The sequence below is a fragment of the Aplidium turbinatum genome, chromosome 1, assembly GCF_918807975.1.
Source record: "Aplidium turbinatum chromosome 1, kaAplTurb1.1, whole genome shotgun sequence".
In the NCBI taxonomy this organism is placed as follows: domain Eukaryota; kingdom Metazoa; phylum Chordata; class Ascidiacea; order Aplousobranchia; family Polyclinidae; genus Aplidium; species Aplidium turbinatum.
In genome coordinates this window covers 19,573,207-19,634,154 of record NC_137472.1, presented here as the reverse complement: position 1 = coordinate 19,634,154, position 60,948 = coordinate 19,573,207, and the positions used below count along the sequence as shown (strand labels likewise).

Genomic DNA, 60,948 nt, shown 5'->3' with positions numbered 1-60,948 from the left:
CGGCCGTGTGACACACGATGAAGAAGACCGCACTATTTCTATAATTGGGTCTTCAGATATTTTGATCTATAAGGAAGGCAATCATCATTTGCTAAAAACTCCTTCATTTTAGATCTGATATCTTTAACTGTTCTTCATCATTCTGTTCAACATGGGAACACATCTTTAGAGATGCCTGGTCCTGTTCCTCATCCTTCGGTCGCCCAAATTTTCGACGTTTTGCCTCAGGTACTCCGCCGCATTGCAAGGGTACGTAAAATCCATATATAAAGGTAACACTACAAAAATGATGGTATAAACAGTCTGCAGCATGCAAATCGCTACCGTAGTATTCAATACGACCTTTCACGGCACATGACCAACCGTCAGAACGTCTCTCACAACACTCTAATATAGTCCTTGCAAAAACATCTGTTTTAACCAAACTAAAGCCAGGTCTATCCGTGAGAACTCGAGTCCCACAAAACAAACAATGAGTCTTACTGTAAAAATTGCCATCAAGAATTCGAACACTTCGTTTCCTCGTGACGCAGGACCCACTTTCCTCTCTGTTCTTCTTAAGCTGTACATCGATTGGCTTAGCAGGCCTATAACGTTTACGACAGTCTATGCGTACTTTTCGACCAGCCGTCGCAACAGTGTTGTCCCCTCTATTAGGATTGGCAGCATTAATCCTATCAGCACCCTTTTGACGCAGTATACTGAAGGCTTCAGAAGCTTGAATTTCCTTGTCACAGATCGTAATTTCTTTGCAGGCATTTTCCCTGAACTCTTTTTCCGTGTATCCGTAAACTTCCTCCGGCAATCACGGCGGACCACAACTTTGCCAATGTGAAATACTTGCAGTATGAAATTTACTTTTAAATGAGCACCAACACTAACAATAATTTCACAAAAATTAAATAATTCAGTATTTGGACATCCGCCATTTTGAAAAAAATGGCGGAATTTCGAAAAAAGCGGATAACTTTTTTTCACCAAAAAATTTTCACGGGGATTTTTTTTTGGTCATTGTACACAATGAAAAGAACCAATGTACAAAATTTCAGCTTTACACCAATTAAGTCAAGGTAAAACCCTTCAACGACTGGACTATATTGTAACTTGATAAGGCTATGGACCAAGTATTTGTAAGACTTCATTTATGCAGCACAATGCTACATTGGTCTACAGTCAACACGGATAAATCGGCCAACAAACATAAGGTATTAAGAACACAGCCCTTCCATTGTAAATGATCATGAGCCGCCGCTGCTTGAGTAGAGAGTCCAATGTTAGCTCAGAACACAAAGTAGCGGGAGCACCCGTCAGTGGAGCAGTAACGCGTGACGTTTCATTGGCTGATAGCGAATACCGACAGCGTCGCTGTTTTAGGGTAGCCTATAGTTGCGGTAGCGCGGTACTATCAACAGCGGATGTTCACATTTTCTAGCTGTTCAGTTGGTAACTGCCCAATCAGTTGGTAACTGCCCAATCCATCAACCATCACATGGAACGCTTGGACCGAAGGCCCTGGATGATGACCTCATGCCCAAACATATAGTCTGAAAGAAGACAGCTCATACGACGAAGAAGAAGCGGTAAAATAGACTTATGTTTTATTTAGCTACAACCGTATTGGGTTTGACACAAGGCCGACATTTACTACACTTGGCATCAGACATTACAGCTACCTGGTGCTCTGACCTGGTGAACTGCCCTGTATAGTATCAGTATCATACCATACAACGGTTGATGACGTAAATAATAGAACCGTTATAAAATCACATAAGTCTATAATGTGTATTATTAAAAATAATCGAAAGTTACACAAGCAAGTATTGCAGAGCCATTCAAATACATGACGCAGTCGAGGGTTGTCCACAGATCGAGGAAAAAACGCCACGTTCGACGTCTTTTGCGACGGTAAAATAAGGAAAATGCCTTCATGTTTTAACTGAACTGTCCCTGGTGTGAAAATGAGACACATCTGCAGACGGAGGATAAAACATTGAAGTAAACTTGTGTTGAAGTTTAAGTAGGAAGATAGTAACAAGCGCTAAATTATTACACTTGAATTCAACAATACTTTCAAGCTAGGCTTAACACGAAGCAGAACAAAAAATAGCAGCTTTACATTGTCATCAATTTGCGCTAGTGTAAACTCTGAATATCTCATACAAGTTCACAATAAGGAACACTCAGAAAAATGGAAATGGGGAATGCATGGAATACACGGCGTGATACCAAATGAAAGCACGCCAATGTGGGCTGCATAACCGAGTGGTGAGAGCCCTGGTACGGTACTCGAAAGGACGCCGGTTCGACACCGCTCAAGAGCGTGCGGCTGTGTCTTTGGCAGGACATTTTAAGACATGGCTGAAGGTAGACATGAAGATTGGCTTCCTTGTAATCTGCTAAATCTAAATCTTCAACCAGCGAGCTTAAGCCTGGATACGACACGCACACAACATACTGAGAAAATCAAGTGGATTTTGTAAGCTACAAGGCACTAAGTGAGGTGTCGTTTGCATTGCAAAGCGATGGAAAAAAAAAAAGTTTTCTAGAAGTCATCTGGTGTGGAAATTTCTTTTCTCTTCTTTATTGTGTTCTTGAAATTTTCCATTCCTGTTTCATAAATCCGAAGAATCTTCTCGGCTAGGTCGGTTCGGTCAGCGTCTCTCAAGGCTTCGGCGAAACTAAAAAATTAAAAGCATTATAAAATTAGTCTAGTGCAATCTGTACTGCGCAGCCTTGTGCTGATCGCTGGGAAGAACGCTCTCTTCTTCACAATGTCCTTCCTTAGCACTTGCAGATTTTGTTGGGTCTTTCCTTTCCACTTTCCAAGACAAGAGTTAAACTGACTGGTGGTCAATGTGTGGTCAATAGTCTGTGGCAGAATTAGTGGTGTGGTCAATAGTCTGTGGCAGTCTGTGGCAATAGTCTGTGGCAATAGTCTGTGGCAGCAAATGTGGTGGTCAATAGTCTGTGGCAGAATTAGTGGTGCGATGCTGATGAGCCCAGCCTCATGGGCGAAACACGGTGTCTATCGCTGTCAATTTTTGCCACAAACGGCTGACGAGAAACATATAGTTGATTGGACGGTCTAAATGGCTAGCGTGGAAGCTACATTGTTATGGTTAGCGAATCGCAATTGCTCGCTGCACTAGTCAGTGTCCACTATCCAGCCTTGTGCTGATAGCCAAAAACGCTCCCTTCCTCATAATATAATTTATATGTATGTGGAGTTTATTTCACGCATGAAATCGTTGTAAAGAGGTAAAATATTATTTTTGTGATTTTTATGTTAGCACTTTATAGATCTAAAATTAGATGAAATCTTTCTTACTCGTGTACACAGTTGTCTTCGTGCATATGCAGTGCAGCCCATTTCTTAAGCATAAGAAAAATCTGTTCTTTGGTTTGTCCTGGGTAGTCAAGCTTCATGCGGTCCATGTCATCGGAACGGATACCAAGGTAATGCCCTATCTCCTGCCATTCCACGCCGATCTGGGACGCGATGTAGCGCAGGTTGGATTCCTTGAACATGCCGGTACCTAGGAGTACAACACATGCATAAAATTTATGTACATCCATATTTTACAGGTATACTTCATCATTATAAAACGGGTAAGTAAAGCCCATCCTTGAAGATAGCTACTCGCGATTAACTGATTTGTTGATATGCTGCTTACCTAACTCTCCAAAGCACAGCTGATGATCTTTTTCTTGAGGAAGATCTAAAACGGTGTCCGTACTCTGCGGGACAAAAAATGCATCCAATTATCATGAAATGTACTGTATAATATATTTTAGTGGCAACACCGCAACACCTATCCCGTTAACGATGTGTTAGGTATCTAGATGCCTGTGCTTCGCTCTAATGAACGTCTTGTCGGTCCTCGCTGGAGTTTCTTTCAATACAGCTGTCCACGTTTCCTCCTCTATTGCACTGCACGACTTCCCAGCTAGGAAAATCTGTCTTTTCGCATTGATTTAACATTTGTGGAGATAAAATTAATGTAAAAAGAACGGATTTTGCTTGCCAGGGAAAGCGCCAAACGGGGTACCTGGCTAGTGGCTTAGCATTACGTAAAATTTTAGAACTGATATCAGCTCATCCTTTTCTGACTTGACACCACTTCGACTGAAGTTTGTATCAACAAGACCAATCTCTGGCGAAAGAGAAGTCAGCAGATGCCAAACACACCTCAAAGCTATTTCCATAATTTCGGGATATTCCATTTCCTTTCTCAAAGCAAACACTTTTGTTGATTCAAATATTCATAACAACTGCGAAATACCACACGTACCTTCAACGTAAGAAGAACGTCATCTAAGTAAGTTTCGTCTTCTTCTCGAATTATATTAACAACCGGCAAATTGTTGTCGCCAGAAGGATTTGTCGCATGACTTAGAGCAGGGCTGCTTATTTTTCGTTTAACTGGAGCACATTGTAATCTTTCGATGTCTTTCGTCACTGACTCTAAAAATATAATGATGCAACATCACGATTCTTACACATGATTTTGAAACAAATGATAGGTCTTCGGTAAAAAGAGCAATGTCTTCACAAAGTACAAACAAAAAGCTTCTTGAAACCAAACACCGTCACGATTAATTTGACCAAACCTCACGTTCTGATGAAGCTTTAATGATACAGTAGTTGCTTCACTGCTTCATATACGAAAATAATGCAGACTCAGCTGACGAAAAACTCTCAACCCACAACAAAGTTAAAAACTACATTAAGATATATTATGAGCTATCACAAGGATTGCTCGAGTCAAACTATTATTAAAAAAAAAACGCTTTTTGAGTGCTCTTATTTTGTGCAGTTTAATAAATAGGATTCCACTCAGCAAGACGTTCGCTTTTTCAGTATCGCCTTCTAGTCTGCAAATCATTCACCGTTCCTATTTGTCGCATTTGTTCTACACGCATTACCAGAACAAAGCACTGAGATCAAATCACAGGTTACTCAAACCACAAATGACTCCGTATTAATCCAAAAAGTGACATATGCTATATTCAAACGTGACCCGTACCGGCAGGATTGCAGAATGCTTGGGAAAGTCTGTAGAAAGAGACGTAGCCAGAAGCTGTTTTCGTTGGATGGCCAGTTTCCGGCTCAATGCAAAATCTACGGCAATTAGAAGAATGTGAAAATCTTAGCTCATAATTTAAACTGATTGGTCATGTACAGCAAGCTTTTCCGTTGTAGGTGCAAAATTTATAACATCACGTTTCGCGTGCTACTAACAAACCGTTGGATTGCGATTGAACGGACGTATAACTTTTGAATAAGTTTCACATTACAATTCTTATGCAACACAACCCACAGTACTTGCAGAAGCCACTTTTCTCCGGAGGATATTGACTGTGGAATTTCCGCACCAAGACGTGGGTTTCCAAATGTTGCTTGTCTGTCTCGTTATAGGATTTCAATTTGATCTCGCCTCGTACCTAGCAAAATGCGCGCAATAACTTTGTGGTGCTGGACTGGTGGTGGTTCGTGGAACGTCAAAACATCAAAAAAGGAACATATTTCTAACCCCGGTTAATGCTGATAGTTGTAAAAAGTTATAACTTTGAAGTGAGACATATATTTAAGAGACGACTAAAAAGTCCTCATAAAACGTCAAGCGTCTGGGGTTTGCGCGCATAGCAAAAGCTGTCCTGCACAAAAGTTGCGCGTTGTAGCCAGGGTTGTAAAAAACGTTTTTTTTTTGTTTTTTTTAATAAAACTCACCCCCGTCCAGGTTTTTATGGGCGAAAACGGCTTTATCACGTAAGATCAACCAAACAATTTTTTTTTTGAGAATTTGTTTATTGGTTTAAGAATAAGTTGACCATTTTTATGCGATATCATTCATGTGGAAAATCATGCTCCTAAGCAGTGAGTTGCTGGTTGCTAAGCCTGCTAAATGTGACAAAAATTTGATTCAAACATATACATCAGTTTTTTATCCTTGTCTAGCAATAATTGCAACAAAACTTATGCTAGAAAAGATAACAATCTCGATGAACACCCAAACACTGCAGTATTTATTTGATTAGTTGTTGAAAACAAAACTTTTGAAAGTTTTGAAAAATGCTTTGTCCCGTCACAGATATTGCCACGAGGTTTTTTCTTTAACAACTTTGAATTTTTCTTAAGTTTAAGCAGAATTCCTCATCTGACACTAGTTTTGTAGATCTAGCCAAGTTCTATAAAACAAAACCTGGGGTTTGTATACAAAAAAAAAACAGCCCACCCGGGTAGCTATCCACAACAACCCTGGCTGGAACCCAGACAGCATATCAATTATCAACTGTTATTTACATTGATTCTACATCTACAAACGTTGGATCAATGTAAAAAACGGTTGATTTGATTTATGGGAATATATTCTTTACATGTCTAAAGCAACTTTTGCTAACAGGATCGTGTTCAAATAATAGCCGCACCTTGACACGAAACTGGTCTCCCTCCATCAATTCTTGGACAACCGTGCAGGAGTCCTCTTCCTGGTATCCAGCATCCACCAACTGCTTGATTCTTTCATTCAAACGGCTTGCTCTCACACATTGAGCTAGCACAATGCTCGGAAGAGTCGCTTTCTATAATAATGGGACATAGAGAATGCTTCTTTTGTTATTTTGAATAAAACTCAACGAAAACGTCTTCGGCAAGGTTTATGGTGATCGTTCAGCTTAAAAAGAAACTTTAACAACAATGTAGTTGAGCAGCTGAATTAAGAAGTGTCAAAGGAAATATTATAGGCCTACTTATAGACAAAAAGAGTGTCTTGAAAAGGTGAGATGATTACTCCACTAGAAGCGTCACCTGACCTGCATGGCAAGGAATTGGACGTCATAAGTGATGGTCCGACGATACACTTTGCGGGCTACCCCGCAAACATTGTGCCAAGCCAACCAAAACCTGAAACGTAACCTTAAAGTTACTTTTGGCCTCTCAATCCCGTTGTTCTGTAGGGGTAAAGAATAGCATCACTTGTGTAGAATGTTTGCTGCGGTCTGAAGGTTTTTGCAGAATAAACGGTCTGATTTCATACATTGATTGAAATATTGATTTAAGTTCACGAGTATCTTAGTTATTCCAAACACTAATGTCATTGTAATGTAAAGTAATAATAAAATAATGAGCATGATCAACTTCATGTGTGGGACTGTGGGTTGGTTCACCGTTTCAACCTCCCAAAAACTTGAAATGATGCAAAAAGGACAATGTTCGATAGTTAAGATTTTGGTCAAATGCAAACTAAATTGACATCTTACGGAAGAATACTTTAATGTTCTACAATATGGAAACATTCATTTCAAGTAATCAACAAATACTTTATATAAGCTCGGTAAACCACATACGCTGAGATTATCAAGCGGAAAGCAAGTTACTTGGAAAAAGAATCGACTTGAAACGAGACATCAACGGTTGAAAATATTAAATTAACATCATCAGTGATATCCTTCCATTCTTCAGAACAGGTTGAACATTTCAATAAGCGCAGTTGCTGGTTATTATAGACTTTACCCATCTGAAAAGTAAAAAGGAACAGAAATAACAGTTCACTTTTTAATAATGAGATACCTCAGTATAGTTGAATCACAATTGAAACTTGCATTGACAGTTGTGAGGAAGTAAAAGTATTTATCCATAGCTTGGAATGTCGGCATTTATCCACATTATGTGACATCATTCTATCACTACGACCATTTCCAAGATCACAAAATTGAAATAATTACAATTTTTGATGTAAAGAAAGAATAAAGAACACGTTACAAGGGTCACCTCAAACAAAACCCGTCATTTTTAGATGGCTTCAACGTCTGCAAACATCGAATCAATGCAAAAATAATGAATTTTGTTGTCTGGGTCAATCTTGGGATTTGCTAGATAGAATATCTACAATGTTTTTGCTAGACAGCTAAATCAAGTATAATATATTATTTTAGTATCTTCCGCAAGACATTGCAAAAGAGCTAAGATACTTCGGCTCGCTTTCAACAGGTTGCTTGAGCTTTCAGCCAGCGGTCAAAATAATCCGAGCACTTTGCTATAACTTGTTTGACTTGTGATTGGCAAACAATTTTGTTTCGACTTTTATCCATGACGCAACGTACCAACGAAGGTGGTAGAGCAAGATGGACAGTGATGGGTTGATTGAACACAGTGTGAGCAGGGGAGATGTCAACGTGGAGCACATTGCTGACAGGACAGTGACTAGACTGGACCACATTTTGAACTTCAGACGGCGCGACCAACAAAATCTAAACATATGTAATAGTAGTACAAGTTAAACGCTAACAATGCATCATATCAGGATCAGAGCATCAGCTCCTGTTTTATCTAAAAAGACACTTCGCTTTTAATTTAAAACAGTTTCTAAATTTTTTTCTTCATTGTTCCTTTAACACTTTTGAAGCAATATTTCGCCCTCTCCAGATTACATCGAGCAAGGCTGACGTTTTGATAGAAAAATGTCATGGAACGGAAAAATGTATTCGATTGGTTTGAACTCAAAATATTCTCAGCCGCTTATACCTGCATCGTAATTCGAGTGTTTTCTTGCACCGATGCTTTAGGGAAAGTTAGTCTTGTAAATGAGTCAACAGAAGAATACAAAGTCTTGGCAGAGTTCTATAAAACATTGCAATAACTAAATTACCCAATAAAATAAAAACAAACTGTGCACTTAGCATGAAGCTGTTTGTTGTTTCGTCCTTCTCATTGCAAAAGTGTATTTTTGTTATTTTGACAGGATTCTTCCAGAAAAAAGTACAGAGTAAAAAAACACTAGGCACGTAGGAGCCAGGACTGGTAGTAGAATATTTTCATATTAGTAAATATAAACAAGCGTTGAGAGCAAAGTAGATCCCTGTGGAATATGTGGCAAGAGAGTGATGAGAAATTCAATGCAATGCAAGGAATGTGGAAAGTGGATACATGCAAGATGTGCTAATGTCAAGAGAGCCGCAACAAGATTGGCGAAGTGTTTTGTTTGTGGGAAATGCAGTAAAGGAAGGAATGAAGTGGAAGGCCATGATGATGAGTTCTGCCATGGCATCGAAACAGTGACAGACTTCTGTTATCTGGGTGATCGGATAAATGGAAGTGGTGGATGTGAAGCAGCGGTGACAACAAGGGCAAGATTGGGCTGGGCAAAGTTCAGGGAATGTGGGGAAATGTTGCATGGCAGACAATTTTCACTAAGGATGAAAGGAAAAGTATATCGGAGCTGTGTGCGGCCTGCAATGCTATATGGTAGCGAGACATGGGTATTGAGAGAGAGTGAACTGGCAATCCTGAGAAGAACGGAAAGGTCAATGGTGAGAGCAATGTGTGGGGTGAAAACGAGAAGGGAAAAAAGGACTGAATAATTGTTGGATATGCTAGAGATGAGAGAGACCATAGACCAACTGGCAAGGGCAAATGGAGTAAGATGGTATGGACATGTGATAAGGAGGGAGGAAGGAAGTTTTCTTAGAAAGGCACTAGATCTAAAGGTGGATGGGAAGAGAAAACGCGGTCGTCCAAGAAGAACGTGGAAATAACAAGTGAAGGATGAGTTTAAAAAAGTCGGACTGAAGGAGGAAGATGCAAGGGACAGGGTGAAATGGAGAAAAGGGATTTAGACAAAATTGCTGCGCGGAAACAATCGGCCACCCCCACTAGTGGGGAACAAACCGACGATGGATTATGATGATGATGAAACAGCAATGTGTCACAACAAAAAATAATACTACATTTGAAAGCAAAAGCTACGGTGTAACATAACATTGAAGCAATATATACATCACGGCATCGTACTTGGGATAAACTACTTTGAACTAAATAACATCCGATTACACAATTATTATATAGTAAAGATCTTGATATACCAGACATATTTCATTCAAATTGGATAAAAATAATGGAAAGCATTTAGAAATGGAACTGACATTGGAAAATTTAACAAAACTCAAAAATAGGGTGGAGTGAAAAAAACTTTTTCTGTCATATTAATGAAGAGGGGTGTTAAAAGGGTGTCATAAGGTCTAATATTGACTTTAAAATTATTTTTTTGACGTGGCACCCAAAATCGAGCGTGCCACCCAGCCCCATGGGTCACGCAAAGGTCAAAATCCACGAAAACAGCGTAACTTTTTTTATAATGCTCCTAGAAAGCTGGGAGTAGGCTTAAAAGTTGCAGAACAGCTATGTTCCTATATGCTCTAAAACAACATTTTGTTCTAAATGCATCTATTGAGCAGATATTCTAAAAAAACGTATTTTTTCCATTTTCGGGGGCAAATTTAAATGAAATTGCATTTATTTGATGCTTAAATACATTTTTTTACTACACTTTGTTCATTTATTTTGGGTGTTATTATGGAGTCTACATATTTGGACAGATGGGAACCTTGGCTATTTTAATTGAATGGTTATGGTTGGTTACCAACAGTAGTTTGTTGGTAGGTAGGCCAGGCCTACTATACCATACCGTCCTTAGCATTAGCATATTGTAGCGGACTTAATGAAGCAAACGAATACTACCTTTTAATTTGATATTGTTATACATTCATCAACATTATAGAGAGTTACTTACACATTGAACAGGATATTTAGAACAGCACTTATCTAGGTATTTGAATTAAAATAGAAAATGCACTATCAAACCATAGCTAAGCCACAATTCGACTGACCTGCCACCATACCCAGTCCACAATCGAACAATTGTTCAATCTGCAGGAAGTTTAATTTAAAGCAACAGTAGCCAGCTTGGAGGAAATACATGCATATAAAACAATCGTACAGTAAAACCATAAAAAGTGTTACAAGAATAGTAGGTATTTAAATCATCATAATATTAGTCCATTAAGAAGCAAAATGTTTCTTGGTGTCTAAGCATTTCATTAAACACCGAGAGTTAATTTTTTGCCTGATCAATCTGTCACGTCTTTCATAGCCAGCAACTGAAGACGATGCTCAGTAACAAGTTTAATGTGCCTTTCAACAGCTTGACTAGGCTATGACATGGATGACACAATGGGGTGGATCTTACTTCTTCAAGCTGAACATTATTCAAGTGTGTGATTGCCGGATGTTCAGAGATGTCAGCCACGTTTAAATTGACCATTTTAAAATATTCTTTTGCTTTAAAGTTTAGCTTTGGCACCAAGAATCGTCGCACATCAACATTATCGTTGCTTGATTCGTCTTCACCATCTGATTGATCAACAAATCCACCTTCAAAATCACCCATATCCATATTTTCAATTGTGTAATTCGATAAACAACCTCTAATTGATAGAATCTTGTTAACAGCCATCCTCCTCACATCTTCATTTCCATCTGCTAGCAATAACATGCTTAACAGTATGTTTTCTGGATGAGCAGAGAATGCATTTCTTTGCACAACCTTCAGTGAAATGTCCCTGACTCTCTTATTTGGAAATTTAACGATCCTTTAAACGAGGCCAAACAGATTTGTTGCACCACTTCTAATTCGATTCTCTCGCTTAATTTGAAACCACTTTGGGAAATATACTTTTATGCAAAATTCAGTCAATAATTGAAGCATTGCAGATGGCTTTTCGACTGAGACATAATACAGCATTATTCTGCAAGCGAGAGTCAACCGCCGGGAGTGAAATATTGGCCCAATTTCTAGAAGTTCCAAATCATAGTCCACATGCCCGAGAATAACCACCCAACATATTTTGTAGGCGTAATGCTGATCACTGCTGAGATTATCCACAATTTCATTTGTGAGCAACGGAAAATTTTGGTTTAAAATGGGCTTAAACTAAATAACTGGCCAATCAAATACACTTCTATTTTACTCCTTTCCAATTCTTCCAGAAAAGGTATCCGGGCTTTTTGTCGTTCCATCCAAATCCATAAAAACATGACGTAGTGGCAACTCAAAATGTGGATATGGGTGATTTTGAAGGTGGATTTGTTGATCAATCAGATGGGGAAGTGAATTAAGCAACATTAATGTTGATGTGCGACGATTCTTGGTGCCAAAGCTAAACTTTAAAGCAAAAGAATATTTTAAAATGGTCAATTTAAACGTGGTTGACATCTCTAAACATCCGGCAATCACACACTTGAATAATGTTCAGCTTGAAGAAGTAAGATCCACCCCATTGTGTCATCCATGTCATAGCCTAGTCAAGCTGTTGAAAGGCACATTAAACTTGTTACCGAGGCATCGTCTTCAGCTGCTGGTTATGAAAGACGTGACGGACTGATCAGGCAAAAAATTAACTCTCGGTGTTTAATGAAATGCTTCGACGCCAAGAAACATTTTACTTCTTAATGGACTAATATTATGATGACTTCAGAAATTAAACTTCCTGCAGATTGAACAATTGTTCGATTGTGGACTGGGTATGGTGGCAGGTCAGTCGAATTGTGGCTTAGCTATGGTTTGATAGTGCATTTTCTATTTTAATTCAAATACCTAGATAAGTGCTGTTCTAAATATCCTGTTCAATGTGTAAGTAACTCTCTATAATGTTGATGAATGTATAACAATATCAAATTAAAAGGTAGTATTCGTTTGCTTCATTAAGTTCGCTACAATATGCTAATGCTAAGGACGGTATGGTATAGTAGGCCTACCTTAGACCTACCAACAAACTCATCATCATCATCATCATCATCAACCAATTTAGATTATACAGGCCATGAATTAATCCTCATGTCGAGGGTGTGGCCTGTCTGTCTGTCGAGAACGAAGTCTTCCCCTCCACACTTCACGATTTATTGGGTTGGCAGAGTCCATGTCCAGGGCTACAAGGTCACGTTTTACAAGTTCTTCCCAAGAAAGTTTTGGTCTACCTTGACCCCGCTGTGCTGCGATGTTGACACATCTGACCTGTGAGATCCAGCTTGAGCTGCGCTCAACGTGACCAAGCCATCTCAGTCTGCCTAATTGGAGAACTTCACTGATGTCTTTTAATTTGAGCTTTGATAGCAGAGTCTCAAACCGGATGTTGTCCTCAGGCCCAACCAGGCAGGTCCATCTTACCATCGCTCTGTCATTACGTTGTAGGCGCTTGACGGTGCTTGCTAAAGTAGCCCAAACTACTGTTGGTAACCAACCATAACCATTCAATTAAAATAGCCAAGGTTTCCATCTGTACAAATATGTAGACTCCATAATAACACCCAAAATAAATGAACAAAGTGTAGCAAAAAATGTATTTAAGCATCAAATAAATGCCATTTCATCTAAATTTGCCCCCGAAAATGGAAAAAATACGTTTTTTTGGAATATCTGCTCAATAGATGCATTTAGAACAAAATTTCCTTATAGAGCATATAGGAACATAGCTGTTCTGCAACTTTTAAGCCTACTCTCAGCTTTCTAGGAGCATTATAAAAAAAGTTACGCTGTTTTCGTGGATTTTGACCTTTGCGTGACCCATGGGGCTGGGTGGCACGCTCGATTTTGGGTGCCACGTCAAAAAAATAATTTTAAAGTCAATATTAGACCTTATGACACCCTTTTAACACCCCTCTTCATTAATATGGCAGAAAAAGTTTTTTTCACTCCACCCTACTCAAAAATACACTTAAATAAGCTGTGATCTTACATAGCTGACAACCGCAGTATCTTCAACCAATCGAGACACAACAGCAAATATTGAAAAGTGGTTGACTAGTGCAGTTACTTCACCAGTGCAACCATCATCACTAGTAGCCTCTGATATTTGAGACCTACAGGGAAAAAAAGTAAGCACGTGTCAAATAAAGCCGTGAATCAAGTTGTCTAAAACTATTTCGATATTATCCAATTTTAGGATGAAACATTGAAACAGCTTTTTTGCTTGGCATTGACCACTTTTTGTAGTACCAGTATTAAAGTATATATTGTTTAAATTTTATTCAATGTCAGCAAACAGAGTACCGGTAACAGATTACAGTTGGAATTGCAAGTCTTAAGTTGAAGCAAAAAGCCAGAACACAAGTTTCAACTTCAGTAGTGTGTGTAACATGTACCGGAATGGCCTGTTTCGGTGAGTCCGATCCGTATTCAGTGATTTTTTTAATTTTTTTTTTTTAAATTATTGGGTACCGTAGCCTAATTTTAGTTTTAGGGGTTAAGAACTCATCGAATCGGACTCATCGAATAAAGCAGACCCAACATGTACCATGACTACATGTACGTGTACAATGTAAATTTCTGATGTTAGTTTTATCTTTCGTTTTGAGGTACAGTAGTTAATGTTATATAGCCTACTATATTCAATGTCAAACAAAATGGTATTTAAAAAATTAGGCAACAACGCTAAAGAATCAATTGTAAAATGTGTTGGGTTTATCTGAATTTCTTTTATTCACCAGAGAGTTACATGCTGAGCCTTTATGTCTGTAATACACTACCTCAAGTCTTCGTATGTGGAATTCCCATTTTTTTCAAAAGATGTCACTCTCATTACAATTTCACGCTTCTGATTGTCAAACCCGCAATAGCAGTAAGGTAACGTCACTGAGATTGCCTGTTGAAATACTACATCAATCATTAACAAATATTAAAACGATTTTAAACTGCACGTCAAATTATGATAAGTAGCCTACAATTAAAATCAATTTCAAAAAAGCATTGTTACTTACTTTTTCAAAGACCAACCCACTTGGCTGAAGTTCTAACATGATGCTCAGCAGCTGATCGGTGGGGCGTAAGCAAAAGTCAGTCAACTCTTTAGAAACCACACTACAAAACACGGACTTGATAGATTCATCATAGGAAAATCCATTTGGAAACAAGATCTTGACACCTGATGGTAATTGGTAACAGGCGCCCTTGCTGCCCAAATTGATCTCATGATAATTGGATTCTATGGCATACAGGGGCACATCATAATCATCAATTTCTGGCTCTAAAGATGGTAATATTGTATGTATATTTATTATTTTCGGCCTGGGGTAGCTCGCTGCTGAGCGAAAGCCTTTCCCTTTTCTTACCAATCCAGTCGATCGTGTGTTTTTAGTATATATATTATGGCTTATATTGTACCGTATATTAGATTTCTAAATTATATAATAATTTTTAAGCTCTTCTTGTGGCTACACTTACAGCCAGGCTTTATTTCCAAAGTTTTGTCAGTTATCCATACAAACTTTATCAAAGGGCGTAGAACAGACTACCTGTTAAAGCAGTAAAATTCCTGGTGTCGTTCTGTGTTTATTTCTTCAGTTAGAAATTGTGTATTTATAATGGTTCATTTGTTCAATCAATTCATTTCCACTATTATATAAATTTAATTTTGTTTGTATAACAGAAAGCCGACTTTGATCCATGAGATCACCTCCAGCAAACCTTCAACTAGAATTTCTTGCTTGGTAATATAAAAATTCAACTCGAAAAAAATCAGACTGACATAAGTTACTTGAAGAAATGCAGGCTACACAATATCATACTTATGTGGCGTGACATGGACAAGTATATCAAATCAATTATTATATACTGATAAAAATTTGATTTGAAGAATATTATTAGCTACGGTAACTGTCTGGTGCCGCAGTGCTCACTGTGCACAAGTACTGTGCACCTGTCTGGTGCCGCAGTGCTCACTGCCACAACATCGACACTGCCATAAACAGCGCCCTGCGCACAGTGACCGGATGCCTGCATCCCACACCATTGGACAATCTCCCCATTCTCGCTGGCATCCAACCTGCTGAGCTTCGTCGCGAAGAAGCCACTCTGTCCCTCGGTCGACAGGCACTGGAGCTTAATCATCTTCTCCACCACAAGATCTCTGCCTTCCCAAACGGGCACCCCCGCCGACTGAAATCAAGACACCCATTCGTGCCAGCCGCTCGGCTTCTGATCAACGAAGCTGATGAACAAGACATCTCTGCGGCTACTTGGGCGGACCATAAATGGAATTCTGAATGGAGGTCAAGCACCACCAGACTCCATTCATTCATCCCCGACGCCGACACACGCCCAATCGGCCTGACACTACAGAGACAGGCGTGGGTGCGCCTCAACCGTCTCCGTACGGGCGTCGGCCTTTTCCGCTCAACCATGCACCAATGGGGAATGGCTTCTTCCTCCTCCTGTGAATGTGGTGCCGAGGAACAGACCGCAGACCACATCATCAATGACTGTACCATCTTCAAGCCACCTAACGGAGTGGAAGGTCTGCGCGTCATGGATGATGAAACTAAAGACTGGCTGCTCTCTAGCAGCCTTCCAGTGTAGTCCGGGAACATCGTGAATCTGGGGTGGTAAAAGGATAGACCCTCGGCCCCAGAAGCTCAGACGACGACGAGCTACGGTACACAAAAAAGATATCTTTTAACTATTTTTCAAACTTCTTTGCTCTTTGCTCTAGCAAAATTGGTATAATTATTCAAACAAATACAGCCCTCAAAAGCGATTGTGCGGGCAGTCAATAAGAAGCTTACCTGGCAAAGTTAAACAAGGATGGGACGTGTTTCCGGTTAATAATATACGATTATCTTCTTTTACTTTAACAGAAGCGTGTGAAATATAATTGTATCGAAGATCGATAATGTGTAGGCGACTGCTAATGAGAGAGAGTTCACATGGAAAAGAGTCTGAAAATCGAAACATGAACAATTAACTAACAATAAAAAGACATATTGAGACTTCTGATCAATTCACTCAGAATGTAAAAAAATGTAAAACGCGGTCTGAAAGGGCTCGTAGATCAAACAATTCATTAGATGAAAAGAAATCAGAGAGTTCAGTTTATTTTGTTCCCTTGACAAATAAACAAAAATGCACAACACATAAAACTATAAACACAATTAAATAATTAATTCACACAAGGATGGCAGCGAAAGACTAAAAGGTCACCAAAGTCAGTAACTAGATTCTACTTAATGACAGGGTCTTTGTCAACGGCTGCAAAAAAGTCTCAACAAAAACACATGCTTGTCAGGACTCAACTTAGAACTACAGAAGTTGGCTGAATCCCAAAATAAATACCCCGCTCTCCCACAGTCAATGTATAATTGTATATATTATATTTAAGGTAACAGGTAGAGAGGTTATTTGCACTTCCAAATAATAGCAGGCTTCATCTCAATTGGTAGCCTAGATAAAAATAAATAATGCAGAAATGGAGTAGGCCTATAAGGCCCTATATACCAGTAAGACCTTGATGGGATATCCGCATTCACAAAATTTCACAAAATACACTGCAGTTTAACTTTTTATTGAGTGTCTAGAACAAAACCGAAAGAAATTAGTTAGGCTCCACACTTAGTCTCACTATCACAAAAAATAGTATGACTACAATAAATGCATCACCTAATTTATTGTGTCCAGCTTGAAGTGTTGTCAATGAGCTGGATGATAGCAGCTTTCGTGGAAGTTCTTTGATTAAATTATTAGAAATATTAAGAAGTTCTAATGATTGCAATAAATGCAAGGTATCTGGAAGATGTTCTAGCACGTTTGAAGATATTTTCAAAACTTTTAACTTTGGCAGATTGCATATTTTAGAATCAATATGACTAAGCTTGTTGTTCCGTAGATATAGTTCCTTTAGATTCAACATATCACAAAGTTCAGGAATGACCTCAATGCTATTGTAATCAAGCATCAATATTTGAAGGTTTTTGATGTTTATGATACATTGTGGGATAACTTTAAATGTATTAAATCGCAAATCAATATACGTGATTGTGGTTGAAAAATAAAAGGATGCAGGAAATGATGAAAGTCCTCCCTGAAGACGTTGACCATGCTTCCCATACCTTCCTCCAGCTATTGTGCATGATTGTAAATTTTGCAATGTTGATACTAGAAATAACATATCTTCTTCTTTAGTGGTGTAATACTCAGCAGGTAATTCAAGAAATTTGACTTGGTTTGCATATTTTGTATCCCATGATGCAGTCGATGCAAGTTCTCTAAAAAGTTTTCTACACTGGATAGGATGTTCATCAATATTCAGGCAAACACACCCGCTAAATGTTATGCTGTCAATCAAGCGATCCACTTTGCATGCCATTTCAAGTTCAACAAAACTCTATATCAACAAAGCTTAGCAACCATAACAAGCTAAATACCAGTGACATTATTTCCAAATCATTTCCTAATGAGCGATGCCTCAAACACACAAATAAAATGGGATATTTTTTTGGAGTTATTACGCCTCATACTGTACTAGTTCATCTGAAACAAATAAACAAAAAGAAATATTGCTGTCTGAATAAGGACCCTCTGATGATCCTCCTTTTACTTAGGGTGAAACAGGCTGTGAGGGTTTAGAGCAGAGGTGACGAACCTGCGGCCCGTCAAAAAAATTTGTGCGGCCCGCAAAACAACTTGACAATCTCAAATGTATTATGGTCATCTGTTTTTGGCAGCACCATAGACATCTTATTATAACTAGACCGCGCATCGTCACTTCTCTCGTTTACGATTTTTGAAGAAAGCAGGTTCAGACGTCAGCCATTATTAGTGTACCTATTCCGCGCGTTTGCCAATGCTTTTGTAGGGACCCGTAATGAATTTTCATTGTTTTGAATTCAATTCAATTTATTTTTTTTTGTCAGAATGCAAAAGAAATGATATTGTGAAAAAGAAATACAGGAACAAAACCAACAAAAGGAAAAGGTGGCAAAACTATAATGGTTTAAGACGTGCATGAAAGGATCTAATATTGCGGTATATGAATCGATAAATATACAGTATCATATATAGTTAAGCACGGCCACCAAACCTGATACTTTAAAGCAAGTAGAAGTAGATGAATTAATTAGTTAAGAATCAGTCGCCTCCTCATTCTTGAAACAACTGGAGCGCCAATTCTTAAAGCAATGAGAACACGACTGAACACAACTTAACTTTCTACAAAATGTAATTCTCCTATAATATTTGCGTTTCTTAAAAAACTCAGTTGTTGTGAACAAATAATTGACAAAACAAATAGTTTTCTATGCAACAACACAACCGCAGCTTTTACCAGGATTCTGTTCAATAGAGATTGATGGCTTTCGATTTTCTCCGTTGTAGCAAAACGTTGCATTATGACGTAAATTCGTGTGATTTCATCAACAATAACTTTTAAAGAAAAAGCTTCAGTTTCAAGTTGCTGTGAAATAACAACTAATAAATATCTCCGCAACTCACCTAGTATGACGAAATCTTTATATGATTTCACCTTTGCTGTTCTACAATCGCAAACATATTGTTGGAATTTGTTAATTTTAAATTACGTAATTGCTTGCTTTTTCTTTTATTTTGAAAGTGCTTTATATACCTCCGCACAAACAAGTTTTACATATAATATAGTAGGCCTATAGTATAGTATGACAATTACGATAATTCTTACGTTTCAAATTCAAAAATCTATATATTCTAAAAAAACGCTAGTTCAAAAATTAGTGTTTCAAATTCTGGGGTTAATAAAATTTTATTAAAAACCTTAAACCCCTGGACTTTGGATATGGCGTGCTGTGCATATGGATGTAGCAAACGAAGAAAATACAATTCAGATGATAAAAGGAGTAGCAGTGAAGGCAGCGAGGATGAAGAATCAATTGCGAAGAGAACATTTCCGCGTTCATTTCACAGGTATGGAAATATTGTGATACTTTTAGCGATCTATGAGAAAATAGAAAATACTAGTATTGTGACGATAACACTGGTTGGTTGGTTTTGAATTTCTATCCTCGGACTGACACTGACTAATTTCTTTTCCTTCTAGGCGGAGATTTTTGTAATTTTTTGTTATATTTTGGCCAAAAATTGTGGCGCTTTTCTTATAAAAAAACAAAACAAATGTGAAATCGGGCTTACAATATATAGCCTAGCTACTACATTAGCCTATAACGTATTATGCTATTTTACATTGCTTAGATTTCCAACCAATGAAGAACGAAGAAAATTATGGATTGCGAACGTCAAGCGTGCCAATTGGACACCTTCTAAACACACATTTATTTGTTCTGATCATTTTAAGGAAGAGTTCATGTATCGCTGTGGTGAGCGAGTGACTTTACGAGACAACGCTGTCCCCACTCGTTTTAAGGCATTTCCAAAGCATTTGAACAAGGTAATCATTTGAAAAACGTACAAAAAGTTAACTGCCGCAATGGGCTTAAATAAAAACACGACTATTATTATTATGATTATGCGCACTGTTGGCCAATGATAGGCTATTTTTGAATTTAGTTCCAGTTTTCAAATAGCCTATAGCCTACCTTGTATTTTGTATCTGCTTAATGAAGACAGACGCTTAGGCCTATGTGCATTGCGACTTGTAGGCTATGCAAGACGCATAAACATAACTCCAAATAAATAAAATTATTTGTAGAGTGACATATTGTGAATTTTAATTGGGTATATAGGCTACAATGAGATCGCATAAGCTCTGTCGAGTAGAGGGGTTCAAGCAGACATAATCCTAATCTGCCACCATTGAGACATGGAACATTGGGGGGGCCGAGTAGTTAAAATATCAGACTTGTCTGGCTGTAGACACCAGGAGGTCTGGGTTCGAAACCTGAGTCTGTCTGATGTGCTCTAAGAAGAGCGAAACCGGTCACGGAATCCTTGTTCACTTGAAATAATGTGACTTGAAAACCACCATCATTCTGACCACCGTCATTCTGGCAGAATAATTTATCCGCTTTCCGCCTAAAAAAGTCATCCGTGAATAAGGGCGAGGTATACAATGCGACCCGAGGTAGTTTCGACAAATCTCAAATAAACCTATAATCCGCAACACGTGCCACTTAAATTTTACATGCATCAGATTCAGTATTAAATTACCTTTCCAGGGATGTGCACCAATAGGTCGGCATTTGGAAGGAACTCCCAGCAGAACGCTTCAAAGATGGAGCATATATTTACGATAAACATTAAAATAATACGATTTTCGCATAATAGACACCACTCCAAACATCTTCGAATAAAACTTTAATTCGCAATACGTGCCACTTAAATTTTACATGCATCGGATTCAGTATTAAATTACCTTTCCAGGGATGTGCGCCAATAGGTCGGCATTTAAAAGGAACTCCTAGCAGAACGCTTCAAAGATGCAGGAGGATACATTTACGATATTCAAGAAAATAATACGATTTTTGCATAAGAGACACTACTCCAAACATCTTCAAATGTAACTATAATCCGCAACACGTGCCACTTAAATTTTACATGCATCGGATTCAGTATTAAATTACCTTTCCAGGGATGTGCACCAATAGGTCAGCATTTGGAAGGAACTCCCAGCAGAACGGTTCAAACATGGAGCATATAGGTTATTTACGATAAACATTAAAGTATCGATTTTTGCATAATAGACACTACTCCAAACATCTTCAAATGAAACTATAATCCGCAATACGTGCCACTTAAATTTTACATGCATCAGATTCAGTATTAAATTACTTTTCCAGGGATGTGCGCCAATAGGTCGGCATTTGGAAGGAACTCCCAGCAGAACGCTTCAAAAATGCAGGAGGATACATTTACAATTTTCAAGAAAATAATACGATTTTTGCAAATAAACACCACTCCAAACCTTTTCGAATAAAACTATAATCCGCAACACGTGCCACTTAAATTTTACATGCATCAGATTCAGTATTAAATTACCTTTCCAGGGATGTGCACCAATAGGTCGGCATTTGGAAGGAACTCCCAGCAGAACGCTTCAAAGATGCAGGAGGATACATTTACGATATTCAAGAAAATAATACGATTTTTGCAAATAAACACCATTCCAAACATCTTTGAATAAAACTAAAATCCGCAACACGTGCTACTTAAATTTTACATGCATCGGATTCAGTATTAAATTACCTTTCCAGGGATGTGCGCCAATAGGTCGGCATTTGGAAGGAACTCCCAGCAGAACGCTTCAAAGATGGAGCATATATTTACGATAAACATTAAAATAATACGATTTTTGCATAAGAGACACCACTCCAAACATCTTCAAATGAAACTATAATCCGCAACACGTGCCACTTAAATTTTACATGCATCGGATTCAGTATTAAATTAACTTTCCAGGGATGTGCGCCAATAGGTCGGCATTTGAAAGGAACTCCCAGCAGAACGGTTCAAAGATGGAGCATATAGGCTATTTACGATAAACATTAAAATAATACGATTTTTGCATAATTGACACTACTCCAAACATCTTCAAATGAAACTATAATCCGCAACACGTGCCACTTAAATTTTACATGCATCGGATTCAGTATTAAATTACCTTTCCAGGGATGTGCACCAATAGTACGGCATTTGGAAGAAACTCCCAGCAGAACGCTTCAAATATGGAGCATATATTTACATTAAACATTAAAATAATACGATTTTCGCATAATAGACACCACTCCAAACATCTTCGAATAAAACTATCATCCGCAATACATGCCACTTAAATTTTACATGCATCAGATTCAGTATTAAATTCCCGTTCCACGGATGTGCGCCAATAGGTCGGCATTTAAAAGGAACTCCCAGCAGAACGCTTCAAAGATGCAGGAGGATACATTTACGATATTCAAGAAAATAATACGATTTTTGCAATTAAACACTACTCCAAACATCTTCAAATAAAACTATAATCCGCAACACGTGCCACTTAAATTTTACATGCATCGGATTTAGTATTAAATTGCTTTTCCAGGGATGTGCACCAATAGGTCGGCATTTGAAAGAAACTCCCAGCAGAACGCTTCCAAGATGGAGCACATATTTACGATAAACATTAAAATAATACGATTTTTGCATAAGAGACACTACTCCAAACATCTTCAAATGAAACTATAATCCGCAACACGTGCCACTTAAATTTTACATGCATCAGATTCAGTATTAAATTACTTTTCCAAGGATGTGCACCAATAGGTCGGCATTTGGAAGGAACTCCCAACAGAACGCTTCAAAAATGCAGGAGCATATATTTACGATAAACATTAAAGTAATACGATTTTTGCATAATAGACACCACTCCAAACATCTTCAAATGTAACTATAATCCGCAATACGTGCCACATAAATTTTACATGCATCGGATTTAGTATTAAATTGCTTTTCCAGGGATGTGCACCAATAGGTCGGCATTTGAAAGAAACTCCCAGCAGAACGCTTCCAAGATGGAGCACATATTTACGATAAACATTAAAATAATACGATTTTTGCATAAGAGACACTACTCCAAACATCTTCAAATGAAACTATAATCCGCAACACGTGCCACTTAAATTTTACATGCATCAGATTCAGTATTAAATTACTTTTCCAAGGATGTGCACCAATAGGTCGGCATTTGGAAGGAACTCCCAACAGAACGCTTCAAAAATGCAGGAGCATATATTTACGATAAACATTAAAATAATACGATTTTTGCATAAGAGACACCACTCCAAACATCTTCGAATAAAATTATAATCCGCAATACGTGCCACTTAATTTTTACATGCATCAGATTCAGTATTAAATTACCTTTCCAGGGATGTGCGCCAATAGGTCGGCATTTGGAAGGAACTCCCAGCAGAACGCTTCGAAGATGCAGGAGGATACATTTACGATATTCAAGAAAATAATACGATTTTTGCAATTAAACACCACTCCAAACATCTTCAAATATAACTATAATCCGCAACACGTGCCACTTAAATTTTACATGCATCAAATTCAGTATTAAATTACCTTTCCAGGAATGTGCACCAATAGGTCGGCATTTGGAAGGAACTCCCAGCAGAACGCTTCAAAGATGGAGCATATATTTACGATAAACATTAAAGTAATACGATTTTTGCATAATAGACACCACTCCAAACATCTTCAAATGTAACTATAATCCGCAATACGTGCCACATAAATTTTACATGCATCGGATTTAGTATTAAATTAACTTTCCAGGGATGTGCACCAATAGGTCGGCATTTGGAAGGAACTCCCAACAGAACGCTTCAAAAATGCAGGAGCATATATTTACGATAAACATTAAAATAATACGATTTTTGCATAAGAGACACCACTCCAAACATCTTCGAATAAAATTATAATCCGCAATACGTGCCACTTAATTTTTACATGCATCAGATTCAGTATTAAATTACCTTTCCAGGGATGTGCGCCAATAGGTCGGCATTTGGAAGGAACTCCCAGCAGAACGCTTCAAAGATGCAGGAGGATACATTTACGATATTCAAGAAAATAATACGATTTTTGCAATTAAACACCACTCCAAACATCTTCAAATATAACTATAATCCGCAACACGTGCCACTTAAATTTTACATGCATCAAATTCAGTATTAAATTACCTTTCCAGGAATGTGCACCAATAGGTCGGCATTTGGAAGGAACTCCCAGCAGAACGCTTCAAAGATGGAGCATATATTTACGATAAACATTAAAGTAATACGATTTTTGCATAATAGACACCACTCCAAACATCTTCAAATGTAACTATAATCCGCAATACGTGCCACTTAAATTTTACATGCATCGGATTTAGTATTAAATTAACTTTCCAGGGATGTGCACCAATAGGTCGGCATTTGGAAGGAACTCCCAGCAAAACGCTTCAAAGATGCAGGAGGATACATTTACGATATTCAAGAAAATAGTACGATTTTTGCAAATAAACACCACTCCAAACATCTTCGAATAAAACTTTAATCCGCAACACGTGCCACTTAAATTTTACATGCATCAGATTCAGTATTAAATTCCCTTTCCAGGGATGTGCGCCAATAGGTCGGCATTTGGATAGAACTCCCAGCAGAATGCTTCAAAGATGCAGGAGGAGGAGGATACATTTACGATATTCAAGAAAATAATACGATTTTTGCAAATAAACACCACTCCAAAACATCTTCGAATGAAACTATAATCCGCAACACGTGCCACTTAAATTTTACATGCATCGTATTCAGTATTAAATTCCCTTTCCAGGGATGTGCGCCAATAGGTCGGCATTTGGAAGGAACTCCCAGCAGAATGCTTCAAAGATGCAGGAGGATAAATTTACGATATTCAAGAAAATAATACGATTTTTGCAAATAAACACCACTCCAAACATCTTCGAATAAAACTATAATCCGCAACACGTGCCACTTAAATTTTACATGCATCGGATTCAGTATTAAAGTACTTCATTTTCCCATATCTGGCCCGCCGACTGGAGAAGTTGCCCGCGCCTGGTATAGCTCATAGCTGGCTTGACACTCACAAGATATTGTGGGCTTAGCTGCAGATATTATGGCGCAGCGGAAGTCCTGGTATGTCTCGTCTATTTTGCACGTTTCAGGTGGTAATAACTTTGCAGACTCATTGGTGAAGAGGCTGGGATGCAACCTAATTCGTACCATAAACAATTCGTACCGTCAGTTCATACCTTGAAAAGATCAAGAGAAAAAATTAAAAAAGCCGAAGTCGCTGATTGCAGTTTCCGCAAACATTTTAAAATTTTTCGCTTAACAAACAAAAACTCTTAAGATCATTACCAGAAATTTTAAAATGTTTACAGAAACTCCGATCAACCCTAACCCTTTTAAAATGTTTGCGGAAACACCGATCAACCCTAACCCTTTTAAAATGTTTGCGGAAACTGCGATCAGCGACTTCCGCAAACTCTTAAACTCATTACCAGAAATTTTAAAATGCTTACTGAAACTGCAGAAGAACCGAAGCTGCAATCAGCGACTTCGGCTTTGTTCTATTTTTTTCTCTCTTTTTTTATCAGTTTTTTTGTTTGCGGAAACACCCTAACTCTTTTAATAATTTTTGCAGAAACTACGATCAGCGACTTCGGCAAACTCTTAGGATCAATACTGGAAATTTTAAAATGTTTGCGGAAACTGCGGAAAAACGGAAACAGCAATCAGCAATGTTCTATTTTTTTCTCTCGATCAGGGTGGCCAGATTGGCCTTTTTAAGGCTAAATTTGTCGAATTTGGCCTTTTTTAAAGTCTGTTGGCCTTAGAAATTATACGTTTGGCCTTTTTCTAGATTTGGCCTTAAATTTGGCCTTTTTTAAAATTTACTCCTCAAAATGCATAATAATCAATATTTCTCATATATCGTAACCTTATCAGATGAAACCATATTTACCATTGTTCAATACATGTTCTATGCTTGTTTAATAGTCGTAATGTGACGTCGGCGCCGAGTCAGAATGCGCTCACCCGCTAAGGCAGCCAGTGGTGGTAGATGTCACCACTGTAGCGGATTAAAACTCATCCGCTACAAGTCATAAAATATCGATAAATATGAATATTATAGATATTATTTTGGAATTATAATGTCAACGTTCAAAAGTAGGTGGCCTATACAGAAAGTTCACGTTTCGATCGATCGGTAGTCTAACACAACCGCCGGCTTGCCAGCCAAGTAGCCTACTATGTGCAAGGTGAATATATTGCCAAAGCTAAGCAACATTTCTGCACATGAAAAAGCCAAGAAACACCTAAATAAAATACCAAACTCCTGTTAAAGTTCTCTCCCTAAATTTGTCAATGATTCAGAAAAAATAGCAGAGATTGATCTTAGTTTAACCATAAAGGTTTAACCATAGCGTGCCATGCATCTATTCGCTCAATTGATCGCATTGGTGATGTGAAGAAGTATCATGGTAATATTTTCACTAGTTAGGATACTGCTGTAAAAACAAAGCCTAGAAACAGAACACAAATTCGGCTATTGGAAGTTGTCATAAGAATTCGTTCTCACCTGTTGGACCAAAAAATGTGTTGCAAAGACTTCAAGTGCACCCCAAATATGATTGTTCAATGTTCAATTTTAATGGATTATGTTAAATGCCGTTGTAGCGATCCATTATTTCATCGTATAAGTTTTCCTGCCTTTTACTAAAGTTTCTGTAATTTTCCATGCAACTGCTCCCAAAGAAAATAGAAAAAAGGGCGCACACAATAAAATGGTTTGTTCGTCCTTTGACGAGAGCTCTATCACATTAAACCAGCTCAATTAGACAAAGAGCTCTATCAAATCGGACTGGCTTACATCAAACCAGCTCAGTTAGACCAGTTCAGCTCTCAGAAAAACATTAAATTGATTGTTTAATTAAAATGTAATAACTCGTGATAATGTTTCACTATCCTGTAATTTCATTATTCTGTACTGTTTGAATTCAAATTGTGTTATAGACCTACAACATTATACGAACACCTTCTGATAACTTAAAATTATAATTCGAATAACAATTGTGTGGAAATTATTTCATGGAGTCAGATAGCCAAATTAGATAGATAGAAATTTCATCAGGCAGTTAGACAGCCTTAATATTAACAAACCATTCTCATACTTAAGCTTATACTTAAATAAGCTAAATAAAATGTTACCACATTGGTGACCTCGCACGTAAGTAGGTTTGAAAGTAAAAAGTTAACACGATTCTGGAATCTGGTAAGTACATTATGCTACAAAATTTTTATTTCTATGTCAAAAAAAAACAAAACACGAGCTCATAATTAGTTTGTAAAAACATGTCACCTTTTATGATTTCACGCGTTGGTTTTCCAACAATTTTTCTGATAGCGTAATGTAGCCTACTTTTTAAAGCACCATGCCAGCAATTTATTGCTTGTTAAACGTAACTGATTGTTGTTGTTCGCTCAATAAAGCGAATCGTTCAACGGCAGACTACTCCTTTCAGCAGCCGATGTCGACAATTTATTTAATTTTATGCCGAAACGCCAATTGCCAATGTAATGTTTTTATCCAATATTGCTGAAAACTCGTTGTACTTTGTCAGTGATATAGGTGCGATACTAGCTTGTTTGCGTAAATGTTGCAGTGCGTGACGTTGTTTCGTGGTTTCATCAATAATGCATTTATTCTTCGGGTTAATTGACAAATTGAAATGCTGTAAAAAATCTAGGCCAATAATATTTTGTTTTACATCGGCGATTATAAATGTCCAAGTCTTTATTTGATCGTACCCAATTTTGATGTCCATGGTACGTCTGCCGTAAGTCGGTATTTTAGTATTATTGGCTGCATACAAGATGTCGTTGGAAAATGAAATAGAATTTTTTTCTAATCGAGTAGGTTGAACGCAGCTCACAGCAGCACCGGTGTCGCAAAGAAATAGCTGTTGGGAATTTAGATCTTCAAGAAATAGCATGTTGTTATTGAAACCTGGCCCTAAGTGTGATATACCTACCTTAGGGCCGACACCTCGTTTTTTGGCTTCTGTCTGTTATTTTGCGTTGAATGGGGGTTGTTAGGCCGTGCTGTGTTCCATGAGCATGGCCATTGACACTTAAAGGCGGCGTAGCCAAACCTTTGATGATAAAAGCAAGTAGGTTGTTGTCTTTGGGGAAGGTTGGATCTGGGCGTCTGAAATGATGTGCGATATCGGTTTGGGAAGGAATTAACAGGTTGACGGCTTCGGTCAGACTGAAGATTAGACACACTTGCCGACAAGTGTTCCATTTGATGTTGTAAGCGATCAATCTGTTGCATTAGTTGGGCATTGGGATTTTGTTCTGTAGTATGCTGCACTGCGTTTACTGTGGCATGGGAAACGTTTGTTAGTTTTGACATTTGATCGGCAGCTTTTGCTAATTCGTCTAATGACATTTCGAGGTTGCCAGCCAAAACAAGTTTGATTTGATTCGGGAGTTTATTTACAAACAATTCCCGAATTAATTCCGTCGATGCGACATTTTGAGGAAGTTTTGCTCGCATCTCGGCCAGCACTTCGGAGGGCAGTCGATCGCCGATTTCAGACAGTGACATGACGTCAGCGATACGTTCGTTCAACGTCGGTTCGAAACGCTTAAGTAAGCGTTCCTTTAATTTATCATAGTCTGCCCCGGCGCTGATTAAGTCTTGTATGTTTACAATAATATCGTAAGGCAGACACGATACAAGTTTGTCTGTTTTCAGACGTTGGCAATCAATCTGATAAGTGATGAATCTATTTTCTAAGATGGTGAACCACAACCGATAGGGGTATCTTTCCAAAAGGTGTCGCAAAACTTTTCGCCAGGAGAGATTTTAATTTGAGTAGAGGGTTCGCGATATTCGCTTTCGGGTCGAGATTTTCTTGGGGCCATAATATAGATTATACAAGGCTAAAACTACAATTAAATTATAAGATACACAACAAGAGATATTGCGACAATTTTAATACAGAAATAAGGAAAACAAGTACGGTACTTACCAATGCTCTGTTTTAAAACCTACTGACGTAGGGGAAGGGAAGGTAATTTGATACACTTTTAACATTTTTGCCTGTTAACTGAAAATTACGTGACACAAACTATTGATTTTAAGCTGAAATGAAAGTCTGATCCCTTACACACTTTTTAAAAACATTTTCACTTTTCTATTTTTGTTACTTTTTTTTTAATTAAAATTTCAAACACGTCACTCAAATGTATCAATTTACCTTCCACGGAAGGTAAATTGATACACCCGGAAGGTAATTTGATACAGTAAAACTAATACTGAAATCCCCTTTGACAACAAAGCAATAAATGAAAATTTAAAACGCGGTTGGCTTGCTTGGGTGCAAGGATGACTGTTGAGACCTAGTGTGCGGCAAAGCTTCTGCAGCGGGATGGACATGGGAAGGATCATTGGCTGGAGTTCTTATTCAAGGGGGGTGCTTTGCGCTTTTCTCATTTTTTGAAAGCAGATAGCGTGTAGGCCTACGAAAGCCCATATAATGGTTGTTTCCCAAAGTAGTAGGTCATGTTAACAAAGAATAACTTATTTAAATCAACTAGATCAATAACAACATTTATTACAGTCACAAAAAGAATTTAATATACTGTATCAATTTACCTTCTCTACATGTATCAATTTACCTTTTTCAAAAAAAGTTATAAAATTCTGATTTTTGTATGCTTGGATGCACAATTGCACATCGCAGAAAAAACGTGACATGCCCTTGAAGCCTTATCAATGAACTGTCAAATGAGTTTGGTTTGATCTTTCAGGAACTTTTCTTTAATTTTCCAGACGAAAATAATCATGAGTTAAAATTTTTACGAAAATACTTAAAAAACACACTTTTACAATTTTATGCCATAAAAGCACGAGTTAGCTGCATGGTGCAATTTTTGTAGGCATTATTTTCACAGATCTTCCACCTAATGACAATATTTTTGACTAATATTTTTTGTACATTTCTGTAGGAGGGGTGTATCAAATTACCTTCCGTATCAAATTACCTTCCCTTCCCCTACGGGGTCATCAATGTGTTAACATTTTATTTTACGTAACTTATAAAAGTGTTGTTGATAAGAATTAATAGTAAGGCTGTCTGACTGGGTGATGAAATTTCTATCTATCTAATTTGGCTATCTGACTCCATGAAATAATTTCCACACAATTGTTATTCGAATTATAATTTTAAGTTATCAGAAGGTGTTCGTATAATGTTGTAGGTCTATAACACAATTTGAATTCAAACAGTACAGAATAATGAAATTACAGGATAGTGAAACATTATCACGAGTTATTACATTTTAATTAAACAATCAATTTAATGTTTTTCTGAGAGCTGAACTGGTCTAACTGAGCTGGTTTGATGTAAGCCAGTCCGATTTGATAGAGCTCTTTGTCTAATTGAGCTGGTTTAATGTGATAGAGCTCTCGTCAAAGGACGAACAAACCATTTTATTGTGTGCGCCCTTTTTTCTATTTTCTTTGGGAGCAGTTGCATGGAAAATTACAGAAACTTTAGTAAAAGGCAGGAAAACTTATACGATGAAATAATGGATCGCTACACCGTGTGGTTGCTTGGTTGTATATATCTGTGGTTGAAGAAAGTGACCTCTTTACCAAAATTGTAAATATGATTGAATTGCACAACAGTGAGAATTTGTATAGTTCATCAGAAAATGAATAAACCAACTATTTAGAAGAAATTCTTCAATAATCCAATAAAATATAAGTAAATTTGTTATATATATGTAATTGTGTATATTTCAATATTTTTAATATAAACAGGTAAATATCCATTTGGCCTTTTTTATCTGATTTTTTCCTTGTTTTGGCCTTTTTTTTGTATTATTTTGCATTAAGACCTTTTCATAGTCTGGCAACCGTGATTACAATGCTTATTTTTTCTTGTTTGAGTTTGGCTTATTTTTGGCCTTTTTTCTACCTATTTGGCCTTAAGTTGGCCTTTTTTCTTGGTGAGTTTGGCCTTTTTGCAAATTTTAGTCTGGCAACCCTGCTCTCGATCTTTTCAGTTTGTTATTTGTTTGCGGATACCGCTAACCGATATTCCAATTGTTTCCTAACCCTTTTAAAATGTTTGCGGAAACTGTGATCAGCGACTGATCTTTTCAAGGTACGAACTGACGGTACGAATTGTTCATGATACGAATTAGGTTGCACCCAAGAGGCTGTATTGATTTCAATTGGCTATTTTGAAGTTCCATCGCTTTACCGGCGAACTTGGTATATAGGAGCCACGAGTTTTGGGGCAGTGGTGATAGACAGTCGGTGTTAGGATTGTGAGAACTTCTCAAGCACACACCTGTTTGCAACAGAGCTGTTAACACCCGCAAATGCCAAATCAGGGTGTGTCCTGTTCCTTAGCTCCCCGTCCACTGGAAACTGGTTGGTTCCTTTGTTGGGTTGAATAGGAGGGAAAGATTGCTTGAAGAGGCTAAATCAGTCAGCAATTCCCTGTCGCTGCTTGTGTTGTTGTAGTCCCAGTCGGTGTGGTGGCAGGTGAAGTCGCCATCGTAGGCTAGAGGCTGAGAAGAGAAGAACGTTGGAAGGGATGATGGTAACATTAGCGAGGGTGGAGGCTTGTACACATTAACGATGTTGTAGTCCAGTGGTTCTTAAACTGGGCGACGGGAAGATTCTTTAAGGAGGACGCAAAGATGATGCTATATTATACAAAGCAAAGGGTACACAGAAATGTCATTAACATGCTTTGTTTTGCGTCACAATTATTGACTGGCGAATGTGACCTAGTTTTGAGTTTATTTTTCAGTGCTTCTTGCAATTTTTGTTTAGTTCATTGTTCGGTAACAATCAATCATTTTATTTTTTGTCATTAACGTGTCCGAGACGAAAAAGATACTAACTACAAAAATCGATATAAACCTACCAGCACGTTAACAAACGGGAAAAGATGGCAAAACCTTGAAAGGTTTAAATGACTGATTGTTACGCTTTTTGTGTAAAAGTTTTTTTTTTGTGCTGATAGATAACACACAAGTTAGAAGCAAACTTAACTGTGAATATGACATGTGATGAGCGTACTGCATCGTCTTCAACTAAGCCATGAATTAAACTTCTGGCTTCAAAAAAGCGGATCCGCTACTCTTCGGCTAGTCCGATTGGGCTAGTTCCCTATTCGGCTACATTCTTTTTCGATGGACGACCTGCGAACATATGCAAGCATTTAAATGGTCAACTTCAATGACAACTAAGACATGCAACGCCGAAACCCAGGTTTATTCTAAACTGCCACTTAGGTTTTAACTTCATCTTTTATGTCAAATGCTATTTGGCAAACTGTCTTTTTTTTCGTTGACACGTTTTCGCTGAGACTTTATCTCATTAACCTCTATTGTTAATCATGAAAAATGTTGTTTTGATGAAATGAACCCAAACAACAAAATTCGTCATTTTTACATTGGTTGACAGTCTGCAGACGTTGAATCAATGTTAAAATGATGGATTTTGCCTTCTGGGAAGGCACTCAAAGGTAAACATTGGATAAAATGCAAGAATGCAAAAGAAACGATATTGTGGAATAAAATACAAAAGTCTCTAAATAAACAGAAGAATCGGACATATATACATCTCTCTGTTATTATTTTTAATGTAAATTTTCCTTTTGTGGCCCCTTTTCTGAAACAAATCCAAACTGTGCTGTTGAAATTTCTGATTTTAGGTTTGGTCTCCATCCCATCCTCATGATTCGGAGTAGGATCTTTGTTAGATGATTCACAAGGCTAATTGTTCTGTGGAGTGAGCAATGAGCATTCTGTTGCTCCGGTTTTCTTTAGTAAAGTTATGAATATGAAACGTACCATATCATATCACCAGTGAATAGTGATGTTTCTGATGTCATAAATATGATTTAAGATCTCAGTGGTTAGGTCTGAACCCCACTCATTTAAAGCTTTGATAATTTCAATTAACATATAAAAGAAACGATATTGTGGAATAAAATACAACATTCTTGAAATAAACATAAGGCGTCGTTGGATTTGGAATGTCGATTTTATGTGAGCAAACATTTCAATTTAATAGTTCAAGCATTTTGCGTTAAATTTCATTTCAATTTATTTTTCTTTGTTGGAATGCAAAAGAAACGATATTGTGAAATAAAATACATTTCAAAACTATAGCCAAATAGGGAACTAGCTGAATCGGACTAGCCGAATCGGACTGTAGCCGAATAGGGAACCAGCCGAAACAGGCCATTCCGGAAAAAGAAACTACATCTTCAATAATGCGAGGAAAAGTATATTGTTCTCCACTTAATCTTTTGATTTATACACATATATATATGATAGAAAATACTCTCTGTTTGTTTAATGTCTAAAACATGTAAAATATTATACAGTTTGATTTTAATTTATGAATATAACTTAAATGAGAAAAGAGGAGCAGAAAGTTTTTACAAGTGACGCCAAGAGATGCTCAGCCCAAAAATTTTAAGAACCCCTGTTGTAGTCTGAGATGCATATGCACAAATTGCACACCCACTCAATGATCCACTTCAGGCTCTTATGAATAAACGTGGCAATGCCATGCTTCCTGCTTAAGGTAGACTTGGCTAGCGTGTATATAATCGGAATGGCCCGTTTCGGCGAGTCCGATTCGGCGAGTCCGATTCGACTAGTCCGATTCGGCGAGTTCCCTATTCGGCGAGTGCCCTATTCGGCGAGTGCCCTATTCGGCGAGTTTTTGAAATTTTTAAAAGGAAATTATCGGGTACCGTAGCCTAATTACAATTGCCGTTTTTACGTCGTTTTAACGTCGCTAAACGTTGAAATCGTGCAGAAAGGAATAAAAATAAAATCTTTAAACTATTAAATTAAAATTCGTCATGTCAGTTCAGTTATTTTTATTTTTGACCGTCATATCAAAAACAATACACGTCAACATAGCAAAGGTCGAGAAAAAGGTAGAAGCGACAAAACGCGAAGTTAAAACGTGCTTGTGACCGAAGTAAGTTATTGAGTTGAAAAAAATTTGGCACGGTCGCAACACCTTCAGAAAAATTTAAGATATGAAGGGAAAATAAAACAAAGACAATGTTACAAAACAAGTCATGTTTATGTCTAAAAGTTAGTACTTTTGAATAGTTAAAATGATTAGTTTGGATCAACAAATGTGTGACCTACAGCTTAGATTGAAAGGAAATTATCGGGTACCGTAGCCTAGTTATCCCGACCAGCAAAAATTTGTTCCAAGAACCCAGTTGGCCTAACAGTTCATTTTTACGTTGTAGTAACAGAATGAAAAGGCTAACCAAATGTGTGGCCTATCGTTTTAACGTCGCTAAACGTTGAAATCGTGTAGAAAAGAGAACTTTGCTGACTAGGATACGTTGAAACTGAAAAACATTCACAGAAGCCCCACGATACGTTGCATTTTTAAGATAATGTATTCAGACGTTGAATCAATGTACAAAGGAAATGTTATGCTAAATAGGTTCTTGGAACAATTCGAAAGGCTTCTGTGAATGTTGCTCAGCTTCAACGTATCCTAGTCAGCAAAGTTCTCTTTTCTACAAGATTTCAACATTTAGCGACATTAAAATGATGTAAAAACGGCAATTGTAATTAGGCTACGGTATCCGATAATTTCCTTTCACAAATTTCAAAAATTCACCCAATAGGGCACTCGCCGAAAAAGGCTCTCGCCGAATAGGGAACTTGCCGAATCGGACTCTCCGAATAGTAGCAGACTCGTATATAATTGGGTATAGCTAGCCCATCTGTAGAGGTGCAGTGGGTCACTTGGAGGAGGAGGATATGTGCCAGGTTTGTATGGGCAAGGTGCTGCATAACTTTGAACTTGCTTTTTGTGTGGCCTTCAATGTTGAGCTGCAGGATGGTGGGGCATCTAAACTTATCCATTTCCCCCTGCAGCTGTTTCGTCCAGGTAGAGACTCTTGGTTTACCAGTTTCGTTTCTCATCTGCTTCAAAGCAGATGTTACACATGGGATGAGGCACGGGGAGCCATTTGTCCTCTATTTCACTCACAGTTAGCTAAGGGAAAGGAACTGGCCACCTTACTTTCGTTTGTGCCGTAGGCCTAGTGCAACGGTGGGCAAACTGCGGCTCGCGAGCCACATGCGGCTCTTTAACATAAATTTTGTAGCTCTTGTATTGAATCGTAATATTACAAAAAAATTAAGATTATATATAATTTATAAATGTATCTCGGACTGTCAACCAAGCAGTGACGTACCTAGGGTATAGCAGGTATGGCTTGAGCCATGGGCGCCACATTGATAGGGCCACAAAAATCAGTTGGTAATAATTAAAATTTGTGACTTAGCCTACACTGTCTGCAAAATCTAATTTGCGGCCAATACAACACAAAGATCAAACACGAGTCTCTCTTTTACTGTAGCCATTGTTAAACAATGGAATTGTGATATTGCAAAAGCAACATTGTGCTTCTGGCTCATTTTGCGTTCAGTCAGCAACAATTGGAAGTTTAGTAAAGTCGCTAAGCATCGATTATTTGAAGCTTAGAAGTAGCACCAGAACTTACTTATTCATTTTTTCAAGAATTTATAACTTTGTAAAATCAAAACATTGTGCAACCTTGACAAATGGAAGAATTAATTCGCACAGCGTTAACAACTTGTTGAACCATAGGCATACGAAGCCGAGCAACGTTATCAAGTTTTTTAAAGATTATTACATTTACAAAAACTTTTTGTAAATACAATAATCTTTAATATGTTAAACTTAATAACGTTGCCCGGCTTCGTATGCCTATGGTTCAACAAGACAAACTCTCTACCAAAGCTGTATCATTAACAACTTATCGTCCAAATTTTCAGAGATTAGTGAGTCAAGTACATAACTCATATGGATAAACAATCATTGTGTTTTTATTGCTGTTATGTTATGTCAACTGATTTTGCGGCTCGCTGGTGTTTATGGTTTATCCGCGAGCGGCTCTTTCTTTGAACCACTTTGCCCATCCCTGGCCTAGTGTGATGGGAATGATTTCCTGAAGCTCAATAACTGAATGTGTGACCAGACACCACCTGCTTTGTACTGAAATCGATTGATGTGTCTGTACATTTGGTATATCAACACCACACTACATCCAAAACTTTTTTGTAAATTTATTTTTCTTGCAGAAATACCAAAGGTTATAAGTCAAAGCATTTGTAATTTTGTATGTATAAAATGGCCACCAGCATTACTTCTGTGATGGATCAAATGAGAAAAATGCATTCTCTCGAACTCTACTCATCGTTATCATTGTTTACAAACTTGACAACAACGATGGCAAAGAATTGTAACGATCTTTTCACAGTTGTCCAGCAATGTGAAATGCATAAGTATCAGGCCGACTGCTTATTTGAAAAGAAAGAATACAAAAGCTCCCTACTACTTTATGACAAGGCATTACAACTTTATAAGTCAGTGCCAAAAGCGAAATCAAAACAGAATATGCTAAGCTTGCAGCAAGTTACTTCTGATTTGGACATTAGATATAACATTTATCAATGTTTTATTGCTTTGAAAAATGACAATGATGCCCTGCGGATATTGGAAGCAATTAATCACAAGTCGAGAACTCCAAAAATTAATCTTGCCTTGGCAAAGCAATATCAAAAGCTTGACGTTGAAAAAGCGGCTGTAGCTTGTTATAAAGAAGTTCTCAAAGCATGCCCGTTAGCTGTGGATTGCGCCATTGAACTTCTCCGATTGGGAGAACATCCAAACGTTGTGATCAGCATAATAAACACACATTGCCATTTAGACTGGCTGGTTCCTTTCATTAAAGCTCATAGCATAAGATTAAGCAAAGATGTCAATAAGACTGTTGTGGCGTTTGAAGGTTTGTGTAAAAGGGTCAGTCTGAACGCGAATCCACGTCTTCTCTGTGACCTAGCAACTGCTCAATGTCACGCAGGAGACAAGGTGGCAGCTATGCAGTATTTTAAGACTGCAAATCTTCAAGATCCTCTCTGGCTGCGTGGAATGGATCTCTACGCTTATTTGCTGTGCGATGATGAACAAAATGATGAACTTGAGAGATTATCGTCAAAACTCTTTGCTGTTTCCGAACTACATCCTGAACCTTGGGTTGCTATTGGTTACCACTCAAAATTGAAAGGCCAATACAAGGAGGCCGTATGCCTCGCTGTTCGTGCCTTAGAATTAGATGGAACTTGCGCACAGGCGTTACTGCTCAAGGGATCGAGTTTGTGCATGCTTAACGACGTCAAAGCTGCCATAACTCACTTTAGACAGGCCATGCTACTTGCTCCGACAAACTTGAACTGCTATTCCGAGCTTGTGGCTTGTTATCTTCACGAAAAGAGGAATAACGAGGCTTTAAACATTGCGAAATCTGCATTAGACTCGGTCGGCTACAGCCCTGATGCTCTTGTTCTTTGTTCCACAGTATTGCTTGCCGATCCTCCGTCATTTGAGCAAGCGTCACGCATGGTTGATCGGGCACTCGGCATGTGTCCGAACCATAAATCCGCGATCAGGAATCGCTGCATTATTGCTATGCGACAAGATCGCTATCAAGATGCAATAAAACTACTAAAAAGCGCTGTGCAAACGCATGGTGGCAGCACATTCCATTCCATGCTTGCTCGTTGCTATTTGAAAACACTAAAATATGCTGATGCGGTTGATCATTACAACATCTCGCTGTCTCTGAATCCCAACGACAACGCCGCGAAGGATGGTTTGGCGAAAATCCATGCTATCGAACACGGAGAACCCTTTGAAACCGATGACTTGGGTAACATCACTGGTAATGATGAAGCCTCAATCAATGATTGGAATTACGTTCCTTGATATCAACCGCCGCAGTGACAGTTTTCTATTCTAATACGCCCATAAATCCGAAATTTATTTTTCAGTATTTTCTCACTTAAAATACTTATGACACCCCCGTCAAAAGAAAACAAGAAACTTTGCATGTGTGGAAGCTACAAATAATTTTATAACTACTTAAGAGTTTAATGCAATGTGTTTGCCTTAACTCACATCACATGCTTGAACTCGAGGAGTTATTTTGCAATACTTTTAGAATCTAACTATTTTACCGTAATAAAAATTTCCACAAAGAGTTTATGATTTATAGTAAAATGGGCCTACGCCTTTACGATGATATCTGTGTGGTTTTTGTTTTTAGTATAGATTTGAGTCTTTGTCACAACCGCTGGTGTTGAGTTTCATGGGTTGATCTGTTGTTGGGATAATAATATCGGAAATATAGGCTAACATGTTTACATCAAATTTAGCAACTATCTTCAATTAACGCTTACATCCTGTTTCTCCCTGACAGGGTTCATCAGAAGGTCCTTATTCAAATAGAATGTTATTAATACAGTATTAATCAAATATTCTATTTGAATAAGGACCTTCTGATGTTTCCCAGTAACGGTGAAACATATTGATATTATCAGAAAATAGTACCGGTAACTCAATTTGGTGTTGCTTTGCTTGGCAAAACTATTTCAATGTGAAATCACAACAATTTCCTATTTACTCAAGCTGACAAGTGTTCACAACAAAAATGTTTCGTTTTGACACAAAAGTTCGTTGTCTAAATGTCGTTTAGTGTTTAGTTTGTATTTTTTTTCATGAGGAATTTCAATTCTGTAGGCCATAACCCTAAGGAGGTTCTAAGGCATTTCTCTCCAGAGAAGCTTCACTCGCCCGATCGAGTCCACTTTTTCAACTAAGAACATTTTCGATCCACTCTTCTCCTTCCAGGTCTACAAATCTCGATAATAGAAGTTAACTTTGTCCCAACCAAAAACACTCGTTTCGAACGTTCGCCTTACAACTATACGGTTGCAACATTGGCACATGTACTTTGACTTCTTCGCAACAGATTTTTTTTTATTTTATAGCCAATCTGTAGGCTGCTACAAAAATAGCCCCAGTTATTACTAATAGGAGCGGTAAATGATGTAACTACTGTATGTTACTACTTTTGTTGCATTCCATTGAAAACATAATCAAGTTATTTATGTATTTTATGAACTTTCATTTTTAAACAATTTATTTACAACTGTGTTAGTCTTGTTTCTTGATCTGAATTCATGTAAGGAGCAGTCCACAGAACGCATCAAATTAAGTCTTCAAAGAATACGAGAACCAGTATGCCAAAAGCTGCATGCTCCTCTGCATGTGAAGCCATTGAGCTTAGATAATAAAAATGAGTGCTTATGTATCTATCGCAAATATGCGTGCTCCTTAGCGCTTTACAAAGGTAGACAGTGTGACTGAGTGCAGCCGTTTCGAGGCGCAACCGAGTACATTATTACCCGCATCCATTCCATTGCTGAGTGCCAAGCAGGAATGAGTTTCAGTACCACTTTTAAAAAGTCTTTCGTATAATCAGAGCGTCGAACCTGTAACAGTGCGTTGGTAGTTTAACTGGATTACAACAGAAGGAAGTTGATGAGGTGCTGTCTTCTGCTGGCTAGGAGGATGACGAAGTTGTTAGTCATCCTAATTAGCTGAATGCATAGATCAGACGCTCTAGTTGAGTTTCGGGGGGAATTTATGTGTTGATTACCCAGCACACATGGCGATTCACTCAGATAGCCAAGCGATAGCTAGTCCGGCAGAAGTATGACTGAACCTGGAAATTTTATGCTAAGTTTTTTTTTTTATTGATTTTGGTAGCCTAGGGTCTACTCTTTCAGAATCTGCCGGGTGCACTCCGAGCATCCTTGAGCGTTTTGAGAAATTCAAGATGGCGTCCAAAATGGCCGCCGTTTCAGATAACTCCCTATAACTCAGTTAGTATTTGACCTAGGATAATAATTTTGGTGTCTAACCATATGTTTTGAGGGGCAAGGAATCCATTGAAACTATTTATTTGACTGGTTGGGGATTGCATCATGTAGAAATGCAATAATGCCGCCAATAGGGCTGCCATATTACAAAATTCAAACAAAAACAAACAAATTCACTTGTATTTGGTCTAGAATGATAATTTTGGTGTCTATCCATATGTTTCGTGGACAAGGAATCCATTTCAAGGATTAAAACAGTTACATATGAATTACATCACAGTAAAATCCAAAATGGCTGCTGATATATTTGCGAAATACTTACAGAAAATCATTATTTCGGCGACTTTGCTTGTGAAATACCATCTAACATCACTCACAAATGTCACCATTAGTTATCACAAATGTTACCATTTATTGGTAATGTACAAGCCTCTCTCACAGTCACAGGACAGTCAGTTGTTGTTATCATCTCATCATTAAGTCACCTAGTCCACAAATCTGTGACGTTGTCCAATTGATTAAAATGCTAAGTAAGAGTCTGGCTGCAACCTGCAGCATAACAAGCACAGAATATTGTACACTTCAAACCATCCCTTGTGCAGCTGCAAGAAAGCGTTTTGCAAGGGTTGTCACTCTTGCATCCACATCTGATCATGCGCATGACAGTTTCTGGGGCGAGTTCAACATTTGCGGGAAGGAGAACCGGTTGTAGCGTTTTAAGTTTCGAGTTTTTCACCCATCCGTACATTTCTACATCAAGTTCAGGCGGATTTCTGTCTTCCAGTGAACGCCACACAATGGCTTGGTGATGGGCCCTTCTTACATTCTCTTTAAAGGCCTCACTTGTAGGAGGAAGGGAACAAAGTTTTGGTGGTACCACGGAGGCCCGACCCGTTTTGGATGCCCATACCCTCCAGCGTGTTTCGGACATTGATTTACTCGTAGTGTATTGGCCGTAACAGGCTGACATGAATGTGGTTGCCTGCGCAATCACTGATTCTATGGGAGAATCAATGACCCCTAAAAGTGACAGTGAGTGACCATCTTTCAGAACCTTCAATGCAGTACCTTTGCCAACCCCATAGCAGCATGCTACCGTATCACACCCAGTAAGAGCATGGGCTGGCAGGAGTTCATTCACAAAAGAAACATGCTTCTCTACGGTTTTTCCTATGTCAATGACTGTGCGTTCCTTAATTGGTGATTCCATGGTGATACGATTTTTCATGCTTCCAGCGTGATAATAATGAAGCAAGAGAATGAAAACATCAGTGTCATCGGATATCACAGTTATACCACTCTCTTCATTATTTCGAGCAGACAGCATCACCTGTTGGACAATGATATTGTCCGCTTCCTCATGACTAGTTGAAAGGTCCGCCCTCCTGATCACTACACCACCATGGCTGATCTCCAATGGGGCAACGTCCTCACCAATCACTATCAACTTGTGACTTTGGGTGTATTCATGGAATGACTCGTCTTCAATCAGAAGTTTAACAATCAGGTTTATCAACTGCTTCTTGTTTTCGGTCACCGTCAATACAGTCTTTTGAGGTGGTAACTTGGTGTTCAACTGCAGCTCGTGGACTCGGCTAACTCCAGTGGCCCTAGCACTTCTGGTGACACTCTTAGTACTGTAATCGTAGTACCGATCGAACACTAGGTGAACGTCCCCAACTTTTAGTCTCTTGGCAATGGCATGCTTCAAGTTGTTTACGTAGTCTGTAGTGGTGCCCTCTGCAGGCCAAGGAATCACCCAGAGTAGGGCTGAACCATCAATCACAACTACTGAAGTGTCACTTGCTGTTGTCCGAGCAGATACCTCAACCTGAAGTTGTCGCTTTAAGAAAGATTTTGATGTTGCAGCTCTCATTTCTCCTGTGGGGTCAAACATAGACGTTGGTACTGGAGCCACTTCGTAGGATAGGACATCTTTTATGTTAACATCACGCCCACTAGCCTGTTGGCCTATGACCCTGGAGTAGATGACATTCATGTCGTACACTTTACTACCTCCCACATCCACATGTTTCTTTGTAGTCACCATGGTAGTCACGGTCTTGTGAATTGTGTCATGTAAGCCATCAGGTAAATTCTCTCCAAATTCGCACATCTGTTTGAATCCTTTCTGCACAGCCTCCTGCACATTCACTGCCGGGGTTCCATGTTGACCTGTTGCAATGTTCACTAGATCCTCTGGATGTTTCTCGGGATCAAGTGGATCCATACATTTTTGAAGCTTTGTCTTTATGGCTTGTCGGTCCTTGTTGTCATACTCTATCCGTGCCTTCTTTTCTTCCTTATGTCCACTTCCCTGGTCTCCAGAATCTCCAAGCATTTCGCCCAGAGCAGCCTCCACAGTACTACATGTATGAAGACTCAATGCCCAGATCTTGAGCGTATCCGGCTTCAAGGTTATTCCTATGATGCCATTTGGGGCATGGCCATATCTCATGAAAGTAGTTTCTATAAACATATCACTCCACAGGCCATTCCATAGTCCGCGCTGGTGCCTCATCACATGCTCCCCTTTCATGAACCGGACTAGTACCTCTTCTGGGAGGGCTTCCATTGCCCTTAGGTAGCACATCCCATACCTTGCATAATGCACATGACCAGCGGCAAAGAAATAGGGAAGCATTTGTTTGCATGCCTCAAGATGCAACAGCCAATCAGCTTCCCGCTCAGCTCGGACAAACCTCATGATAAGGAACACTGGTTTGATCAACATGTCCACCCACAATTTGGCAGTCTTACTCCTTTTGGCTATGTTCTCCAAAACCTCCACGAAATCCTCCTTTGACTCAAGTGTATTGCAATCAAGTACTCCTCGAAGAACTTCCTCAGCCAGCATTCTCAATGCTCGAACGTTCTGCGGAAATTTCTTTCCAGTCAACATTTTTGCGACTCCTCCAAACACATCACTCAGAACTTCCTCCAGTCCACTGTTTTCCATCAGAGTCCCGATGCAGCCTATGAAACTCATCAACAAGTGCATACCACCCAAGCGCGGGATGACATCTGAAAACCTTTCTGGGTAAGCCCACTTCACATGTAATGCAACTTTATATAGTTGTAAGTCACAGGTAAATACCACAAACTTTTGGTCAGCATTATGTGTCACCTTTTGAGCTTCCACCATTGCTGTCATTATTGTATCTGGGTGGGATGGCACAAGATCAATCAAAGGCAGGTATGCCGTCTTAGTCTTAGGTTGTTCTGTTTGGCCTTGATTGCGTGTAAGAGCTGTGTTATAGCCATTGTACTCGGGACAATTCTGTTTCTGAACATCCTGAAAGAAGGCAAAGTCAGTTTCGTCCGCTCTTTGTTTTAGAGTAGCCTGTTGCGCAAGTAACTTGAGTGAGAGAACTGTTCTAACAGCAGCACTCTCGGGCATTTTTGGTTTCCTGGGACCATTGTATCTCTGTATGGTGACATCATATTGTATTGGCTCCGACATCTCCTCCTTTGAAATTCGTGGGATTGTCTCTCTATGGCATCGATCAGCATCAGATGGTGATTCAGGTTGTGTAACCAGAACAGCTAACGAGTGGGTGGAAAGTTTTCCATTTTGCGACGAGATTTCAGCATCAAAATTATCGACAACTACTTGTACTAAACCTTCTGATGCATCAGATATGCCAAGACAGGATCGTTCCATTGTTGCAGCTTTCGCAGCTGAACGCTTGAAGCGTAATACCTCGTCATAAGAGCATGTCACACCGAATGACTGCATGGTTGTGATGATATTTTTTGATCTGCCCAATTTTGAACCTAGTGTTATCTGCAGAGCCGTTGGGTTGTTCTTGACAGCCCCAGTCAAGATTGATCCCATCATTATGGCTGGGAAAGTCCTTTCTAGTTTTGCGGATACAAGTCCTAGTAATGTCATCAATGTTTCACTTACTTCGTTCATTGCAATGTCCTTATTAATTGTTGTTGAGTAATGGTTTTTATCCATGTGAATGCCTTTGACTTCACTTCTAACCTTTTTCGCAATTCTATTCAAGATCACATCAGTATCATCGTCATCCTCATCTATTAGTCTTAGGGATTTTGCCGCCCGACAACGGAAACAAACAATGTTTGCTAAACCTGCTGAATGCAACACAATAAGATCATCACCGAAAAAATCTGACAATTTCCCTAGCAGCGTTTTCCGTGACTGAATTTTGCCCCCATTTTCCGTGTATAGTTTGTACAGGTCAATCGAATTCCAAAGTTGTGACTGATCTTTCTTCATCACACCAATGACGTGTTCCATGGCAGGATCATCTTGTTCAAGTTCTGACTTAGCTGCTGCAATTGTTACGTGATCGAGAGACAGAAAGCTTATTCGACAGTCTGTGTGGTATCTTGCTTCAGCAGCATGGAGATCACCCACAATCCCATGAATGCGGAGTCTAACTTGTTCAGCCAAGTAATCATTTCGAACAACACATGTCTTTAAGATCGATTTCTTCAGGGTCGTCTTTCTATCTGGACTGAGTATTTGTCTGAATTTATAAGCAATTCTCCAACGTGATGGATTCTTACTGTCTTTCTGGAGTTCACATTTTTCTCCACAAAACAAACAGTCCTGAAGGAGATCAAACTTTCCACAAGCCGACGATTGTCGCCTTGTCTTTGGGGGAATATAGGATGATGGTTCTTGGGAATGTTTTCGCTTATTAAACCCTTTAACATGATGAGTGGATGTGTAACTAGAAACACAGCTTTTATGGCAGTCAATGGTTAAGTTAGCATTATTCTCAAGTTTTTCCTGCAGCGAAATGTGTACATCGTCATCGTAGATCCTGCTACATCTAATAATGTTCTGAATTCTGGCAGAGCCTGCCTCAGTAAGTCTTTCTGATTTGTCGTCACAGCTGAATTTCCAATTGAAGATGCATTTTCTCTCCTCCAATTCTAACCTCGTGCTGGAGGACGGTTTTCTAAAATAGATAAATAAAGGCACTCAGGTACGATTCCATCACGAATAATTAACACGAAAGTGGGAATGCATACAGGGTATTTACCGAATATGGTCCGTCATAGCCCAAGAGTCTCCGAATTGATCTCGATAGTTTCGAAATTGAATCTGCATTAACGATACGCGGAGTTATAGTCACAAATGTATGATCGAAGCACCACAAATACACAACAAAGAAGGTTCGTACGTACCGTTAGTGGCCTAAGCTTGAGAAATTCTCTCTTTTGCGCACTCAAAGATCAGTTTAATTCACTATACTGTACAGTAACTAACGTTCTTAAATTGAAAAACAAACAGAAGTAAGCATAATCATCATTCATCCTAACTAAATATTCACAAAGTTTTCATTTTACTTCTCTGACAGTCTGACTGCTTATAACTAGAACATTGAATTAGAACAAGCACTGCTGCTTCGAAAGAGAGAACACTGTATCGATCTTTCTTACAAGCCTGCTGAGACGCAAGTTCGCGCTTGTCAGTCAGAAAGCAAAGTGATTACGTAGCATAGTGGGAGTTCGAGATTAAGAAATTTACAGTAGGTTAAGTGTTCGGCAAATACATCAGCAGCCATTTTGGATTTTGCTGTGATGTAATTCATATGCAACTGTTTTAATCCTTGAAATGGATTCCTTGTCCACGAAACATATGAATAGACACCAAAATTATCATTCTAGACCAAATACAAGTGAATTTGTTTGTTTTTGTTTGAATTTTGTAATATGGCAGCCCTATTGGCGGCATTATTGCATTTCTACATGATGCAATCCCCAACCAGTCAAATAAATAGTTTCAATGGATTCCTTGCCCCTCAAAACATATGGTTAGACACCAAAATTATCATCCTAGGTCAAATACTAACTGAGTTATAGGGAGTTATCTGAAACGGCGGCCATTTTGGACGCCATCTTGAATTTCTCAAAACGCTCAAGGATGCTCGGAGTGCACCCGGCAGATTCTGAAAGAGTAGACCCTAGGCTACCAAAATCAATAAAAAAAAAAACTTAGCATAAAATTTCCAGGTTCAGCCAAAAAAGTGGATTTGGCAACCGGACTACAACGCGTCTGTTGAGTTGTTCCAATTTCAACGAGTCAGTTCGCAAAACTGCAATAACTTTTAACCCATTAAAAGCCGCCACAAGTTCCCGTTGCTCTTTTTAGGTGATATTTCAGCCACAAAGTTGTATTGTCATAACTTTTTAATTAGTTAAAAAAAATCTAGTGCTTTTTGCTTTTTTGATCCATCTTTTTGTTTGCCTTTTAAAAGGACACCGGCCACATGGTCAAATATAAATCTCTCAATACCTTAACAGAAGCAGGTGTTTGTTTCGGTAGAAATTTGTCAGATCTTTCTTGAAGGACGTTGTAAAGTTATTGTATAAACATATTATATTTACGATAACCATCGGCGTAGCTAGTTGGAGGGTGGTCCCAGTAGCCAGTCCCCCCCCCCCCCCCCCCCCGGTCGGAAGCTTGTGGGCAGCAGAATTTTTAAACGTAAACGAAAAACCATAGTAAAAATCTTTTTTAAAACGGATTTGGCTCGAATTTTATTTGCTGGCTCTTACTTCAGGGGTGAAAATATCATGGTCCGCCCTGACGGCACAAACCCTAAGCTCCTACGCTACTGACAGCTGTTGTCGTCGTCTGCTCCAGCTCATGTACGTGCATTGATTTCGTCATCAAATCGAATTTAGCTTTGGAGGCCAGTCTATGATGAAAAAGACGTGGGCAAAAGTCACATTGTATGGAGGGTATGGATTGTATGGAGGGAGGGACGTGGTAGTTTTAGCTTTTCTAGCGTTTCGTTTTTCTTGGGCTTTTTGTATTCTATTTTGTTTTCGAAAATTTCCCTGCCTTCCCTAGATCTTTTTCTCCAGAGTGATCTGTCACTAGCAAGTTGTTCCCATGAATCCAGATCAATGTTTGCATGGTTGAGGGAGACTTTTAACTGATCTTTGTATCTCATTTTTGGTCTTCTGGAGGGGGAACTTTTTCTTGTTTCTAGTTGGTCACAGCGGTAAACCATAATTTCTTCGTGGGAAAATTGTAACTTAAAGTTCCCGGATCCTTTCGTCTGCATATAATGACCGAAGAAACACACACTTGAACTTCTTTTCAAACAGTGTATTTCTGTAAAAATTAGCCCACGGCTACCAAAAACGAGGGGGTGCAACGCGTACACCACTTAAACTGTCACTACACAACAGATTACTTGGATAAAAGACGGAACCTTTGTCCAGCTAGCAAGCACTAAGCCAACAGTTAAATGTGCGGCCAACTTTCAAACAATCATTTTACGAATGACCAGAATAGATATCAATATCTCAAATTCACGTAGAAAGTAACTGTGACGCAATAAATGAAAGACAATTATGAAGTCATTCCAACAGGTGTTTAAGCTGATGTAATATTTCCTGTTTAAACAGGCCCAAACAGGTCCAAACAGGTCTTATGAACGATGGTGCAATTTTGGCACATGCTTTAGGAATTTCCATGACGTAATATTCAGTAGACTTGAACGGTTTTTATATGACGTTTGATTTGTACAGAGATTGGCCGTAACATAGCGGCCCCTAGTTATGACAGTCTAACATGGCATAACTAAAAAAGAATTGAAGGACAATCGTGAGCCAATGAATAAAACACACGATACACAAATTTTTTGAATCACTCACGTTTAAGTTAATACGCAAATACAAAGGGCATGCAAAGAATGAACAGCAATAAGAATAAACACGACGATACATGAAATTGGTACCATAGGTACACGCTAAAATGACGCTATATACAATGGTTGCGATAATAACCGACTGTTCTGGGCTCAGACAAGTATCGGCCACCGCAGACAAAACCAGGCTCAAACCCTAACACTTAGGTGTTCTTTACGGGGGCGAGGCACGAAATATCCCTCAACACGTAGTCTACTTTCACTTTCCCCGTACTCTCATCATAGTTGCAGACGGCAACTTTGGCTCTACGAACCACAGGCTTCCCTTTCCTAATTTGTGGAACTACCTCATGCACCCTCCCAAGTTGATACTTCCCACGTTTACCAATGTCTTGGAGAGAACCTACCACTACAAGTTGACCAGGCTCCAAATTCTCGGCCATTTTTAGCCATTTTTTCCGGCCCTGAAGACCTGGCAAGTAAAAATCGATCCATTTATTCCAAAACTGCTGAGAAAGTGACAAATTGAACCGATAATCCCTTCTTAATTGGTCACGATCATGTGGTTGCCCAACAGCACAGTATGGGTCTAAGTATGGGGTCAAAAGTGAGGCAGGGGTGATGACAGTAAAATCCCTAGGGTCGTCACTCAAAGGTACCAAAGGGCGTTCGTTCACGATCCGAACGGCACTGCCTGTGTACGTAAGCAGTTCAATAAAATTGGGCTTACGAATTGAAGAGTCCAAAATGTGAAAAAAGTATTTGATCACATCAGCCATGAAACCAAATCTTTCAAGCCGAAATCTAGCCAAGACATCTGCCAGAGGGTTTAACAAGGCAGACAAGTCAGGACAAGAAGACATTACATCATTTACACAAGTTCCTCGGAATTCAGATTGTTTTAAAGCCTTCTTCTTTAAATCAGCAGCTCTATCTGACGCAAACACAAAATTGTTAGGTAAATCAATATCTTCCTTCAACGGTACAGGTATCTCAAATCGACCACCTTTCAACTCAATATTCGGTTCGACAAGTTCTCTAGCCAAATTATCATTGCGAGACAATTCACAGGTTTCATTTTGCAAAGTCAAATCCTGAATGACTTTATTCAGGTCTGCTATTTCCATATCGCGAGACTCAATTTTACGCTGAAAGCCAGAGATGACATCCGACTCTGAAGACGTCTGCACTCTGCACACTTTAGCAACGCTTTCAACTAAGGGTGACTTACCACCACAAGCCAACCAACCGAGAGGAGTGAGCAAAGCATGCGGTTCACTACGATTTTCACCAACACGTTCTTCTTTTGCCCACATCAAATAAGCGTTGTCGTTTCCAATCAGTACATCTACAGTACCGTACTACAATCATTCAAATGAAACATATTCACGTCATGAAAATGACGGAAACTACTTAAATCCTGCTTATGTGGTAAAGTCTTAACATCGTCAGCCCAAGCTGGGTTAACCACCGAGGTTATATCACAAAACAGTTCATCAGTCTCTAACGACTGGATGTTGAGTTTAACAAGGTCAGCACAAGTAGGTTTCTGACCAGCCAGAGTATCCATTTTAAACGACGCTTTATCATACGGTTTAAGACCAAGTTCGCACACCAAGTCACTCGAAACAAAGGTCAACTGCGAACCAGGATCATGCTGACAATACACCAACTTCGATTTGCCAGTCATTGGATTCAAAACACGAGCAGCAGTAACGCGGTTAAAGGCTGCTTTAACATTTCCAATCTTAACATTACGCACAGGAACTCTGGCACCAGCCTCATCTTTACCGACCAAATCCAGAGAATCACGTGACGTCACATAAAAATCATGCAGAAGAAAATAGTGTTTCCTATCGTTGTTAGGCCCACACTTACGACAGTTATTTGCATGATTACAGTCTCTAACCATATGCTGGCGCAAACAATTCAAGCATTTGCCAGCTTTCACAATGACATCTCTCCGATCTTTAGGTGTCAAGCGCAAAAATTCTTTACAGTTAGACAAAAAATGATATTCAACTTGACCACGTGACGAACAACAAAAACATGCCGGTATGTCACTATGTCTGGCCACACCGCCGCGCGGTGCGCCAACAGCAGTCGAGTACTGCGAACTCCCTGAAATCACATTATCATGGGGTTTTACCGACGTCTGCCTAACCGGACATGAAAGCAATTTTCCTTTGCCAAACTTTTTAAAATGCTGCGACTCACCAGAATCGCCCATTAGCATAATGCTAAAATCAGTCGACTTGCGCGTTTCCTCCCGTACTACAAAATCAAACAAACTCTGAAAGGTAGGTTCCTCAGTGCTACCATACTGATCACCTAAAAAGTCAAGATAACGCTGCTTAGCGTCAAACGGGAGTCGTTTAGCCAAATCCAAAACAAAACGTCCTTCTAATTTATCACGCTGACCATAAGCTTTCGCGTAAAGCAAACACTGCGACAATTCATCTTTAAACTCTTTCAAATCACTGGAAGAGATAGAAGTCAATTTGCTACCATAGCGATACTTTCTAATTTCTGGTTCTGCGAAAAGACCTCCACGAACCCCAAAACGTTGGGACAAGCGAGCTAACGACATTTCTATCCTGTCTTCCTCTGACAAGCCAGGAGTGTCAGAAACCAAATTAGCAATCGTTTGTGCAGCTGTTCTAACACAAGCTGCTTGCAACAAAGTCAAACGAGTTCCCTTAAAGGGCGAAGCTGCCATCAAGGCCATAACACGATTTTTAAAGAAAAAAAATGGCATATTATTACCATCGTAACCAATCAAGGCCGCCTTATCGAAGAACGTCCTACTATTTTGGTATTCAAAAAAGCAATCCTGCTGTTGAGAACTCGATTTAGCGGGAGAAGACAAGCTATATCCCTTAATGGGCTGAGTGGGCTCAGTCACATGCACAGCCCGATCACGATCCTCAAACACGTTAAAATCAGGAGACACGATACGCCTCTCACAACCACCCAAATTACGTGTAGCTGGGCGATCAGCAACTAGCGGCGCAGAAAACTTTGAAGGGGGCAAAGCATTACTGCTAATGGCGGCCCCGTGACCTGTACGCTCTGGGGGAGGAGTTCGGTTGTAATTTGCAGACCTTGGCTCTACAGCCTTCGGAAGACCCTTAGCCGCGGCCCCGAGACCTCCTGAAACAGCTGGAAAACATGTGGATTGTACAGGTCCACTTACAGATTGAACAGGCGTCTGGAAAAGGTTAGGTAAATTAAACTGCGATTGATGTTCACTTCTGGAATGCCTAGAAGAGCCCTTCCTAGAGCTACGCCGGGAGCCCAACTCAGAACGATATTCAGCTAAAACTACCTCTTTACGTTGTTCGGCCCTCAACTGAGCGTCTTTGAGTGCGAACTCAGCAGCTCTAGCTTCGGCTCTCGCGGCGGCCTCAGCAGCTCTCGCTTCGGCCTCAGCAGCTCTCGCGTCGGCCTCAGCTCTCGCGGCAGCCTCAGCTCGTATGGCCTCAGCTCGTATGGCCTCAGCTCTTGCGGCAGCCTCTGCTCGTGCGGCAGCCTCAGCTCGTATGGCTTCAGCTCTTGCGATGGCCTCAGCAGCTCTTGCTTCGGCCTCAGCTTGGATCTGGAGCTCCTCTCGTCTTAACTGTAGGTTAATTTGTGCAACTATCCGTGACGAGCTCTCAGACATCCTAGTGCTTACATTTGAGGCGCTATCCTCAGGATGTATGTCAGCATCCAACCTATCTGACAACTCACTTTCTTTTTGTTCGAAGTTATTTTTTAACGAGTTAAATTCGGGATCTACCCTATCACGAAGTTCTGCCAAGATTGCAGAGTTAACAATTTTACTCAAAAGAGCATGGAAATGCCGTAATTCCTCTTCTAAAGTAGATAACTTAGATCTAAAAATTAACAGTTCCTGCTTATCACTCAAAGAACCTAGGGCCACAGAAAGTTTCCCAATTTGAGTCAAAATATCCCGTCTAAGATGCCGGGCCTCTCGAACTGACTTAGCCTCATCGTTAATGGGTCCCTCCCCAGAATGGCCTGCCCGACCGCAAAGAACATCATCAGGCTTAAACTCAGTCGAGTCGACGGCGGTCGAGTCCCTGTCGCCACCGAGTGTAGACATATTAAATGTTAGGGCTAAATTTAACAATTAAAAAATTAAGTTACACAAACACACAAATTACAGTAGTTATAAAAAACTTAACTGCAAAGACCGTAAAAAATACAAAAAAGAATTTAAATGCACGATACCGTAGCTGTACGAGTATGTGAAGTCCAAACGTCCACAAACTTGCTTGGATTCTTCCACTTGAATCTTCAAGCACAGATGGATTGCCTTTAATCTTCTTTCTTGCCAATGAATGTCAAAGTTATTTTTTCTTCTGTACCAAACTGAGAAGAAATGTCTTTACTTTTTAGCTTAAAGTTCTTCAGTTGCCTACCGAGAAGAAATGTCTTTAATTTTCTTTGCTTCTTTAGACTACCAACCAACAAGATCTTCTTTTATTATTTCTTTGCTTTTGTAGCCTACCAACCAACAACTTCGTCTTTTATTTTTTTATGCTTTAATTTCTTGGCCCACCAGCTAACAAGAACTCGTCTTTTATTTTTTATGGTCACAGCGGTAAACCATAATTTCTTCGTGGGAAAATTGTAACTTAAAGTTCCCGGATCCTTTCGTCTGCATATAATGACCGAAGAAACACACACTTGAACTTCTTTTCAAACAGTGTATTTCTGTAAAAATTAGCCCACGGCTACCAAAAACGAGGGGGTGCAACGCGTACACCACTTAAACTGTCACTACACAACAGATTACTTGGATAAAAGACGGAACCTTTGTCCAGCTAGCAAGCACTAAGCCAACAGTTAAATGTGCGGCCAACTTTCAAACAATCATTTTACGAATGACCAGAATAGATATCAATATCTCAAATTCACGTAGAAAGTAACTGTGACGCAATAAATGAAAGACAATTATGAAGTCATTCCAACAGGTGTTTAAGCTGATGTAATATTTCCTGTTTAAACAGGCCCAAACAGGTCCAAACAGGTCTTATGAACGATGGTGCAATTTTGGCACATGCTTTAGGAATTTCCATGACGTAATATTCAGTAGACTTGAACGGTTTTTATATGACGTTTGATTTGTACAGAGATTGGCCGTAACACTAGTTTACCATAGAGCATTAGGCCTATTCGTGAAAGCCTCGTTGGGTCCATTCGCAGGACATGCCCTGTCCAGCGAAGGCAGTGTTGCAATATGGTGGCTTCTGAACTGGGCAACCTAGCTTGATCAAGGATTGCATCTTTGGTGAGACAATTTTCCCAACGAGTGCCTAGCATTTAACTCAGTTTCCTCTGATGGAAATTTTCGAGACGTTTGATGTCACGGCCTATAATGTCCAGGTTTCACAAGCATAAAGAAGGGTGGATAGAACGACTGCCCGGAGGACCATAATTTTTGTGCGGATAGATATAGCATGGTTGTTGAAAACACAATGGTTAAGTCTTCCATAGACATAATGGTGGGAAAGACGATAACCTTCTCGCGGTTCACCCTGTCAGTACTGATTTTTCAGGAAGCTAATCATCGTCTAGGCTTGCGGGCTGACAGCCGCATAAACACCGAGTGGGTGGTAAAAGGATAAACCCTCGGCCCAACCTCGGAAAGATGTCTAACTTTCAACAAGCACCTTCAAGGCCCAACACTATACCATGGGAAATCACCATCGGCACATGGAATGTACGAGGCCTTAATGCTGAAACCAAAAAGCAAACTCTGGGCAAAGACTGCCAAAGCTACAATATTGGCTGTGATGAAGATGAACTGCGACTAACCCGCGCCCTGCTAGCTGGCACGAAACTGTATGTGCGCATTAACAACGAAATGTCCGCAAACTTTGAGACTACCATCGGTTCCCCTCAAGGAGACAGCCTCTCCCCAATACTCTTCACCCCTGCTACCTATCTGCAGCATTGAGCTCAGTGCGAGAGCAGTCCTCCAGACCAAACCCCCCTATATCTGACACATGCATGCCTTTGGAAATGGAGTATGCAGACGATGTTGAGTTTCTGGATGAGGAAAGACAGCCACTTGATATGCTACAATCTATTGCTACAAAGAACCTGAAAAACTACAATCTTTTCATGAATGAGACTAAAACTGAATTCACCCACATATTTCTTGCAGACACAAATGAAACTGATACTGATAGCCTACCGATTCGAGGAAACGAAAAATGGCGTAGGGCAAGCTGGGGTAAGATGATCACGGGGGCAAGATGATCACCCCCATTTATTTTCTTTTAAAATGCAGCTTTAACACAATGCTGCCAGGTAGTGACAGCTCTACCAAAACGCCATTTTATATGTAACTTTCAGCCATTTTAGACTAGCTGTTGAGGACTTGTGCTGAAAAACGTGATTTTGGTAGCTAAAAGTAAAATTGCAAAATCACAAAAAGCAGGTGATAACGTTGTTTTTAAAGAATGTCAGAAAAGCGAAAGTATGCGCATCAGGTAGAGAGTCAATTCATAATTCAGCCTTGCTTCTTACAGCTCATTAGTATTTTTAAGTTTCAGCAGAGTGCAGTTGAAAGTAAAATGTTTGGCATGGGGCAAGATGATCACTTGCACGTGGGGCAAATTGATCAGGGTGATCACCTTGCCCCACTTGAAATTATTTTGGACAATATAATTCTGCTAGTTTGAGACTAATTTAAATGAGTAAATTTATAAGTTAAAATTGCTTGCACTGTTCCTGGTTAACCTCGTGAAATTCCATAAAGTGACATCTCCCTGAATTACTGTAATTTTATTGCAGATCTTTTGATTTAGGCCTACCATACTTCATAACATATTATCTTTTTCTGAAAGAATTAGGCTATGGTACGGGTATATAAACGAAAAACTGATCATGGGAATGCTTCTTTGGAACGTCTTTTGCAAGCTTCTAAAGCGGTTTCTGACGGTTCTGGGTTTAAGACGGCAGCAAAGCGATATAGTGTTGATCGAATGACATTGAAACGATTTATAAAGAGGCAAACGCAAACACCTGCTGATCAAAATATTTTGACTGGACTTACTCACCTTGCAGATATCAAGAAAGTTTTGAATAGCACTCATGAAGCTGACCTAGCTGCACATGTTATCAAACTTTCAAATATGTATTTTGGCATTACTCCGGACAAATTTCGGAAACTTGCCTATGAGTTTGCGAAAGCCAATGGCATAGCAATTCCAGCTGCATGGAACCAAAATGAAAAAGCAGGAATTGAATGGTTTAGGTCATTTCGAAGCAGACACAGTTTGTCTGTTAGAATTCCAGAAGCAACATCAGTTGCTCGTGCTACTGCTTTCAACAGCCGTGTTGTAAATCAATTTTACGACAATTTGGCTTCTGGGGGAGACTCGGGTAAGTTGGCCCAGCAAAATGAAAATTTGAATTTGTGAGCTGATAACAAAACATATGTTAAAGCGAATGCTATTGAAGAGTAGAGAATTCATCACTCTAAAAGTGGACATATTCTTGCATCAAACAAACATTCTTAGGTATATAATTTTTCAAGTTTTCCGAAAAAAATAAAATGGACCATCTTGCCTTCATGTGCGGGTAATTTGGCCCACCATGGAAGGTAAGTTGGCCACGTGGGAAACATGTCCATCTACGGTAGGCCTATATTAAACAGTGGAAAAGTTCTCTTTCTCCCCAATTTGATTTTCTTTCTAATTATTTCTTGGTTTTATAGAGGCATACATACCGTACATAAATTATTCTATGTATGCATTCATGTATGGTTTATAATAAAATCTACTATTAGGCTATAATGCTGTATTTTACCTCAGTAAACTTTTTTTACATGAGTAGCCTACACCAAATAAGCTTTCGAAAATAACAAAGGTTGTATCAAACATCATGTAGTTGGAACGGCATGCCTTTATTCCTAACGATCTGGTCACCTTAACGATACTGATAGGTGGGACCTTGTTTGCAATAGGCTACAAACCCCATTTTTGCATGGGTACCAATATCGGAACATTTTTTAATGTATCTCCGAAACGAGGTACGTTTTAGACCGTCGCTTGAGAAGTGGTTGATACACATTTCCGCGATTGGTTTTCTTGATTAGGCTACTTAGCCTACTATTATTACCATATGGGTTAGGAATAATTTGTGGCATAAAAACGATGTTAGGAAGTGTATTATTGTTATTGATCGCTTAATGCTGATGTAAAGCCGCGATTTACTTACTTTGGATACTTGATGATAGGCTACTTCAATCTTGCAAAAATAAGTCATCGTATTAATTAGTCAATTATTATCATTCTATGTAATACCTCATGAAGGCAAGTTGGCCATGGTGGCCAACGTACCCACCCACGAAATGGGCCAACTTCCCTGCATGGCAACCACATTGCAAAAACTAAAATTTATGTCAAACTATCGAGCTTCTAACAACGGTTTCACAGTCAAAGTGAGCCTTAATAACCACTCTAGCGCTGCACTCACTAAATAATAACCTTTCTTATATAGTAAGAAAAAAATCACTCGACATCTAAAAAATTCTAAAATCCAAAAATTTCAAAAATCATAATTTTTCATACAAAAATCGTGCTCACATGTTTATACTGCTTGCTAGAGCCTCCCAACCTGGTGATAAGATAGTTTCAACAGCACTTTCTCAGTATGCGTACGATACGTAACAATAACTATTTTAGTTAAAAAATTATTTAGAGTGGGCCAACTTGCCTACTGGGCCAACTTACCTGAGTCTCCCCTACTGGACAAGCATGCTTTTGAGCCACAAGATATCTACAACTGCGACGAAAGTGGTTGCCACACTGTGCAGACTCCAGGGAAAGTGATCACTAGAAGAGGTCAAAAGAGAGTTGGAGCTATAACCTCCCGAGAACGAGGAGAATTAGTTACACTGGTGTACACAATAAATGCGCTTGGAAATGTCCTGCCCCCGATGTTTATTTTCCCCAGAGTAAGGTTCAAAAATCACTTTTTGAATCTTGCACCCAGTGGATCTACCGGTGTTGCGTCCAAGACAGGATGGATGAAAGAAGAAATTTTTCCAACATACCTAGAGCACATCAAGAAATACTCTCGCTGTTCCAAAGACCATCCCATCCTACTAATCTTGGACAACCATGAATCACATACTTCGTTGGCCTCAGTTGACTTTGCTAAAGAAAATGGTATAACGCTTCTCACAATCCCACCTCACACATCCCACCGCCTTCAGCCACTAGATGTGACCGTTTTTGGACCTTTTAAACGTGCATATACTACTGCAGTGGATGGATGGATGCGAAGCAATCCCGGAAAAACGGTGACAATACATGATATTCCTGGATTAGTAAAAGCAGCTCAAGAAGTGGCAATGACTTCTCGCAATATCGTTTCTGGATTTAAAAACACGGGAATATTTCCATTTAACCGTGATACCTTCACTGAAAGCGATTTTGTTTCCGCAGACGTTTACGATCGACCGCTTCTTACACCTACAGTTGACGATCTGGCAAATGAACCAGGCACATTTGATGCAAATGCTGAGGAAAGCATAGCTGATCTGGGTCATCGAGATGGGGCTGAGGAAACTGAAAACCCGTCTACTCAACTTCCAGGAACAACAAATCCTCAATCATGCTCCTCCACCATCACCATGTCTCCACAACTAGGAGATCATCAGCCATGCTCCTCTACCATGTCTCCGCATACACCAGTACATGATCTTCTTCCTTTGCCCAAAGCTCCACCACGAAAGAATACCAACAAAAGGAGAAAAACTGGCTCTACCAAAATATTAACAAACACTCCAGTGAGAAATGAAATTGCGAATGCGAGGATGCAACGAGAACAGCGCAAGAACAAGCCCAAACGAAGAAGAATTCTGAACAAAATTTCAAACAAAAATGCTAGACCCCCTCCACAAGAATCCAGCGACGAGGACTGCAATACAATGCCAATTCCTTTTGCCGATAGCTCCAGTGACTGCGATCTAAGTGATACAGAAATTGTAGAAGGAGACTTCGTTGTAGTAAATATAACCGGAAAATCGAGAGTAGTTCCATATATCGCGAGAATCGACTCTTTTGAAGATGGCGAATACGAGGGAGTATTTTTGAAGAAAATCCAGAGCTTACCAGGAAATTTTGAAAAGCTTCTCTTTGTAATTGATGAAGATGATAGTGCTTCATTCACAAAAAGTGATATTGTTCACAAATTGCCGTCACCTCACTTCAGGAGTGGAAGTGAGAGAAAATCACACCAACTGTATTTTAATGCCAACCTGTCCGCATTTAATTTGTAAAAACTTTGTCTAAGATTCTCCAAACAGGGCCCAACTATAAGGGAAGCACATTTATGTTTGGGGAGTAGAATAAAAATCAACGTTTTTGGGAATATCATGAAATCAGACGATTAACATCCCTAAATTAGCCTTTGATTGACATTTGTGCATGCTACAGTGAAGAATTGGGTTTTGTTCAATTGTACCCCATGATACCCCTTGTATAGTACCTATGGCCCTACTGTTGAGCAATGTGCCGTGTGTTTGAATGTTTTTTGCTGTTCGTTTGAAAGATTCTTTTACAGTTCACGTATTGCATATCAATCGTTGTTTTTCATAATGTCAGTCACTTGCCTTTTCAATTTGTGGTTACACCAAGTTTTTTCTATTTTTGATAATAAACCCCACCTCACAGAATGCATAAAATGTATGATCACCTTGCCCCATATGTGTGATCATCTTGCCCCGGTACTGGGGCAAGATGATCATCTCGTCTACATTTTTTCAAATGGCTATAGATTGTCATGCTTTTGGCTTATAATGCAAAGCATGCTACCATTAGATGCGCAAATGAACACATACTTTTGTAATGCTAAGAATTTGTAAATATCTTTTAAACTTTGGATTTTATTGAGATTTCAACCTTACGATGATCATCTTGCCCCACCTTCCCCTACACACAAACTTTTGGGATCATTATTGTGCAGCACTGCCGATGTCAAATCCCGCTGCAATTTAGGCAATGTCGCTTTCAGATCACACTGGAAACTATGGAGCAAGAGATCGAGAATCCCATTACAGTTGCGACTAAGATTGTACAACGCGTACTGCATCCCAATTATGATCTACAACTGTAATAGCTGGTCTGTTACCAAAGCAAGTCTTGAAAGATTGGATGCCTGTCATCGAAGACATTTACGTGTCATAACTGGTCATACTTGGCCAAACAGTCTTATCTCGAACAAAAATCTCTACAAAATATGCAACAGTGAACCATTGTCTTGCAAGATCTCCACCATGAGATGGAACATGTTTGGACACATTCTGAGACTTCACCAGGACTCACCTCCTCAGAAAGCCCTTGAATTTGCAATAATTGGCAGCAAAAAGTACCAAGGCCGAACCGGACGTCACCGTACCAATTTATTACAACTGCTTAGATCTGACATCAGAAAAGCTGGCCTGGGATCCTTGCTCAGCACACCACATCTCCATCGATTGCAAAACATCGCAAAGGACAAAACAGAATGGAGATCCTATCAACCTTGTTGAAAGACTGATCGAAGCCAGCGGATGCCAAACGATTTGGCCACACTGGCGGCGGAGACAGTTACAATAATAATAATAATAGACATAATGTGCTGCTTTTATACGATGTTCAATATTCTTTGACAGTGTAAAAAGCAGCCAAAAAAATTTGGCCATGTAGCGGTGTCCTTTAAAAAGGCAACAAGAAATATAAAGCAAAATAAACAAACAAAAGAAGCAAAACTTTATACAAATTAGAGTGTAGTAGGAAGCACAACATTATAGAGTGTCAAACTATGAAGAAACATAATTCATATCTATTAGGCTACTAATCGACAATAAAACATGCATGTTCCTCCTCACTTCACCTCTTCTGGCTCTTCTGATTTTTCAACAATCTTTAAACTTTCACAAAATCCAGAAAAAGTGCGTTGTTCTCAAATAGGCTATATATCATCACCTTCCAAAGCAGACCCTAAACAACTACTAGCAAGTCCAAAATGATTCAATCAAAGTAAGATGATGCAATACCGAGTCATTCAAAACGATGTCCTTTTAAAAGGACACCGGCCGTAAATGGGTTAAACCAAACATAGCCTAAGTGTGGCATCCAGTGAGGAGTAGGGGAAGGCGAGGTGATGTGGTAAGATGAGCAACTTCTGTTTTTAGAAAAACTAGCCGGCGGATTTTGTTTTTCCGTGTCTTAAACATATTGACCATAATGCTACTTCAGTCCATCTATTTCTCTCACGTTTTTTCTCTATTTTCTAAAACTACTTTGTTGAATAAATCTACACAAAAAATTTTAATATTTTGTGCCACACTGGGTGACAAAGAGGTCAAAATAGCTTTCTCAGTAGGCCTACATTGTTATAAAAACTTGTCTGCTAATCTGTGGTGAAATGTAAGAGCTTTTTGAATATTTCTGCTCCGTATAAGGCCGCAGTTTTAAACATTGGTGGACAATAGATCACTGGTTCTCCAAAAATGAGCTTTCTACATATTTTAGTTTTGCTTCTTCTTTGCGTTAACCTTTTTCGCCACTTCAAGGATCGAGGGACTTTGTCTTTTAATACCCTTGGGCAATAGATTCGTTATCCTGTTCACGCAGACCACGCACACTATTTGGCGCAGTTGCAGATGGTGTGGTCTGCAGTTTATTCCTCTTTGCCACACTCACAGATCGCAGATAGAGGCACCCTCCATTTTGTTTATTATAGACTTAGTTTTGTTTATAATTATGCTATAGACTTTCTTAGATCGCTCGTTTGGGGCAAAACGGACAATGGATGATTGGAGTAAAACCATGGATAGGCTATCACTTGCAACACAGCCTAAAAGAAACGGTAGTTTTTTTTAGCAAGAAAATTGTTTTCAAATATATATCTATATTTTGTTTCAGAGACCTGAAACAGCAAAGATGCATTTGTCAAACACTGTTTGACAAACATTAATGTAAATATTAAATAACATATGGGTGCTGAGCAATAAGGTTCTTGTTGAACCATAGATATCGTACATATAGATATGCAACTCAGTGGTGCGTAACGATGTTTGAAGGCTAACAGCGTAGCTATGGCTGTATGCATTGACTTCAAACTTGGCACAGCAAAACAACTTTATTTTTAATATATTTTTTTGGTTTTTGTTTAAATAAAACTTTCTTCGTTTTCAAGTTGACGTATGGATTGCTTGTGATGATGTCACATTCTCGTTCCGCATGGACTGCTTTATGGAGATTCTGGCGATTGAAAACAAATCACAGTCACAGAGGGTACCTCTAAACAGGGGGGCTCGCTAGTGTGTGCTGCGGTGCTGCAGCACTCCCACAAAATTTTCACGAAACGTTTCTCAAA

General features: G+C 39.1%; 2 protein-coding genes across 2 annotated transcripts; one reads left to right on the top strand and one right to left on the bottom strand.

The window, feature by feature from the left end:
- Positions 1 to 1,581: 1,581 nt before the first annotated feature.
- On the bottom strand, positions 1,582 to 18,186 carry LOC145776917 (p53-induced death domain-containing protein 1-like). The gene is made up of 16 exons (XM_082588147.1): positions 17,265 to 18,186; positions 16,394 to 16,546; positions 14,591 to 14,856; positions 14,360 to 14,475; positions 13,570 to 13,693; positions 8,525 to 8,620; positions 8,104 to 8,250; positions 7,378 to 7,517; positions 6,814 to 6,904; positions 6,430 to 6,582; positions 5,327 to 5,445; positions 5,028 to 5,122; positions 4,293 to 4,465; positions 3,675 to 3,738; positions 3,329 to 3,536; positions 1,582 to 2,678 (listed from the first exon to the last, which is right to left on the bottom strand). The coding sequence occupies exons 1-16, from the start codon at positions 17,968 to 17,970 to the stop codon at positions 2,543 to 2,545; spliced, it is 2,787 nt and encodes a 928-aa protein (XP_082444273.1). The 5' UTR covers positions 17,971 to 18,186; the 3' UTR covers positions 1,582 to 2,542.
- Positions 18,187 to 36,278: 18,092 nt separating this feature from the next.
- Positions 36,279 to 39,186, top strand: LOC145770022 (anaphase-promoting complex subunit 7-like). The gene has a single exon (XM_082581606.1). The coding sequence runs from the start codon at positions 36,315 to 36,317 to the stop codon at positions 37,956 to 37,958; it is 1,644 nt and encodes a 547-aa protein (XP_082437732.1). The 5' UTR covers positions 36,279 to 36,314; the 3' UTR covers positions 37,959 to 39,186.
- Positions 39,187 to 60,948: the final 21,762 nt, after the last annotated feature.

Excerpts from the sequence above, each read along its gene's own strand:
- LOC145776917 (XM_082588147.1), bottom strand. The coding sequence starts at position 17,970 with ATGGCATGCAAAGTGGATCGCTTGATTGACAGCATAACATTTAGCGGG. Across the intron at positions 13,694-14,359 it reads TCCACATACGAAGACTTGAG|GTCTCAAATATCAGAGGCTA; the intron begins GTAGTGTATTAC and ends TTTTCCCTGTAG. Across the intron at positions 3,739-4,292 it reads ACGTTCTTCTTACGTTGAAG|AGTACGGACACCGTTTTAGA; the intron begins GTACGTGTGGTA and ends TTTGTCCCGCAG.
- LOC145770022 (XM_082581606.1), top strand. The coding sequence starts at position 36,315 with ATGTATAAAATGGCCACCAGCATTACTTCTGTGATGGATCAAATGAGA.